General features: G+C 35.6%; 3 protein-coding genes and 1 pseudogene across 3 annotated transcripts; 1 reads left to right on the top strand and 3 right to left on the bottom strand.

The window, feature by feature from the left end:
- The first annotated feature begins 5,473 nt into the window (after positions 1 to 5,473).
- On the top strand, positions 5,474 to 18,865 carry LOC132174340 (factor of DNA methylation 4-like; annotated as a pseudogene).
- Positions 18,866 to 20,329: 1,464 nt separating this feature from the next.
- Positions 20,330 to 24,048, bottom strand: LOC132176602 (putative glutathione peroxidase 8). Its single transcript, XM_059588857.2, has 6 exons — positions 23,890 to 24,048; positions 22,731 to 22,807; positions 22,465 to 22,526; positions 21,949 to 22,067; positions 20,789 to 20,956; positions 20,330 to 20,663 (listed from the first exon to the last, which is right to left on the bottom strand). Exons 1-6 carry the CDS (start codon positions 24,031 to 24,033, stop codon positions 20,628 to 20,630), a joined length of 606 nt encoding a protein of 201 aa, XP_059444840.2. The 5' UTR covers positions 24,034 to 24,048; the 3' UTR covers positions 20,330 to 20,627.
- Positions 24,049 to 24,842: 794 nt separating this feature from the next.
- Positions 24,843 to 28,737, bottom strand: LOC132176603 (putative glutathione peroxidase 8). The gene is made up of 6 exons (XM_059588858.2): positions 28,606 to 28,737; positions 27,413 to 27,489; positions 27,235 to 27,296; positions 26,708 to 26,826; positions 25,204 to 25,371; positions 24,843 to 25,077 (listed from the first exon to the last, which is right to left on the bottom strand). The coding sequence occupies exons 1-6, from the start codon at positions 28,657 to 28,659 to the stop codon at positions 25,042 to 25,044; spliced, it is 516 nt and encodes a 171-aa protein (XP_059444841.2). The 5' UTR covers positions 28,660 to 28,737; the 3' UTR covers positions 24,843 to 25,041.
- Positions 28,738 to 38,914: 10,177 nt separating this feature from the next.
- LOC132175659 (Eukaryotic aspartyl protease family protein) lies at positions 38,915 to 40,783 on the bottom strand. Its single transcript, XM_059587674.2, has one exon. The coding sequence runs from the start codon at positions 40,744 to 40,746 to the stop codon at positions 39,292 to 39,294; it is 1,455 nt and encodes a 484-aa protein (XP_059443657.2). The 5' UTR covers positions 40,747 to 40,783; the 3' UTR covers positions 38,915 to 39,291.
- Between the last annotated feature and the right edge of the window lie 11,037 nt (positions 40,784 to 51,820).

Here is a 51,820-nt window from a genome sequence, read left to right as displayed (position 1 = left end):
AGAAGGTGCACGTCTTCGTCTAAGTTATGATTCTATGATTATCTTAAAGGCAAAATAGTGTGAAATATGATATTTCAATTCCCGTCTTTCCCTTTTTCCTTACATTGGGCAACCATTTGGAGAATCATAACTAATGGAAACAGAGAATTGAACGAGGAACACTAGTGTTTCTTCATGCTGCTCAATTTTAATCTTTTGCTTCTCTATATTTTTTAGTTTTAATGAATTGTTACTTGGGAGAAAGAAGTAGAAAAGTACAGATAAACTAGAATTTTAATCTTTGAGTTTTCCTGTTTTTCAGGTTTGAAATGTCATACCGTTTAACAAGAAAACAAAATGAAAGAGAAGAACTGATTCTCATTTACTCAATAATGATTACATTGAGCAATGCTCTGTATTTATACTAGATTATCAAGCTAACTAATCAGAAACTAATCTAACTGATTAGAAACTAATCTAACTGAATTTATTACATGTGATGCACATTTAACACGTGCATGAAGAATAACAAACCAGCTACCAGCTAACCATCTTACTAAATTGTAAAACTAACTAAATAGGTTAGTTTAATACAGTTTGATAAGCCCCCTCAAGTGAAATGTTCATCAGTATGGAAAATATTGATGACATTCAACTTGGACAACAAAGAATGAAAATCTGTGCGAGATAGAGGCTTGGTAAGTATGTCAGCCAGTTGATGCTTGGACTGTACATGTAATGTTCGAATCAAACCAGTAGCAATTTTCTCTCTCACAATGTGACAATCGATTTCGATGTGCTTGGTGAGTTCATGGAAGACAGGATTTGCAGCAATGTGAATAGCTGCTTGACTATCACAAAAAACCAAAGCTGGTTGAGGATGTTTGAAGCTGTAAATCTTTCTGTAAAGCATGTAACCAAGTAAGCTCACAAGTGACAGCAGCCATGGATCGGTACTCCGCCTCAGCAGAGGATCTTGATACCGTGTGTTGCTTCTTGGATTTCCAAGAGATTATGGAATCTCCTAGAAAAATACAAAACCCTGTGACTGGTCTGCGACTATCAAGACACCCGGCCCAATCAGAATCACAAAATGCCTTCAAATGTAATTCTGAAGAAGCTGAGAAGAAGATGCCCTGTTCAGGGGAGGATTTAATGTACCTAATGACCTTGTGTGCAGCATCAAGATGAGGCTTACGAGGAGAATCCATAAACTGACTTAACAACTGCACAAAATATGATAAATCTGGCCTTGTGATTGTCAGATAAACCAGCTTTCCCACAAGCCTTTTGTAAGTGGTTGGATCAGAAATCAATTCACCTTCTTCTTTAGACAACTTGAAATTAGCTTCCATAGGAACAGAAGAGGGTTTGCACGCAAGCATTCCACAATCATCTAAAACTTCTAAGGCATATTTCCTCTGTGATAAGGAAATGCCCTTTGCATTTCTTGCAATTTCAAGCCCTAAGAAAAACTTCAATTCTCCAAGGTCTTTCAAACTAAAAGCAGAATTGAGAAATTTAGTAAGCTCTTCTATAGCTAGGCTGTCATTACTTGCTATGACAATTTCATCTACATATACAAGTAGAATAATAAAGAGGTTTTCTGTACTTGAGTAAAAAGAGAATAGTCAAACATGGATTGAGTAAAACCATGCTGTATAAGGGTAGAAGAGAATTGAGAAAACCACTGCCTAGAGGCTTGTTTAAGACCACAGAGTGATTTCTTAAGCTTGCAAACTTTAGATGAATCCTTCAATCCAAAACCAGGAGGTAACTTCATAAAAATCTCGTCATCAAGGGATCCATGCAGAAATGCATTATTGACATCTAATTGATGAAGATGCCAATTATGGATTGCTGCTAAGGCTAGAAGACATCTCACTGTGGTTAATTTTGCAACTGGGGAAAATGTATCACTATATTCAAGACCCTCTCTTTGAGTGTACCCTTTTGCAACCAAACGAGCTTTATACCTTTCAATTTCCCCATCGGCTTTATGTTTGATTTTATAAACCCACTTGCAGCCTATAGGGTGCTTATCAAGAGACAGATCAGTAATTTCCCAAGTATCATTTGCTTCAAGTGCATTGATTTCAGTTGCCATGGCCTCACGCCATTGAGGGGAAGATACAGCTTGATGAAAAAACTGAGGTTCAACTTGGGAAGAGACAGCCAAACTAAAGTGTTTGTAAGAATAAAAAAGCATATTGTAATCAAGGAAAGAATTAAGTGGAAAGGGAATAGCTGAAACAGAAATATCACTTTTAGGATCAATTGAATTGAAAGATTGAGTAGCTGAGTTACAATGATACTGTTGCAAATATCCAGGTTTACATTTCTGCCGAGTAGACTTTCTGGGAGGAATACAAGTAGGAATCGAAACAATGGATGACTCAGGTAAAGAAACAATTGAGTCAGGTAAATGATCAACTATAGGAGATGAAACAGGAGAAATGGAAGGGGAAATGAAAGCTCTAGGGAGATTGTCTGATGCAGAAACAGGAACTGAACTATTGGGAGTTGGAACATCAGACAAGGAATGTGGAATCACAATGCAACCATCATAATTGAAGTGATGAGGATAAGCAAAAGGAAAAACAGATTCATGAAAATGAACATCTCGAGATATAACCTGAGTTTTGGAAGTAAGATCACAGAGTTTATATCCCTTAATGCCATTAGGGTATACTAAGAAAACATAAGGCTTTGCCCTAGCATCAAACTTATTTCTTTTTCGATGAAGAGTAGAAACAAAACATAAACAGCCAAACACCCTAAGATGATCATATGATGGAACTTTGGAAAACAAAAGCTCATAAGGAGACTTATTAGAAAGATTTGGAGTAGGAATTCTGTTGATAATGTGAGTGGATGTTAAAACATAGTCACCCCAAAATTGGATAGGTAAATGAGCTTGAAAACGCAGTGCTCAAGCCACATTTAGCAAATGCTGATGTTTACGTTCCACAACAGAGTTCTGTTGTGGAGTTTCAACACATCTAAGTTGATGCATTATTCCATGAGAGCTAAAGAAATCATGCATGGAAAACTCAGTGCTATTATCAGATTGAATTGTTTTTTATTTTGACCTTGAATTGAGTAATAGCTAAGCTGTAAAAGGTTTGAATGATATTACTGGTTTGAGATTTAGAATGAAGTAAGTAAACCCATGTGTATCTAGAAAAATTATCAACTATTGTAAGAAAATAGTGACTTCCATTTATTAATGAAAAAGCAAAAGGTCCCCATAAATCACAGTGGACCAATTCAAAGACAAAACATGAACTTGAGTTACTAATAGGAAATGAAAGCCTACGTTGCTTAGCTAATGGACAAACAGTACAAATTCTAGAATTGGAAATGTGACCTAACCTAAAATGCCAAACATCATAAACATAATTTTTAAAAGGACTTAACGCATAAAGATTAGCTCTACATGGAATGAAAGTCTAGACAGCAGGTGAATGTCTCCTTGATTTAGGCAGCAATAGATGAAACAAGCCACTCTTTTCTTCACCCAAACCAATCGTCCTCCAAGTGAGTAAGTTCTGTATGAAACAATGTCCAGAAAGAAAAATAATGCAGCAATGAACATTATGAAGAAGTTTACTAACAGAAATGAGATTGAATGAGAAAGATGGAACACACAAGACATTTGTGAGAATGAAGGAGTCAGAAATTTTGACAGTCCCTATGTGAGTGACTTCAACAAATTGACCATTAGGCAACTTAAAATTTTAGACACTTTTGCAGTAATGGAAATAAAAAATGATATAGAGCTAACCATATGATCTGTAGCCCCTGTGTCTATAATCCAAACATAAGTTTGAACATGCATTTGTGAATGCAAAGGTGAAAATACATAATATTGTTAGTTCAAAGAACTACAATATGAACATGAAAGATTACATGCCATATTTGAAAACAAATGATCTTGAGTAGATGAAGCAGGACCTACTTGATTGGCATAACTCACATCATGATTCAGATTCTCTTGTGGTTTGATCAGATCAAGCAACTGACGACACTGATCTGGAGTAATATGCAGTATAGGTTCTGCTTGAGATGTTTCCTGAACTTGATTAGCAGAGTAAGTAATTCTGCTTCTTGGTTTGTAACCTGGTGCATATCCATGTAACTTGTAACACTTGTCAATTGTGTGGCCAGATAAACCACAATGAGTACAAGTGGGGCGTTCCCTACGGTTATATGGCTTAGAGAAACGAATTGGAGGTTTAGGAATGGCTTTGGAAATCAAGGCAGTAGGCTCAGAATACAAAGGAATGTTACGAGAGAAAGCAACCAAACGTTGTCTTTCTTCTTGACGAACCATAGCAAAATTTTTATTAATGGATGGGAGAGGATCAATCAGAAGGATTTGACCTCGAACACTTGACAATGAATCATTTAGTCCCATGAGGAACTAGAAAATATAATCTTGATAATGAAAATCAAGAATAACTTTCAAACCACCACATGTACAAGTAGGAAGAGGACGAAAGCTAGAGAGTTCATCCCACAAACTCTTAAGCTGAGTGAAATAGGTACTTACAGAATTTGTACCTTGCTGGAGAGAAGACAGTGACCTCTTGAATTCAAACACTCGTGGTCCATTGCTGTGGCTAAACCTCTCAGTCAGATCACTCCATGCAGCAGATGCAGTGTTGAGAAACAGAACACTGTTTGCAATCTCTCGGGAAACAGAATTCAATAACCATGATAAAACCATGTTATTACAGCGCACCCAAGAACGCAGGTTAGGATCACCTACAGGTGGTTTGGGAAGACTTCTTTCCAGAAAACTAAACTTGTTCTTGGCCACCAGCGCCATATCAATTGATCGTTTCCATATGACAAAGTTGTCACAATCAAATGTTGAGAAACGAGAATAGTTCCAGGACTGTCTACATGGTGAAGAAAGTATGGACTTTCTATAGAATTCTCAGGAGTGGCTGCAGAGGATGCAGAAACCAAAAGATCATCGGCCATTGTAGGAGATTATTTGAGAAAATTTTTTTTTGGAAAGGATGTAAACAGGAAAAGCTTTGAAGGAAGTTTAATGGCGGAAGGATGAAAAATAGGGAAAGGCAAGGAACTCTTACTCAACCCAAATGGGTCTTGGGCCTAACTCAACCCAAAAGCTAGCTCAAGAGTTGAGGTTTCCCCTCACCTTATAAATGGCCTATCTCCTTAATACCCAAGCAATATGGGACTTCCAACACGCCTCCTCACGTGTGGCGGGAGGACATCCAAGCCAACTCATGCGACAATAGGTGACAGTGGGCCACAACCAATTGGGCTAGGCACGTGTGGCGGGAGGAAATCCAAGCCAACACGTGCAACAATGGGAGATGGTGGGCCACATCCAATTGAACCTGGCTCTGATACCATATTACAAATGGGTCTTGAGCTTAACTCAACCCCAAAGCTAGCTCAAGAGTTGACGTTTCCCCTCACCTTATAAATAGCTCATCTCCTTAATACCTAAGCAATGTGGGACTTCCAACACCGTTCAAAAGAAAAGGTTAGTGAGGTTGAGTTAGGGGACTATGAGTATAGATAATATAATGAGTTGAAGAAAGGCAGCCATAGGGTTAACATTTCTAATTTAGAATATAGATGTCCATACTGCCCTGGGAAGAGAAATCCAGATTACCTCTTTAAGGAGCTCTTGAACATACGTCTAGTGTTGGTAGTTCAAAGAGTAGGAGTGTAAAAGAGAAAGCGAGGCATTTATCGTTGGAGAGGTACATGAGGAGGTATCTTGATGTAAGGGATCATTCAGAACCTTCACTTGCCAAAAAAAAAGGGATCATGCAGAACCTTCCGCTCAAGCTGAATGTACCATGCCTGATGGTGATTAGGAGTTTGTGTATCCATGGAAGGGCATCATTGCAAATATTAAAACTAAACGGAAAGATGGGAAACATGTTGCTGAAAGTGGTACAAAACTTAGGGAAGAGTTGTCAAGGAATGGGTTTAATCCTGTGAAGGTTCATCCCCTATGGAATCGTGGGGGTCATTCAGGTTTAGCATCTGTAGATTTTAAAAGTGATTGGGCTGGTTTCAACAGTGCTATGTTGTTTGAGAAGAGTTTTAAAGTTCATCACTGTGGGAAGATGGAGTACTATGTAGCTAAAAATCGAGGAGATAAGTTGACTACGAATCTGGAGGCCCTATTGGTGTTTATCTCAGGAAGAATACGGATTTGAAAACTATTTATGGGAAAGAAAGAGAAGATCAAAGGAAGGCGTCAAAGCTAGTATTAAATTTAACCAATACCTTGGAGACGAAGAGCATGTCCCTGAAACAAATTTAGAACAAATATCATGAGATCAGTGCATCTCTAGATAAGGTAATGGAGGAAAAGGAGGACATTCTTAAGAAGTACAATGAAGGTATGCTTAGATTTTCTCATTTCTAGTGACGTGAATTTACTTTGATTTGTATGGTTTTCTTTACCATGCTTTGCAACAGCTTAGATTATGTTTCAATTTATGTTGCAAGAAATGAGAGAGGTGCAACAGAGGACAAATAATCGTCTTGAGAAGATCTACTCAAAGCATGAGAAGGCCACACTGCATTTGAAATCTCAGAAGCAAGAACTTGAGCAGCGTGAGAAGCAATTGCAACAATGTGAGGCTCAGAATGAGACTGAGAGAAGGAAGCTTCGTGATGAGAAAATAATGGTATTTAAATTTTTTCATATTAAGATTGTCAATTCTTAATAGATCAGCAATTTTGCCATGAAAATTTATTTTGTTATGAAAATGTAACTTGAAATAGATCGGTTCTGTTTATGGAACTCAGAATGCAGCATTGACACCCTCAGCCAGCCTATATTCATTTTTCATTTCATGGTAAAATGTTTGTGCAGGTAGCAGTGAATAGCACGTATTGGAATATTAGATGTAAAAAACTAAGAATTTTGTACCTATGAAGTTTTTTTCTCTGTCCTTCTCCTTTGATTAATAGCCCAATTTTTTCACCCCTGTATTCCTTTTCTAATAGCCATAAATATACAACAGTAATGTTTTACTTTGGTGGTTTAATGCCTTGTCAGTGTGATTTTTATTACCAGAACCGTGACTAGTCTGCATTCTCCTACGAGAATTCAAGAAACTTTTATGAAATGTGCTAACCTTTTTTTTTTTTCTTTTTTTTTTTTTAGAATGAGAGGGCTACCCAAGAGGAAAAGAAGGCTGATGAAAAAGTGTTGAGGCTGGCAGAGGAGCAAAATGTATATTTTGCATTCTATTTCCTGAATTGGATCTTTGAAAAAAATGATATAATATATAAAATCTAGAATTTTCATTATTTCGCTTGTCTTTGATTGGCAATGGCAGAGAGAAAAGGAGAAACTTCATCAAAAAATCATTGAACTAGAAAAGAAGCTTGATGCCAAACAAGCATAGGAGTTGGAGATAGAGCGTTTGAGAGGGGCTTTACAAGTAATGAAGCACATGGGTGAGGATGGGGATATGGAAGCAAAAAAAAAGATGGATGCAATTGTTGAAGAATTGAAGGAGAAGGAAGAAGAATCGGGTTTTGTGGAAGCACTAAACCAAGCTCTCATTTTCATGGAACGCAAAACTAATGATGAACTGCAGGATGCTCGTAAAGAGTTAATCACCGTATGTCACCCTCCCCTGTGTTTTTTTATTTAAAGAAAAAAACTGTTATATAAAGTTTTTATTTCAATGGATTTGTTTGGTTGTGGATTATCATGGCCTTTTTAGGGCGTGGTATGTCTTTTGGCAATGCTTCATAATTTGAGGATCTGAGATGGCCCATATTAACATCTAAACTGCCTTGCGAGATATGTGCTTCACAGGGATTGATAAATTGGATAGCCCGTGGAAATATTGACATCAAGAGAATGGGAGAGCTTGAAGCTAAGCGATTCCTCAATGCAACCAAGAGAAAATTTTCTATCGAAGAAGCAGATAAGAAAGGAGTGAAGTTGTGTTCACTATGGGAGTGTAACAGGAAAGTTACTGCCAAACCAGATTTATAAAGGAAAATGAAAGAGAAAGATAGAAAGTAAGAGACTTTGAGAGTGAAATGGATGACTTCTTCTTATTGAACAACTTGGCTAAGTCGAGATGGCTAATCTCCATACAATGCTTGTACACTTCTCAAAAGATACCCCTTCTTGTACTTAACCAGCTTTATATAAGCTTAACAATTAAGGCAATTAGGCTTACAACTGTTTACAACTAACTATAACAACTCTTACAACTAACTACCATCAACTACTATAACAACTTCCATTATACACGTGCTGCAATGCCTCCTAACAGAATTAACTGTCAGGCTCATGCTTCCTTTCCCTCCAGCTTCTCAACTCTTCTGCAGCAGCTTCTCATTCCTTCACGTGACATAGCCTTCCTCTCTAAAACACCTTGCCCACAAGGTGTGGATAAGCATGCTGTAAAGCAAACAAGTCCTCCCAAGAAGCATCATCAACAGTTTGACCAACCTACTGAACCAGAATTTCAGTAATTGCACGATTACCTTGCTTCTTACACCTTCTAGCCAAAATTTTCAAGGGTTCTGGTTGAAGGACCCCATGCACATCCACTGGAGGTAGTTTAGGAATAAGAAAATTCTTGCTACCCAACTTCAACTTCAACTTCAACTGAGATACATGAAAAACTGGATGAATTCGAGCTGCCATTGGAAGATCTAACTCATAGGCTACCTTCCCCACCCTACGAATGATTTGAAATGGGCCATAAAACCTAGGGGATAACTTCAAAGATCTTCTAGTAACCACATATTATTGTCTATAGGGCTGCAGCCTTAGATAAACCATCTGCTCTACCTCAAATTCTCTCTCTGATCTCCTCAAATCAGCATACCTTTTCATCCTCTTCTGAGCTTGCTGCAGATTGCTCCTTAACAAAGACAGAATTTGTTCTCTGGATCGAAGAACTTCATCTACAGCCTCTAACTTTGTAGTCCCTGGAATGTAGGTGAGTAACCGTGGAAGGGGAATTCCATAAACAGCTTCAAAAGGTGTCATCTTAGTAGAAGCATGCCAAGTAGTATTATACCAATACTCTGCCCATGGCGGCCAAGACAACCATTTCTTAGGCCTCTCTTGCATAAAACACCTTAAATAAGTCTCCACACACTTATTAACAATCTCAGTTTGGCCATCAGTTTGAGGATGATAACTAGTACTAAACTTCAAAGTAGTACCTTGCAGCTTGAATAACTCCCTCCAAAAGACACTAGTGAAAATAGGGTCTCGATCTGAAACAATGGAAGTAGGCATTCAATGTAATCTGATGATCTCTTGAACAAACGCTTGAGCTATTTTAATAGCTGTATAGGGATGGGAAAGAGCAATAAAATGGTCATACTTAGACAATCTGTCTACCACCACTAGGACCATTGATTTCCCTTGAGAAATTGGTAGTCCTTCCACAAAATCCATAGGCACATCAGTCCACACTCTGCTAGGAATGGGAAGAGGCTGCAACAAGCTAGCAGGAGACATATTCTCATACTTAGATTGCTGACAAACTTCACACTCTCTAATAAACTTCTTGAGATCAGTAGTCATCCCTATCCAATAAAAATCCCTCTTGGCTCTTTGCAATGTTTTTCCAAACCCTGAATGGCCTGCAATCGGGTCACTATGCACAAAATGTAAAACTTGTGCTCTTATGGCTTGAGAACTCCCAATGTAAATCCTCATCTTATAAAACAGCAAATTATCCCTAAGGAGAAACATTTTTGATAACTCACATTTCCCCCATTGCTCCATTAAAGCCTTCAGCTGCACATCAATTTCATACTCAGCCCTTAAATTATTTATCCAACTAACAGTAGGTATGGGTAGAAAAGATAATGTTAGCTAAGGTTCCCAATCATCCCTTCTTGATAGGCATCTACCATCCTATTCTCCACTCCCTTCTTGTACTCCACTGTAAAGTCATAACCAATCAACTTAGAGCATGTTTGGGTCTGCGGTTGCAGACCCAAAAAGCGCTTTTAAGGCAAGAGAAGTCCATTTGAGAAAAAATAGAGTCGTTTGGGTCAAATATTGTCATAGCGCTTTTGAGGTTTTAAACGTTCAAAACCACGTTTGAGCCAAAGCTGGAAAATGAGGCTTCTCCTCAAACGGCCTTCTCGAAGAAAGGGGCGCCGCAGTTTTAATGTAATGAAATATATGAACGGACAGAAATACACACACCAATTTCAACAAATGACAACCATACCCATACATAAACATCTCATCCCAAGCGGTTGGATCTGCTCCAAAGCGAGGGAGATCCAATTTGAGGTTTTTGCTTGGTATGTAAAATCTGGGTTTGAGGTCCTTTCATATAGAGATCTGAAGTCTTCAAGATGTAAGAGAGAGACCTCAGAAATGAGAATTAGAAAAAATAGAGAAAAAAATATAGCCGAAGATGGCATGTTAGGGAGACCTGCAGAAAAGAGACTTAAAGAAAAAATAGAGAGAAAAATGCAGCCGAAAATGGCATGTGAGGAAGACCTGCAGATGGCGTGTGAGGGGGAAAAATATAGATGAAGATGGCATATAAGGGGGTGTTTCCCCACTGCAGCAGGCGTGCTGTTACCTACAGGAGCATGTTCAGGCCTACACATGCCATGTGCAGTGTGCAGCAGGCGTGAATAGATTTATTTAATTCTTTTATTTATTTATTTACTTTTTTTTTTTTTTTTGTATTTTTTATGTTTATATCAAGGAGCATCACGTGGGTTCTGCCAAAGCTCACACACTACAACAAAGACAAATACCCGCAATCTCTCCTCCCAATGGAACACTCATCCCAAAAATTTCAACACATCACTTCTCTCTTTCTCTCTCTCTCTCTCTCGTTACAGACCAACAAAAGGGTTATGGTTTCATGAAAAATAAAGGAATTAATTTTAATCACTTAACATTCTACAGGTTATTAATTTTCATTCTGTTTACATATTTATTTTGTATTATTTATTTACTTCTTTTTTGATGAAGAGAAAAATAAAAGTGATGTTTTGAGGGATCATATATTCTTATTTTAATGATGTAAACGTGTTTATTATTTTCAATAACATTAAATGTCCTTTATGGTCATTTTTGCAACCAAAAGCACTTTCTTAGTTTTTGTTATCAAACATCAATAACTTCTCAAAAAGCACTTTAGACATGTAGTTACCAAACATGTAACAACTTTTCAATATAAGCGCTTTTGACAAAAGCTCACAGTCAAAAGCTCTACATCCAAAAGCTCTATTTTCCACCGCAATACCAAACATGCTCTTAGTGATCAATTTTTGCTGAAAAGGGATGCCCACCTTTTGTTCTAAAAGAAACTTCAGACTTTGATGCTTTGTTCTAACAATGAATGGTCTCCCAAGTAAATAAGGCCTCCATTTTTGAATAGCTGTCACTAAAGCGAACAATTCCTTTTCATTATTGGACACATGGACAGCTTTCCCTTTCAAGGCTTTACTCAAGAATCCAATTGGCCTGTTGGATTGCATTAAAACTACCCCAATGCCCATGCCACTAGCATCACATTTAATCACAAAAAGTTATGAAAAGTTAGGAAGTGCTAGAACTGGAGCTGCTGTCATGGCAGCCTTGAGTTTGTTAAATGCCTTAACAGCTAATTCCTTCCAAGAAAAAGCATTTTTCTTCAACATAGCTGTCAAATGGCCTACAATAGATCCATACCCTTTAATAAATTTTCTATAGTAACCAGTGAGTCCCAAAAATCATCTCAAAGACTTAAGAGTTTTAGGAAAGGGCCACTCCAACATAGCTTTAATCTTCTCATGGTCAGCCTTAACTCTTGAAGCAGAAATTACATGACCAAGATACTCAATTTCCTCACAACCAAACTTACACTTGGACGTTCTAGCATATAATTGATTCTTCCTTAACAAATCCAAAGTGATTCTTAAGTGTTGCTTATGAGTTTCCAAATCCTTACTAAAAACCAAAATATCATAAAAAAAAATTAAAAAAAAAAAAAAAAACTAAGATGAATTTTATGAGAAAATGTTTAAAAACTTGATTCATAAGGATTTGAAAAGTAGAGGGAGCATTAGTAAGGCCAAAGGGCATTACCAAAAACTCATAGTGACCCTCATGAGTGCGGAATGCAGTCTTATGAATATCCTTCTCAATCACCCTAATCCGATGATAACCAGATTTCAAATCCAATTTAGAAAACCATTTAGCTCCCCACAATTCATCTACAACTGGTATAGGAAATTTGTCCTTGATAGTTACCTGATTCAAGGCTCTATAATCCATACATATCCTCCAGCTGCCATCTGCCTTCCTCACAAGTAACACTAGAGAAGAGAAAGAGCTCTGACTGCATCTAATCACTCCAGATTGCAGCAACTCCTTCATAATCTTCTCTATCTCCTTCTTTTTATAAAAAGGGTATTGGTAAGGCCTCACTGAAACAGGCTGTGCACCCTCCTTCAAATGAATTGCATGATCATGAGATCTTTTAGGAGGCAATTCCTTAGGATCTGCAAAAATGTTTGCAAATTCTTCCAATAACTGAGCCATAGGACCAACTTCCTTGTTCTGATTCTTCCTAGAGTCATTCATCTGCTTCTGTTTAATCTCATCACCTAGAAGCTGCAACAAGACACCCTTGTTCTCACTCCTATTTAGTTTAAAAGATTCATCATCTTCTAACCTAAAATTCAGATTAGCAGCCAACCCTTCCAACAAACAAGTTCTTTCCTCATACACAAATTGCATAGTAAGATTAAGAAAATCTCACAATATAGGCCCTAAAGTCCTCAACCACTGAATACCAAGTACCATATCACAACAAGCCAGAGGTAAAATATAAAGATCAATAACAAAAGTATAACCTTGCAGCTTAACCTTTGTGTTCTTACATTTACCAGGACTCGCAATCTCATCTCCATTAGCTACCTTCACTTTGATAGATTCATTAACCACAGGCTGAATTCCTATTCCTTTAACTTTTTCTTGATCAAAAAAGTTATGTATGCTTCTAGAATCAAGCAAAATTATTACTTTATGATTCTTTATCATACCTACAATCCTCATGGTCTTAGGAGTAGGATTCCCAATAATGGGCATGCAAAGAAATTTTAGGAAATTCTTCTAAAAAAAAATCACCTGGGTTTGGTTCCTCTTCCCCCTCTTGCAGCTTCTCCACCTTCTTTTCAACCTCCTCAATCAAGAATAATCTTGGTGAAGCACACACATGGCCACGGCTCCACTTAGCATCACAGGTGCAACATAACCCTTTTTTCCTCCATTCCATCATTTCAACATTAGAAATTTTTTGCACTGGTAACACTGCCTTACTGTAAACAGGAGGATTAGTCTTAATCTAATTATTACCATTAGCAACATTCTCCACATTCTTTTGCTGAGCAATGAGATTGACTTTTCCCCTCAACAAACCAGTAGTCTTATTCTCACCCCCAAAATTCATGGCAGTAATATTATAAGGAAGTACATTCCATTGGGGTTTAGTGCTCTTCCTAAAATTGAACATATAATCCTCTTGCATTTTGGCTAAAGAATAAGCATCCACCAAAGTCTTAGGTTTGACCATCTTTACTGCCAATCTAATTTCATCTTTTAACACCCCCCCCCCCCCCCCCCCCCATAAAGCAACTCAGTTTATGTGTTTTAGGCATATCAACCACCCTATTGGCTAACACTTCAAACTGCTTTTTATATTCTTCCAAAAATCCTCCTTGCTTCAACTTAGACAAAGTTTCCATTGGATCATCATAAGACCCTATACCAAATCTAGTTTGTAATGCTTGAGCAAATTCATTCCAAGTAGAAAAAGAATGCGACTTATGTAATTCTTGAAACCAAATTAAAGATGTACCTTCCATATGAAAAGAAGAAATCTTCAACTTTTAAGTTTCTGGTGTAGAATAGTGATCAAAGAACTGTTCAGCCTTGTAACACCAATTCAATGGATCCTCCCCATTGAATTTTGGAAACTCCAACCGAATGGACTTAGTGTAGAATCCATCTCCTGCATGAAATTCTACACTATCTCCTGCATGAAATCCTCCACCATCTCCTGCATACCTTCCTCCTTTTGAAGTTGAACCAAAATTGGCCTCCATGGAATTAAAAGATACATTTTTATCTTTCTATTCTGTTCCCTTCTGCAATTCTTTAATGGAACTCAACAATTGATCCAACCTCTCATCCAACTTCACCTCCAAACGATCCTGCCTTGCACTTATGAAAGCAAACTGATCATCCTGCTTCTTCTCAAAACTATCTTGTCTTACATTCCTCCCTTCAAAATCATCCTTCAACTGCTTAAACTCCTTCCTAAACTGCACCAAATCAGAATTTTGCCCCATTGACCTAGTTTCCATGAAAAGAAAACAAATGGCTCTTGATACCACTTGTAACTAGGGGTGTCAACCCGGTCCGGTTTTCCGGTTTTTGGCCAAAATCGGGACCAAAACCGGGGTACCCCGGTTTTTGGATTTGGGAAACCGGAACGGGGAACCGGGTCCCGGTTAACTGGGGTCCCGGTTACCGGCCGGTTTTGGTTTTTACCCTGTCCGGTAACCCCTTTTTTTTTAAAAAAAAAAAATAGTTTTTTTTTTTTGAAACCTCACTAAAAAAAAAAAAAAAAGAAAAAAAAAAAAGAAGGAAAATAGAAATGATGAGAAGACACAAATAACCCTTTTAATTTAACTATGACAAAGAAAGAATAAGGCCTAACCGTAAATCTACACAATCATACAAAAAGTAAGTGAGATGAAATACCTAAAAACCCGGTCAAACTAATTTAAATTATTTCCTTACTTTTGAGTATTAAAAGACAAAATAACCCCAAATCAAATTCATTATTTCCTTACTAATTAAACTGGGTGAGCTTAATCCCAAAGGGCAAAATAATAATTTGGTGCCATCAAAGAAAAATCACTATTATAGAGGCATTGGTATCATAGCCATGTGTAGATCTATTCATCTTGATGTCTATTCATATATTTGTTAACTCCAGAAAACAGAATTGTAAAACAAGTATATTTTCAGATGTTATCTTTAGCAAAATCTTTGAGTTCTATGGGATGTACGCTTTGTGTCGTCAATGTGCCGTCAGCGCAGTTAGGCCGAGTAGGCTTGTAAGTCGGGAGGACACACAAATAGCTATTCTAGAACACTTAAAAACCCGATAAAGAGAAGCATTTGGAAGTAGAAAGTCTTCAATTTTGTTGTCTTGTCCTTAACAAATATTTTGAAGTATGTCTAGATTGTTTAGATCCACATCTTCTATGAGCTCTAGATCTAGTTTACCTTCTTTACCTGATATAATTAATGAAGAAGAATATAACATTCCTGAAGCAAATACAAATTTACATGATTGGAACATACCCAAGGTCCCAACCAAAGAAATTTATAAATCAAGTTTTTCACCCTTGTCTTTTAGCAATGATTACAGCGTAAAAACAGTTGAACAAGTTTATGCTTTAAATAAACATCATGATACATGTCAATTACTTTCCAAAGAAGTAATTAAAAAACTTAGAGAAAAGAAAATGAATTTCCTTTATGTAGGATTAATCCAAGTTGCGGTAAAACCCCTAGTCCGTCTAGGAATTAATGCCTCTGTACTTTTGTGTTTAAGAGATGCAAGACATAAAGATTACAGCACTAGCATGTTAGGAGTCGTTGAATCTAGTCTACATAAAGGACCAATTCATTTCAACTGTTTCCCTGACTTCACTTTAAGTTTAAGTGACCCACAGATCTTAAAAGCTTTAACTTTGAACTTAAAAATAGCAGGTTATGTTAGAAGGAAGCCAACCTTTAGCATTAATTTACAGATTTTACTATAATCAATGAAAACAAATCTTAATGTGCATGCTCTTGTTAAAAGTTCCAAAGATAAAACTTTACTTATACAGACACACTCTTGTGATGTAAATGTTAGAGTACCAAAATTAGTAGTTTGATCTGAAGTAGAACTTCCATCAGAATGGTTATTAGAAAATGAAAACATTCCAACAAAAACAGAAAATACAGCATTCGATCTAAATTGTTTACAACAATACTTAGATGGCACTGTTAGGTTAAGTTTTGATAGACCAAGAATCAGCAAACCACCCTTCATGATAAAAGAAACAGCTTTCCAGGATACACCAACAAGCCATAGAAATTCACAAGATACAAGCCGTAGAAATTCCGCCTCTTCCTTCGTTAAAATTGAACCCTTAAGAAGAGATAAAAATTTAAAGTTAAAAGGTAAGCAGGCCACCCTCCAAAAGAACCGATCTTTGTAAACTTTAAAGGATCAAAAATTTTAGCCTCCCCTTTTAAAACTTCCAAAGATGACGAAAACATAAAAAAGCTAATGGAACAAAACAATTACACAAACCAAAGCCTCATAACCATAGGAAAACAATTAGACCGAATAGAAAACAGAATTACACCCCCAATTAAAACTCAAACTGAAAAGAAAAAACCCCATTACAAACAACCCCTCTTAAAAATTTCACAACCCAAAATGTTATACTTAAAGGATAAAGGCGAAACCTGTCTTGAAAAGGTCAATAATATGCTAAAACAACTTGAAAATGTCAAGAATGACGGGCTAAAAACCCTTGAAAATGTTAAAACTGAAGCCTCCCCCTCTAAAACTGTCCAACTCATTAGAAAAGACAAACAAATAATTATATATGAAACAACAAGTGAAATACAAAGTTCAGAATCTAAACAAACTACAGATCAAGAAATACAACAAATTGAACAACAATTCAGTGAATTCCAAATTAATAGAATGATTAGACCAACGCGTAACGCCCTCACTTGGTACACTAGACCTACACCACCAGATATTCAATATGAAGAACGAAATGTTTTTAACCAATTCTCAGTCTCTACTGACAAGATTTATGAATGGAATATTGATGGTTTGTCTGAACAAGAAATTTTAAATAAATTACAGCACATGTCAATGGTTACTAATAATTACCTTACAAATTCATAAAAAACTAATGCAGAAATTGCAGCAATCACAGTCCCAAAATATAGCAATCACTGTTTCAAAATACAGCAAACATTGTTCCCAAATACAGCACTGTTCATGTCACTGTTCTGGCGGTCATTACTGTTCATCATTGTTCATGTCGGCAGTTACTGTTCATAAGCACTATTCAGCACTATTCACCCGATAGATCACTATTCATCTACAATATTCAGCACTATTCATCTACAGTATTCAGCTTTTAATTTTTATTTAAGAACGCTTCAGCTCTTGTAAACGGGACTTCAGTTTTTCTGAACTTAATTCTCTTTTCTTTTTTCCCTCTCTGATCATCTGTGAAATCTCACAAAATGTATGTCAGAGTTTCATCTATGTACAACAGAATGTTTTGTTCAATGAAAGCTTCTTTAAGCTAATTTTACAGCATCATATTTTCGTAAGTCTTTATTTTCATTATGTATATTCTTGAATTTATGGTTCCAATTGAAGTATCTTCAACATTTCATATTCATATTCATGTTTATATCTTTGTGCATCCATCTAGATATGCTGTTCATATTCAACCGAGATTATATATATATATATATAATTATTATATATAAATGCACCTGATTCTGGTTTCCCGGTTTTTACCGGGTGCCCAAAACCGGGATTGGAACCGGGGTCCCCGGTTTTTGGTTTTTTTTGCAACCGGAACTGGAACTGGCTCCCCGGTTTCTCGGTTCTGGTTCTGGTTCTCTGGTAATTTTTGACACTCCTACTTGTAGCCGAAAAGTTACTGCCAAACTAGATTTATAAAGGAAAATGAAAGAGAAAGATAGAAAGTAAGAGACTTTGAGAGTGAAATGGACGACTTCTTCTTATTGAAAAACTTGGCCAATTCGAGATGGCTAATCTCTATACAATGCACTTCTCAAAAGATACCCCTTTTTGTACTTAACCAGCCTTATATAGGCTTAACAGTTAAGGCAATTAAGATTACAACTGTTTACAACTAACTATAACAACTCTTACAACTAACTACCATCAATTACTATTACAACTTCCATTATACACGTGCTGCAATGCCTCCTAACAGAATTAACTGTCATGCTCATACTTCCTTTCCCTCTAGCTTCTCAACTCTTCTGCAGTAGCTTCTCATTTCTTCACGTGACAGGGAGGACTATCTTAGGGATCCAAGTTGGCATCCCTTTTAAGATCATCTTGGGTAAAGAAGGGAATACTAAGGTATGCCTATATGTGATAAAGAAAGATTCATGCACATGCAACTTGCCTGCTTCAATTCTGGTCATCCTGATATAACCTTTTTCTTTCAAGGTTTCCTCTTCTTTAGCATGATAATGTAGTAACTAGGACCATGACTATGTGACATTTGTAGTAGGTAATGTACTAGATTGCTGACACCTCAAGCTGCTGATTTGTCTCTAGAGCTATTGAGTTGAGTGTCCATTTATTTGATGTGGGTGGTGGTAAGACTGTCCCCTTGGTGTAACTAAACTACGTTAAGAATGTCTCGGGCTCTCTTCGCCTGTGATTCTCTTCTAAGTTTCTTTTGATTTATTTCTTTTAGTGTTTCTCATCCATTTTCAGTCAAAGTATTTCATTCTCCATATAATTTCTTTAAATGGTTTGAATTGGATATGGCTGTACAGGAAATAATTGAAGAAGAAGATGAAAAATTGAAGAATTTGAAGACTGAGTTTGGTGATGACGTTTACGAGTCTGTGACAAAAGCCTTGAAGGAAATGAATGAATACAATCCAAGTGGTAGGTACATAGTACCAGAGCTATGGAGTATTGCATATGAAAGGAAGGCAACATTAACAGGAGTAGTAGAATACCTGGTGAAGAAGTGGAAAACATTTAGACGGAAGAAACGTTGAAGGTATCTACTTTTTAGTGTAAGAGTGGATAATATTTAACACGAATCATAAACAGGTTACAGCTTTCATGGTTTCTGCCTTGTTCTCTATCTCATGCATATCTATATGAGCAACTTTAGAGTTTCTCTTTTGGTGATTACTGTCTTTAGTAGAAACAAAAGTGAAGAATGGATAGAGTAGATGGGATGATGTTAGTTTGCATTCATTTGCATTAGGGGCATCAGAGTGTTTTATTATACACACGTACCTGTGATCATTTTGTGATCATTTTTAATTACAGAAAGACTATTAGATATCTCACTTGTTAATATTCAATGCATATGTTTTCTGTTGGGATCTATATACATTGATATAGACTTATAGTTTTCCTTTAGGGTTTGAAAATTGATGTTTTAACTTTGCTTATTTCTCTCTCTCTCTCATGTCCTTGGATATAATCCTAGAGTCCAGCGATATGTTTGGCAATATGAAGAAGGGAGGGGAAGAAAAGGAAAGTGGGGAAGGGGAAAGACAAGGAAAATGTATCTGCTTTGAAGTGTTTGACTGATAGTGATTAGGAAAATTGGAGAGAAGAAAAAAATATGGTGGATTCCATATCTTTCTACGGCCTTCCATTTTCTCCCAATCTAATGTATGTTGTGGCCACCATCTACATTTCCAGAATTCAACATTGAGAGCTCAAAAAAAAAAAAAAAGGGTTGATTTAGTTCTGACAAGTGCTTTGGATTTTGAGTTTTAAAAAGAATTTTGAAACATATAAAAATTTAAAATTAATTTGGTAAGAGGACTACATTTTAAAAAAAAAAAAGAAAAAAAAAAGAAAAAAAAAAAGGTGTTATTTGTAAGGATGAATAAAAAAATATTCATTTGGTAAAGTTTTGAAGAGTGTTTCTGAATTTAAAAAAAATACAAGAAAAAAAATAGTAAAAAATAAATACTGCTAGTCAACACAATCCTGGTCGTCACAGTGGTGATCGAAATGCCACCATGAAGCTGACATACAAATAAGAGGCCACCTCACAGCCACCACCCACCCCAGCCATTAAATTTTTTTTAAAAAAAATTTCTAAAATTTTTTTAATTTTTTTTTTTTTATGTAACAACATCCTCCATACCTAATTAAAAATAAATTGTGTTTTATTTTTTCAAAGAGTTTTGCTTGTTTTGAAAAGTGTTAGTGTTAAGAACCACATCTGAAAACATATAAACAAATATTTGGAAACAAAAACAAAAAGATTTAAAATATGGGTGAAGAGTAGGTATTGTGTTTGTACTTGATAGAACAAAAAAGGTGTGAAAGAAGCTTAAAACGCAAAGTAATGGCTTTTAAAACCAACATTGGATCCAAATATAATCGTGATTTATTCCAAATTCAATGGTAATCTTAAAAACTACATTAACTTTGAGTAGATAAAAAGATGGTATGTAGCGTTACTCTAAAATGCATCTTTTTACTATCATAGATGGAGGAAGAGATGCATCACATTCAGACATAATATTCTCCAACAAACTTTATGAGTCAGTACAGCACGCATACACAAAAAAGGCAAGCTCATATCAAAAGATGATATGTAGCGTTACTCTAAAATGCATCTTTTAACTATCATACATGAAGAGATGCATCACATTCAGACATAATATTCTCCAACAAACTTATGAGTCAGTACAGCACACATACACACAAAAGGCAAGCTCATATCAAAAGCTTCAAATTTAGGATGCCCCTTCCCATGCCCCGTGCCAATGCCCAAGGCCTTAGCATTCATTCCTTCACTCCCAACAGCTTCTTGATGTCAAGCTGCAGTAATGTCGAAGCCAAAAAGAATTACATCACTTTGATGAAAGAAATATGATATCTTGCTGTAACAAGACAACTGAACTTAGAAAATCAAATTAACATCAAACTGCAAAACTGGCTTTCACCTCAAGGCTAAGAGGAGAAGTTGTGGGATAATAACGATCAACAATTTGCCCATCCTTGTTGACCAGAAACTTGGCAAAGTTCCATTGGATATCGTCCCGGAAAAATCCCCATTTGCCTAACTTCAAGAACTTATACACTGGAGCAGCATTCTCACCATTCACTTCAATCTAAAACAAGTAACAGAGCACCAAATCTCACACAGGTCACAATAACTGCAAGGTTGCAAACCTTACAAGAATAGCGATGAAAGAGCAGAAAATCATGACATTGTTTCAAACGTGTTACAGTTCAAATAACTATACAGTCGATAACACAAGAAATAAAATATTAAGATGCCATTTAACATAATGATATACTACTAGTACAGTTTAGATTTCACTTATGGCATATGAATTCATGTAACTTTGGGCTCAAACAGGTGTGCATATGTGTGCGTGCACACACAAATGCGCTGTCTGTGCATACCTTTTTCTTCTTCTTTGTAATAGAGAGTAGAACTTATTCTTGAAAAATTTCCCTACCTGTCCCATTAACCACAGGAATGCTTCAAACCAATTTTGAAGAGTTTAAAATATACTACTATTAACAGTCAGAATCTTTTTGCAAAGCAGGGCAGTTTGCACAATAGTAATTAGATCACCATATGAGACCCAAGATCAATTTTTGGAGCAGTTTATTTAAGATGTCTCTCTTTTAGGCTACTTTGTCCTGTGAATGCAGACATAAATAGCATTGACAGTAATCATAACAGGCCAAGAACTGACCATCAAACCTAAGCATGAAAGCTAGAAATATTAAAATAGACTGGTGTCTCAAAAAAGGGACACCAGTCTATTTTTCTCACCATCAGTGGCAAAGGAGGAATGAAAATTATAAGAACAGAAAAAAAAAAAAAAAAATTCTGTGCTCGCAGTGTCCCAAGAAGTGTAATTCAAAGGCAGCTGTGAGAGCGTAAAATGCAACATAATACTACTATCCTCTGATCTTTTTTGATAAGCAATTGCAAGTATTATTAAAAGGTGCAAAGGCACATCTCAGGTACACAAGATGTATACAAAAGAAATACCTAATTAAAAGAAGAGAAGAGATCTAGAAAAACTTGAAAGCTAGAAATGTTAAAATCAAAGACAGCAGCTCAATGGTATATTCTCAGATCTACCTTGTCAAAGATTGGAAATTCCGATTTGAAGCGAGTGCAGACAAACTCCGTAATCTGATCATTACTCCCTGGTTCCTCCTCGCCAAACTGATTGCATGGAAATGCCAGTATTTCCAAGCCTGCATCCACCTCCCAAGACATTATACAGAAAATATAAAGAAAAGATAAAACGTCAACATGAACTCTCAAACTAGTTATAATGCTTGAATGATAAGAAAAGATTAATGTAATGTCATACACACCAAGGGTACACGCTACAGATTGGCTTAAGTCACAAAAACATAAAATTAACAAAAAATGAACAGACAAAAAGCTTCATATATGTGCAAGGGCATTTGTTCATAGACAACAAGGAAGAGATAAGGAAGGAACTTGGATCCAAACTAAAGAAAACAGTGTTTTTGAAATTGCTTCCCAAGAATGCCATTTTTTTTTTCAACTATTTTATAAATGTAGCAGTTGTTGAAATGACACACGAAACCACAATGCAATTATGCAAAGGTTCAAAGTGCAAACCTTGATCTTTGTACTTTTCATATAGCTGATTCAACTCAATGTAATTTGAGTTGGTCATGCCACTGCAAGAACAAACAAGCGACAGTGAAGAAAGAGATGTCAAGGTTGCTTTTCATATGAAGGAAATATTCTAAGGAAGAAGATGAGGTACAAATCAACTACCTTTAACTGTATCTGTGTTATATAAGGGTTAGGTTCACAAGAATTTGAAGGGCCAAAAAAAAATTAATAAGAATACAAAGAAAAATAAAGCAGATGAAGAATACCATTTAGAAGCAACATTGACAATCAGTAGGACCTTTCCCTTGTAAGTGCTAAGATCTACGTCATTTCCCTTAGCATCCTGCAAGTTAGAGGCATTAGCATACAAATAATCAATATCATGAAATAACTAAAAGGCATCATTTTTATCAGTTCCATAGTTATTAGTTCATACTATAAATTTTTATTTTATCTATATTTTTATCTTAATCTCAACACTTTTCTTTTTTGACCAATTTGAAGAGGGGAAAGCAAATTCCACCTTAGGAGCGTAGGGCATATATTATATATAATTACCCTAAAGTGGCAGTTAGAGGCTTGCTCCTAAGACACAAAAATGGAAATAATTAGATTACCATGTTCTCTAATTGAGCAGAAGTAACTATTTTAGCCTTCTCTCTGTCTCTCTTGTTTTCTTAAGAGTCATCATATCTTCAAGCCCTCAGTTGCATCTGTCTCTTGAACTATTCTATGTAACCCATAGCACATAACTAGCTCTAAGGAACTTATTATCAAATACAAAAGCTTCTCAAAGTGTTTCCCATAGACATTGCTCCAACTCAAGGTATTTAAGCGCTGTAAATGAAACCTCAGTTCCAAATATAGTTAAATTTCAGATGAAACCCGATGGTTATTCACTGACATAAGGCTTCTTTGAGAACTCATACAACCCTCAAAATCCAATCGATTTTCTTATACAGTCCTGACTGTCAAACTATGTGCCCCTTAAATTAATTTCTACACTTTACACTCCCATCCTCTGTATTCTTTCTATTCTTTGCTCATTATGCTTTTCCTTTTTAACCAATCAAAACACCAAACCATGGGTAGCTTCTCATAAACATGATAAAAAAGTAAAACATTCAACATCCAAAATTCTTATATGGGTTGGCAGTTTTCACAAAAAAAGAGAGCATATTTAACAGGATAAAGGGACCCATTTTACAATTTGGTCTAAAAGATTCAACACCAGTTCAGAAATTTGTACTTGATTAATCAACTACTGTAAACTCTATGATTCCTAAGAAACCCAACACTGGAAAAGGCATACCCATGTAAAAAATGTTCCTATATTTTACAGAAACCGCAGCTGAAAATGATAAAGCAACATCTGTACTAGTCAACTTATCATCAAAGCCCAACATGTTGATCCAAGAGACTAACCTTGACAGTGAAGTCATAGATTGATTGTGGCTCCTTTGTGGGTTCGCTTGCCATCCTAGAATCTGGTCTGAAGAAGAACAGCACAAATGAAAAGAGCAACACACTGACAGCAACAGTTTGAGACAGCAGGGAATGATGAAGCATGTTTGCTTTTTGACTTTTCAAGCGCCAATCTTCTTACACGTGTACAATCACTCTCTCTTTGTTTTCCAAATCCCAAACACAAATATTGTCGTGGAGAGGAGAGCGAGCAAAACGATCACCCGTTTATAAAGATCAAAATGGCAGATCAAGGGTGTCGTTTCCAGATGACCCCCAGTGACATCAGTGCTAGTTTGTTCTGTTTAGTGAAACTGGCTGTTGACAAAACGATAATCTATTAATCTTGTTTTTAACTTTTTATTTTTGCTATTACATCATCAAATTAGTTTATAAAATAGCATTAAATTAGTTTATCAAATAGCATGACTCATGCACGATTGTTTCTTTTCTGTTTCTTATTGCCTTAATTTGGGTTATAGTTTCGATATCCAAATGACTATTATTTGTCGTAGCTGATCGTTATGCTCGATGTCATTAAAAACAAGAAACATTGGGTTAAACATTGGGTTAAACATGGTTGCTGCATGTCATGATATTCTTTTGGATCTTTGGTGGAAGCCAACTAAGGAAGATTAGGCTGTTGATCAAGAGCATAGAATTAGACAGAATATTTCTTATATTCATTTTCCACAATCGCATTTTGAAAATAAAAGGAGAGAGAACCGATCAAATAAAGAAATAATTTCTTTCCGCCTGTTAAGTGTACGGTGCCAAATAAATTTGTTGAGTACTATAGCAGCTAGTCATCTTTTTGGTTAAAATGGTTAGCCGGATGCAACTAGTTTTTGACCATTTTTTGCCTAATGAGAATGCTCTAAGAGGAGGCATTGTCCATACTTCATAGAAAAAAGTACAACCCAAAACACATCTTTAATTATCATAGATGGAGGAAGAGATGCATCATATTTAGACATAATATTCTCCAACAAACTTTATGAGTCAGTACAGCACACATACACACAAAAGGCAAGCTCATATCAAAAGCTTCAAATTTAGGATGCCCCTTCCCATGCCCCCATGCCCCCATGCCAATGCAGAAGGCCTTAGCATTCATTCCTTCACTCCCAACAACTTCTTGATGTCAAGCTGCAGTAATGTCAAAGCCAAAAAGTATTACATTACTTTGATAAAAGACAATATGATCTCTTGCTGTAACAAGACAACTGAACTAAGAGAATCAAATAAACATAAAACTGCAAAACTGGCTTTCACCTCAAGGCTAAGAGGGGTAGTTGTGGGATAATAACGACCAACAATTTGCCCATCTTTGTCAGCCAGAAACTTGGCAAAGTTCCATTGGATATCATCCCCAAATATTCCCCATTTGCCTAACTTCAAGAACTTATACACTGGAGCAGCATTCTCGCCATTCACTTCAATCTAAGACAAGTAACAGAGTACCATATCTCACACAGGTCACAATAACTACAAGGTTGCAAACCTTACAAGAATAGCAAGAAAAGAGCAAAAAATCATGTAAATTGTTTCAAACATGTTACAGTTCAGATAATTATAGAGTCATTAACACAAGAAAGAAAGTATAAAGATGCCATTTACCATAATGATATACTGCTATTACAATTTAGATTTAACTTATGGTATATGAAATTCATGTAACTTTGGGCTCAAAAGAGTGTGCATATGTGTGCGTGCATGCACAAAAGTGCTGTGTGAGCATATCTTATGTTTCTTATTTTTGAAACATAAGATAAATTGGCTGTATCATTACCATCATTTGATTGGAATAGGGGGAAGGCGAGGAAGACAGCAAGGGGCAGGTGGACACCACTAGTTATTGTTGTTTGGCCCTCATAGTTTGCTTGAGAATGTTAAATGACATCAGTCTACAATATGTTTATATTTATTTTTCACGAGTGAGGAATTGGTAAGATTGATGAAACAAGTAAATAGGCATTATCTACCAATCCCGTTAACCACAGGAATGGTTCAAACCAATTTCAAATTTTGCAATTAGTTTAAAATATGAGTAATGCTACGTACCACAAATATCCTACAAAGCTAATGTACTGAGGTTTAGTAGCCTTGGACTTTTTTTTTTTTAAAAAAAAAACAATGGCTGATCCGACGGTTATTAAACCTTGCCACATAAGCTTTGTGAGATATTTGTGGGATAGGTAGCATTACTCTTACAATATCTATAAGAAATGCTATGGGTCCATATTTGGCCCATCTTATCTCCATATTTGGCCCATCTTATCTTACAAATCAATCATTAGATTTGTGTACTTATATGGACTCTGCATAAGTCAATGGTGGATCACACAAATCTAATGGTTGATCTATTAAATTTGTAAGAAAATATGGGCAAAATATAAGAAACTTATTGACCCCCAGCATTTCTCTATTACTATTCAGAGTCAATCTTTTTGCAAAGCAGGGCAGTTTGTACAGTAGTAATAAGATCACCATATGAGACCCAAGATCAATTTTTGGTGCAGTTTATTTAAGATGCCTCTCTGAGGCCACTTTGTCCTGTGAATGGAAACGTAAATAACATTGACAGTAATCATAAAATGCCAAGAAGTTGGCAAGAACAGAACATCAAACCTCAAGCAGGAAAAAAACCAGTCTATTAGGTGGAATGAAAATTATAAGAACAGAAAAGAAAATTCTGTGCTCGTAGTGTTCCCAAGAAGTGTAATTCAGAGGCAGCTGTGAGAGCCTGAATGCAACATACTACTATTCTCAGATCTACCTTGTCAAAGATTGGAAATTCCGATTTGAAGCGAGTGCAGACAAACTCCGTAATCTGATCATTACTACCCGGTTCCTGCTCGCCAAACTGATTGCATGGAAATGCCAGTATCTCCAAGCCTGCATCAAGCCCCCAAGACATTATACAGAAAATATGAAGAAAATAGTAAAATGTCAACATGAGTTCTCAAAGTAGTCATAATGCCTGGATGATAAGAAAAGATTAATGTCGTACAAATGGAGGGTGCACGCTACAGATCAGCTCAAGTCACAAAAAACATAAAATTAATAATAAAAATAAAAATAAAAAAAATTAACAGACACAAGCTTCATATATGCATGTGCACAGGCATCTGTTCATAGAAAATGAGGAAGAGATATGGAAGGAAATCGGATCCACTTAGGAAAACAACATTTTTTATATTCAGCCAAGAATGTATTTTTTTCCCCCAACTAGTTTATAAATGTAGCGGTTGTTGAAATGACACACACGAAACCACAATGCAATTATGCAAAGGTTCAAAGTACCTTGATCTTTGTACTTTTCATATAGGTGATTCAACTCTACATAATTTGAGTTGGTCAAGCCACTGCAAGAGCAAACAAGTGACAGTGAAGAAAGAGATGTCGAGGATGCTTTGCATATGAAGGAAAAATTCCAAGGAAGAAGATGAGGCAATAAATCAATCAAGCAGATGAAGAATACCATTTGGAAGCAACATTGATAATCAGTAGAACCTTTCCCTTGTAAGTGCTAAGATTTACATCATTTCCCTTAGCATCCTGCAAGTTAAAGGAAGCATTAGCATACAAATAATTAATGTCATTTAAAGGAATCATTTCTCAATACTTTTCTTTTTGGACCAATTAGAAGAGGAGAAAGAAAATTCCACCTTAAGAGTGTAGCATTTAGCATGGACCTACATAAAATGCATATATTATATATAATTTACCCTAAAGTGTTAGTTAGAGGCTTGCATCTAAGACACAAAATCAAAATAATTTGATTACCATGCTCTCTAATTGAGCAGAAGTAACTGTTAGCCTTCTCTCTGTCTCTCTTGTTTGCTTAACAGTCATATCTTCAAGCCCTCAGTTCCATCTGTCTCTTGAACATATTCTATGCAATCCAAAGCACATAACTAGCTCTAAGGAACTTATTATCAAATAGAAAAGCTTCTCAAAGAATTTCCCATAGACATTGCTCCAAGTCAAGGTATTTAAGCGCTGTAAATGAACCTCAACCTCCAAATATTGTTAAATTTCAGATGAAACCCGATGGTTATTCACTGACACAATCACTCTCTAATTCACTCTTTGGTGTTTTGCCTCATTGTCTCCATGACTCATCATAGAATGCTTAACCCAGCAACACAAGGCTTCCTTTGAGAACTCATACAACCCTCAAAATCCAATTGATTTTGTTATACAGTCCTCTGACTATCAAATATGTGCTCCTTAAATTAAATTCTACAGTTTACACTCCCATCCTCTTTATTCTTTTTATTCTTTGCTCATTATGCTTTTCCTTTGTAACCAATCAAAGCACCAAACCATCACCATGGGAAGCTTCTCATAAACATGATAGATATATAAGACATTCAACATCCAAAATTCTTATATGGGTTGGCAGTTTTCACAAAAAAGAGCAAATTTAACAGGACAAAGGGACCCAATTTACAATTTGGTCTAAAAGATGCAACATCAGTTCAGAACTTTGTACTTGATTAATCAACTACTGTAAACTCTATGATTCCTAAGAAACCCAACACTGGAAAAGGCATACCCATGTAAAAAATGTTCCTATATTTTACAGAAACCGCAGCTGAAAATGAAAAAGCAACATCTGAACAAGTCAACTTATCATCAAAGCCCAACATGTTGATCCAAGAGACTAACCTTGACAGTGAAGTCATAGATTGATTGTGGCTCCTTTGTGGGTTCGCTTGCCATCCTAGAATCTGGTCTGAAGAAGAACAGCACAAATGAAAAGGGCAACACAGTGACAGCAAAAGTTTGAGACAGCAGGGAAAGATGAAACATGTTTGCTTTTTGACTTTTCAAGTGCTAATCTTCTTACACGTATACAATCACTCTCTCTTTGTTCTCCAAAGGAAAATATATTTACCACCAAAGTGGTAGTTGAGTTGGTAGAAGAACTTCTTTCATCTTTGTGGTCGTGCGTTCGAATCCGCTTGCGATAGTAGATGCGTGAACCAGATGCTACTATGAAGGGACTCTACCGGCTCACACTTTGGTGGGGTTGTGGTGACGGGCTCGCCTTCCCAGACAGTAGCTATGGCTCAAATCGGACATTCCACAGCGGATGGGAACCCTGATGGTCCCGTCCAAGAGGGGAAACTACACTAGTCGCCCATTCCGATCCTTTAAATTAAAAAAAAAAATATATATTTAAAGTCTTTAGATCAACTCGACTAAATTAAAAACTATATAAATATTTTTTTAAAAAAAAAATTAACTCTCTGGATCAATCGAAACTATAATAAATTTTTTACTGTCAAAATTTTTTAACTGCCATTAGAACCACTCAAAACTACATGTTTTACCTTATTAAAATATTAATTTAATTTAAAAAATTAAATCTAAAAAAAATAAATAAAAAAAATTGAAGGGTAGCCCCACCCCTCAACCCCTATGGGGTGGCCGCGAGCCACCATAGGGGTGGTTTACCCCAGGTGGTTTGGGGTGGCTCGCGGCCACCCCTTTCCACCCATGGGGTGGCTTTTATAGTTAGTGCATTTAGAAGGAAAGTGTTGTCTAAAAATTTTAACCTCAAAAAAATTTGGACAATTTTACACTTTTAAATGCAGTAAATAGAAAAAATTAAAGGAATTTGAAATGAAAAGAGTGTTTTTTGTGGGTGCTTGGGACAACAGTAACTCACAATTGAAGATCCAACGGTTGGAATTTAAATCATAAAAAAGGGACGCCTGAGAATAAATGTTTGTCAATAAAATTTTCTTTGCCTTAATTGAATAGAAGCTGTGAGCATTGGGTAGTGGAAAAAGCTCTCAACGTGCACGTTGAAAGCTGTCCACTGACTCCACTCATTTAAAATTTTTGAAGACCGTTCTTCTCCTGCACACGCATCTATTGTAAGCTCAATATATAAGGATTTAAAAAATGATCCAAATCGATATTTAAACTTGAGATTTTTTATCAAACGATTGGAATTTAATTCATCACAGCAGCTGTATCACGTCCTACACGCACTTATGTCCCACACGCACTTCTCTCAATGGCCAGCTGTATCTCGTCGACCGAAATCCGACCGTCCTATCTTAAAAAAAAAAAACAAAAAGATTGTGCGGCCAAATCCAAATTCAACCATCTGATCGTTTGATCTTTTAAAATAAATAAATTAGATGATCAGAACAAAATCTGACCGTCCGATCATTAAAAATAGATCGGATGGTCAGATAAAAAGGTTGTTAATTTGTATTTGACCCTTTATTTAATTTAACTACAACTTATCATTACAAATAATTATTTACCACATCAAATAATATATATTGATCATTGTTTTTTTGTTACTTTTATATATATATATATATATATATATATATATAAGCTTATACAAGCGTGCTCATGAGCCTAACCGAGTCAAGTCAAGCTTGCTTTGTTTAATATTCGAATAAAGATCTGTGTTCACAAAATATTTCGTTAATAATCGAATCGTACACGAGCCGAACTTATACAAACGAGTGTAAAAGAGCTGAGTCTGAGTGAACTTTCCTTGTTCGGGTTTGGCTCGTTTGAATTTTGCTCGAGCTGAAGGACGAGCTAAAAAATTGAGCTCGAGCTCATAATAAGTTGAGTCAAGCCGAGCCAGCTTTATATTTATTTATTTATAAATTTAAATTTTAAATACTCTTAAACGGCTCAAGAAGCGAGCTTGCATATAAGCATTTGCTTAGCCTAGCTAACAGAGTATGAAGTATGAGTTAATACAACAAGGCACTTTGTTTCGAAGAGAGAGGATATACATCTTTTATAGATAAACAAAATTGGGGATTTGTGTTTTTTTAGTAATGCGAGACAAGTTAACAAATTGTATTTAGACTGTATTGGAACAACGCCGCCTACAAAAAAAATATTTTTTCAACATCTCTCTCTTAATCTCCCTCACTAGTCACATTGCATCTTCCACCCTAACTCTCATTTCCCACTCTCTCACTCTCGCTCACTAGACAAGCAGTGAATGAGCTTGCTCACGAGCCTAATTGAGTCGAGCCGAGCTTGCTTCATTTAATATTCGAGCCAAAACTTGTGTTTATAAAGCGTTTCATTTAATAATCGAGTCAAGCATGAGCAGAATTTATACAAGCCGATCCCGAGCGAGTGACTTGCTCACTTAACACCCCTATACAAGCCCATCCCGAGCAAACAGCTTGCTTGTTTAACACCCCTACGCGTGACACGTGTTGTAATTTCATTGAAACTGATACAACACACTAACAAATTTGTCTAGATTTTTCTTTTTTATGAAATTTGATAGTAGGGATTAATTTATTATTTTTACATATATCAGGGAGCTCCTATTATGCTTAGGCTATCTTCAAACCACAAGGAGTTTATTGTAAATTAGTAAAATTACGAGGACTTATTTTATAGTTTTACTTTAATAAATTGACAACTCAATTTGAAGAAAATTTTGGTCCTATTTTCTCTTCCCTCTTGCATCTCAGGCCGCTAGAGAGTAAGCAGCCTTGGAGCAAAAAAGAATGGGTGTTTATCGGAAACACCCGTTCAAAATGCAATTGGTGGCTTATTGGATATCAGAGACTTCACTACATTGGCCCATTGGGTATCAGAAACTTCAAGCAGTTCTGAGGGCTATAAATAGGCTGCGTAGTACAAAAGGTGAATGCTTTCTCTTATATTTTGGATGTCATCGCTGGGATAATGGTTTTTGCAGGGTGTTTTTTTTTTTTTTTTTGAAAAAGTATTTTAACTTGTGATAAAAGTAAGTACTTTATATTTTAGGCTGTTTGTTATTTATTTTTTATTTTTTTAAAGAGATTTAACAAACAAAGGTGAATGTTTTTTCTTATATTTTGGGTGTTATTGCGGGAATAGTGGTTTTTTTTTTTTTTTTAAGGTGTTCTTTAGTTTCTATTTGAAAAAGTGTTTTGATGTGACTTAAAAATAAATATTTGTAAGTATTAAATTGTTTATTAACGTTTTTGTTTTGAAAATGACAAAAAAGGTAGATTTAACAAATAAAGGTGAATGCTTTGTTTTATGTTTTGGGTGTTATCGTGGGGATAATGATTTTTAGACTATTTCTTATATTTTTTTGTTTGAAAAAGTATTTTGATGTAACGTAAAAGCGAATACTTTATATTTTAAATTCTTTGTCAATATTTTTGTAATGTAAAAAAAAAAACTGAAGATTTAACAAACAAAGTTAATTCTTTTTTGTGTTTCCTGGTTTTGGATCAACCTCTCTGTGTTTTTGGTCCCTGAAGACATGTCTAAGGAAGTACAACAAGTCATCAATTGCATTTTGAATCGGTGTTTCAAACAAGCACCACTGAATCTTTGGCTTGAAAGCTGCAGCATGCTCTATCCACTTGAGATACGAGAGAAAAGAGAAAGAAGAGATTTTTCTCTTTTATTAATGTTAATGTTATTTGGGATGTGATCCTTTTTGTTTAAAGTAGTGCATTTGACGAGATCACATGAATGTTCAAAGTTTTAGGAGAAAATGAAGCTTAGATCTACGGCATTGTTTCTTTATCATTTTTTTATGTTTTTTTTATTCGTAAGTTACACACTCACACCAACATGAACCCATAACGTCACTTCCACCTTACTGCCCAAAAAAAAAAAAAAAAAACTATTAGAGATCAAATTCATTGGGTGTTTGTGCTATTTATTTATTTTGTTCTTGATGTTGCTGCATATTTTTCTTTTAATAAATTTACTTTACTTCTATTAAAGAAAAAGGGTTCTGGATAAACTTAAAATACATGAACCCAAGAACTGGTACAGATATTTGAGGTGAGTGGGGTTCCAACTTAAGATGTGCGCGTCTACATCATTCTGTACACAAATTATTTTACGCACAAAAAAGATACCAATATCCAGAGATTCACTTCATGGGTGCGGGAAGCTTCAAGCTGTTTTTGAGAGCTATAATGCTGCTTCGTACAAAAGGTGAATGCTTTCTCTTATATTTTGGGTGGCTGGGATTGTTGGGGGGTAAGTTTTTCTTTTCTGAAATGGATTAATTCACTGTAGTGGATATGACTTAATATGATCCATGACCATTTGAGTATCTTTTTTTGCTTCCTTTTTTTGGACCTACCTGTGTCTCTGTGTTTCCCTATTTCTTGTGTAACCTAGCGGTGTCTCCCAAGACTTGCTGCTTTGTGTTGATTCACGTCATATGCATGTTTGAGTTCATTTTAGGACAGGAACTCTGTAAGAGTATAAGACATATTAGCCCCATTATTTTGTGACAGTGGGTTTTATAATAAATACAAAGAAAAGATGATTTCAGTTTTCCCTGACTTCTCAGGAAAATGAATATAATAGCCCTACATTATTTCCATGAAAGAAAGTAATAGAAAAGGACATATCAAATGTTATGATGATAATGGTTGAAGTAAAGGGTTAGTTGACAAAATTTTGGAGCAAGTCCCCCCCACCCGCCCTAAAGGAAAAAAAAAATGTATAACTTTATGCTTAAAGTTTGTATGCATGATGAGCAAATTGATATAGTTGGGTACAGTCTTGGATTTTTTTAATGCTTGAAAAGGTTAATGTAAGAAATACTGATGAAATAAGGATTGGACTAATTGTATGTGCTAATTTTGCCCCTTGATTTATAATCTTTGTATTTTGGTTGTGGTGTATGTGGTAAAATCATCAATATTTTGAGAAGAAAATTTGAAGCAGTGGTGCCCATTGAAGAGACTATGAAGTTGTTAAAAGAGTAAGCAAGATCATAGAGAAGGAACAAGGGCATTTTTGTATTGAGATTAACAGCGATTTATAATATTTATGGTATCATGGTCTCCAAATGATCAGTCCTAATGAAATTTTAAATGGTGTTTGATTAAGATTTTATGACCATATATTCACCAATTCAATTCAATAAAGTACCTTCAATTTTCTATGACATTCTTCTTTTTCTGAGTTTGCAAAATCCGAGTCCTAGTTTATGGAACTGAAAATTATGAGTTTGTGTGTTGTGGGCACATGCTGCTGCTAGTACTTATAAGTTCTTGTTAATGTAACTTTTTGCATCTACTGGGAAAGCAGTCTGAATGTTCTCATTGTTGCTATAGTGTATACAGGGCTTTTGTAGATTTATGTTACCTATTTCCAAGGGCTATAAATAATTAGATATGTGTTGGTGTTCTTAAGTTTTTAATTGAAGGCGCGGTGTTTTCATCAACTATGTTTGATAGAGCTCATCTGAGAAATGTTTTACTCTGGGCACATTTTGTCACAGGAAGGACTTCAAGAGATGTGTGTGATGAAGGAGCGATGAGGAGGATGAAGAAGCTTGGTTAATTATCTATTATCTTAATATTTATAATTTTCATTTTCCAGTTTTAGTAAGGGCATTTTAGAAACTTAATTAAACCTGGAAAGGAGCAGATTTATGGATTTTATTACAAATGGGTTTTATACTATTCCAATAGGGGTTGGCTCAAGTGGTGGAATTCAGATCCCCTCCAATTCTGGAGAAATTAGATATTCTCCAATTGTTAATCGTGGCCCTTCATTTTAAATCTAATGGTCTATAAAATGCCAGCTGTTTTTGTATAACCGAGGCATTAAATGCTTGCTTTTGTTTTACCGAGGTTTAAATAATTTTATAGACCATTGGATTTAAAATGAAGGACCACGATTAACAATTGGAAAATCTCTAATTTCTCCCCAATTTGAGGGGATCCGGATCCCAAGTGGTAAGGGTCTTGATTTTGGTGGCATTCCCATCAAGCTTAAGGTTCGAATCTTCTTGGGTGCAAACAATTCATTGGGGCCAGTCCGTCGGCGAAGCCAAAGTATTACCCAACAAGAGTGGGTATATGAAGTGGCTTTGGTTTGGAGGGGTTCCTCATCATAAAAATAAATAAATAAATAATAATAATAATAATAATAATAATAAATTCCAATAGGGCTTGAGCTTGTTTTATTTATAGTCTTCGAGTTCTAGAAAACTTGCTGACTAAGTATTGGTGATAATTATAAATAGTTTGTAATAGCCTAATAGGCGTTAGGGTTTAATGGTGGTTTCCTAAATTTAATTTTTTGGAGCTGAAACTTGCTTATTTTCTTGATTATGGTTTCTAATAAAAGCGTTGTAGATTAGAGCTTTCTTCTTATGCTCTCTTGCTCGTATATTTTAAGTGAACTTGACTTAGATGTGATGAAGACGTCTTTATGTATCTGTACATGTTTATATGCCTTTATGCATGTATGTATAATATCCTCAATCTACTTCATCATTTCACATTTGAACAATTGTTTCCTCTGTTAGGCTGCTCACTGATTAATTGTGTATTTGGTCATTGTTGTCGTTCATCTCATCTTTCATCCCTTAGCAAATCAACAACAGATAACTACATTAGAAGAATGTTCTGTCACATGACCTTCCATTCTAACTCTTCTAGTATCTGATGCTTGTACAGGATCCACCTGACCTGATGGCCCTGTCATTAACTTGTGTGCCTATGTTTTCTGCTATCTATGTATATCATAATATTTGCAAGGTGGTCATAATACATGCCTTGCACCTGAATGTAAAGAACAACTTGGTTCCAAGGTCACTTTTTGCAAAGCTTGTTGAGCAGTTGTCTGCAGTCCTATGAGTTTTCAGTTCACTCTTAGTTCAGTAGTTCTGTAGAATGATTATAGTTCATCTCAAATCAGAGCTGTTCTTCAAATTATGTGGGCACATTATAATATGCATAGTTCCATGAAATGTAATTGAAGTTCTTTGTCTTCGAAAAAGGCATACACAAAGAATTGCCATTAAGGTGTTAATGCTACAAAGCACACAGCAATTCGTTCAAAGCTACCAGCTGAAGGACCAATAAGAGCAATTAATTTTCCCCCATGGATCAGCATGTTGGTCTTGGTGGGGATTTCACTGAACCAGTCTTGTACCCAATACAGGTGGCTTGATGGCACAATGACTCTGGGTGCAAGGGACATGGCTTAGATATTTCAACACTGATTCAGAGGCTTGGCCCCTACCTTGTGGAACTGTAAAAACAATCCTGGAATGCCTTTAGTTTGTTTTTCTTCTAATGCTGTATTTTCTTTTGGCAAGGTTGGTATCAGTAATAAAGGTATCTCTAAAGTCATAATTGTATTAGCTGACAAAATGTTGTTCCAAGATAGGATATTATTACAAGACCACCCTCCTAGATGTGCTTTGTGGTGGTACTTTTTGTGTTAACCTTGTGGAACTGTGAAAACAATCCTGGAATGCCTTTAGTTTGTTTTTCTTCTAATATTTTATTTTCTTTTGGCAAGGTGGGTATCAGTAATAAAGGTTTCTGAAAGTCATAATTGTATTAGCTGACAAAATGTTGTTCAAAGATAGGATATTATTACAAGACCACCCTCCTAGATGTGCTTTGTGGTAGTACTTTGTTAGCACAAAGTGATGATATAATGCACGATTGTTTCAATGACTATAATCTGTTGTAGGTGACTGTCAAGCTCGATGTCATTAAAAACAAGAAACATTGGGTTAAACATGGTTGCTGCATGTCATGTTATTGGATCTTTGGTGGAAGCCAACCAAGGAAGACTAGGCTGTTGATCGAGCACATAGAATTGGACAGACTCTTCTTGTTACTGTAACATAGATCACTATCAAAGACCAAAGTGGGGGCTTTGCCACTCTTAATGGTGAAGTTGGTCTTAATACCGTGTTCTCTGATTTACTCCGTGTTCTGGATTTTGGTAATTTTGCACTCCTGATTTTCTAGAGAAAAAGAAAACAACTCAAGAGACTCAAAACTTGAATATTGATCAGTGAATGTGACAACAAGATAATTTGTAGCTGCACTTATAGTGCCTGCTGACACTGTGGCTCAACTAGCCTAGTAAGTTTAGTGCATTTCAATGGTAACTTATACGAGTTTTGAGGCCCATGTAAAGGCATTTTTGTTCTCATCAATGGCAAACAGAGTGAACTAAACCATCCAGTAAATGTGCTCAGATGGCCTTTTCTCCACCATTTTTTTGTGATTTTCAAGTGGCAGGTGATATTTAGACAAAACTTCTTAGTGGCATCCAATCTGGCTGCTTTTTGGTTCAATGCCCCTTGTGGTAAATATAGAATTCAGGGATGCTGTTGATTTATATGATTTCATTGGATCATGGCCTTGCATCAGAGGTTGGATTGAAGGACCAAAAAAGGGGAAAGAGAAAAGAAAGAAGGCTTGGCAGGAGCCTGATTGTGGGTGGTGGTGTCCACTCAATCAAGCTACGCATTTTCACTTCATAATTTTTCAGCTGTCCATAGAAATCATGAGATGCCACACCTTGGTAGGAAGGAGGATAGGGTAAAGGGGATGTGGACCCAATTAAGTTGGACCCGGAAAAGATGAAACTTTGAACCTGGATCAATGTTTCTCACAGCTTTGCTATGCTTATACATGCTCTTTCTTTCGATCAAAATCTAGTGACTAATGCTATTTAGTAGACTATTATATGGCTACTATATAATTGGGATAACGTGTCATTCAAAATTTGCCTTTGATTTTTTTTATTTTTTTTACAAGTGTTAATCGAATGACTGATTTTCATTACCAGATCATTAAGTTGTATAGTAGTCGTATAATAGTACTAAATGACATTACTTAAATCTAGTATTAGGCAACTGTTCATATTAACCCTTACTTCTCTCATTGATTCCTAGACCAAGTATGTTACTCTTTCCACCTTTTGTATATTCTCTCTCTCCTTTTGTAGGGGGCGGTGTGCGTTCATCAATTTTCAAGCTGAAGTACTTTAAATAAAGGGAAGCACTTGAGCAGAAATGGGTGTTCAATCGTGTTCATACTAACATTTATAGAATGTCTAACCAGTAATATGAGAAAGTCAAAAAACTTAATTGTATATGGGGTTTCCTGGAAGCTCTTAACATGAACCTTTTTTAAGTCAGATGTGCTTTTACTTTGGCTTAAGCCCCTTGAGGCTTGAGCCATTTTCATGGAATTTATCTTTCCAACCTTTGATAGATTGAACTAAAGAATTTGCTCAAGCACAGGTGAGCACTCAAAAAATTTGGTACAGTTGAGAGAAAATTGTTTAAATGATAAAGGACTTTCAAGCAATAATGATTTTGTCCAGTGCTTTGGCAAAGTTAGGGCAAAGCTTTTCTAAGCAAATGATGTTATCCCAAATCATGCTATTTTCTGAGCAAAGCTTACCTTGCTTGTTCTCTTTTTACTTATTTCCCCTGCAAATTTTCCAACTTTTGTGGGCCTCTTAAAGTCCTCACAAAACCCAAGGCAGGTTAATAGGGTAGAATTGTGTCCTTTATTTTTTTTGACAGGGTAAAACGGACCGAATCCCTTGTAATTGTCTATTCTTGCAATCAGACAAGCAATTATGAAAACTCGAACATTTATTTAAGTAGGTGGATCTCATTAGGGGCCTCTCACAATAGCTATGGACTGCAATCTGGATAGGAGATTGTAGCCACTAGCTACATCCCAAAACCCAAGTTGTCAGATTGTCATGATTCTTCTTAATTTTCCCAATATATAAAAAGGGTGGAAAAGTAATATCTTAAACTCAAATCTTTCAAAATAGGAAAAGCAAACCCTTTTTGTAATTTGCTCAGGTAACAGGAGGGGTGACCAAGATCCCTAGTAATAGCTTCACATGCACACCATGGTGGCTCCCTGTTTGTCTTGTGATTCAAACCCTAGAGAGAGAGAGAGAGAGAGAGAGAGAGAGAGAATCTTTCTATTGGGGAAAGATAAGAAAAAGATGATGTTGGGGCATGTCTAGTGTATAAGGATCAAAGCCATCATAAAGACTGTTTGTGTAATGAGAAAAGGGGGGAATTGGACTCTCTCATGGTACATAAAGGGTTCTCTAATACCCAAGTAGTAACTTTGCTTTTTTCCTTTTGTGATTCTTTTGACTGCCTTCAAATTTCTCTTAGGGATATATAACTCTTTTAAACTACCACTTTCCATTAACCCTTTTAAACACTATTATAACTTAGTTTCTCACTAAGTGGAAAAGCAAACCACAGTATATAATTACATTACCTAGAAAAATAGCAGCATAACAACATCAATACCTTAATTACATTAGCTAAAATAATGAGGCACCTGACAAAATTATTAATAAAATCACAGAAGATTCTCCTGTACTTTTACAGGGAAGATTGCATCCAGTTAAAAAATACTGGAGTTCTTCTCCAATCTTGTAATCTTCACCATAAATTTTTGGGCAGGAGATCTCCAGTGTATTGAGAATTTTATTAATATATTAATATTGTTATGTGCCTACTTTTTTAGCTAATTTAATTAAAATAATAATGATGTTATATGACCCAAAATAGCAAAATTAACAAACGTTTGGACCAAACCCCATATACCCAAGGGTATCAATGGAAATCTGGATCCCTGCTTGTTGAATGTTCCCCAAAATAGAAAGTCCAGATGGGGATGGAGCAAATGCAAAACAAAAAGTTCCCACATCATTCACCGGGACTAGAAAATTTTGTGCCGGAAGGGTAAGGATTAATCCACCCGAGAAATAGAACGATACGGTTGGTACCCGAACCGTCACAAATCCGGATAGATCATAGCATGTGTCAAAAATGGATACTCCGGAGACCCGAGGAAGGTTCCTGGTTTGTGCGATATAAGCGTCGCGAAACGCCTCATAAGCCAAAGTTGGCAGCCTCGACACCGGGGTGCCGGTGTCCATAACAACCCCTCCGTCACCCAATTCGGTAAGCCGGAACACATCTTCTGAAATGGGTACCTGGGTACCTCCCACTCCGAGACCCGAAAGCCCAACATAGTAGAAACTCGTAGCCCGTGGATTCCGGAGCAAGGGGACCCACGCAACCCCCACGGGAAACGCTCCGCGCCCGAACTCCATCCACCCGGACGACCCGGTGCCCCGACTTGCCAAACAATAAGTGAACGCACCGCCAGCCTGCCCGCCAAGCTGACCCAGAAACGACATGGACCCGCCTCCAAGGCCCAATAACCCGGAGGCTCCCACGAACATGCCTCGATTCTTGTGCCCACACCCGATGGCCACATGCTGAATTGTGGTGCGACCCAACGTCAGCGTCTCGAGCACCAGCGTGCCTTTGGTGTAGGACCCGTCGGCGTAGGACACCTCGTACATACACTGACCCTTGTGGCAACCGCCGCCATCGAGGCGGTCGCACACGGCGGAGCTGCAAGAAACTCTGGAAAACGAACTGGAATGCGCCGGGTTGAAAACCGGGTCGGACTGCGGGTAACACTGGTCACAAGGCTGACACTGAACCCACACAACATCACTGCCGAGATCGATGACCATGTACTGAGTCGTCGGAGGGCTACCAACGCCTATCTGAATCACATATTCCCAGGTTCCATGATCCATGCCGGAAAGCACCTCCGACCCGAAATCATCCTCCACCTGAAAAGGAGGACCGCCACCGGAACTACCATTGCTAAGACGGTGAACAAGGCCGGCGACCCTTCTAGCGTCACGCTTCATGAGCTCGAGAAAACGGTCATGGAAGTTGGTGTGATGGGGTGCAACAATATTGTCTCTGTGCATTAATTCCAGCTTCCATTTTTTCTCATGGGTGTGTTGTGGTGTCTTGGTGGGCTTGTTGGATTTGATATCGGCGATGGTTTCTTGGACTCTGAAGTGCTGGAAATCAGGGTAGCGCGGTATGGTGTTTTTGGCGTGGTGGGTTGCCGATGAGACGGCGGAGGAGATGAGGTGGAGGTGCAGCAGCACCGCCAGCACAATGATGGGTAGTGGTGCGCGCACGGGTGGCATGGACATGGTGCTCTGGGAATTAGGCTTTTTCAGTGGCTGGTTAGCTTCGGCTTTTGGAGGTGTGGGGGTGGATTTATTTGGTTTGGGTTTTGGGGATGTGGAGAGGAAAATGGTGGGCCGGGGGGTGTTTCTGGAATTTAATGGTGTGAATGTGGTTTTTTTCTGTTTTTTTGGACTGATTTATGACTTTTTGCAAATATTCACGTGCCTTTTCTTGCTACTAGTGCAACTTTGTTACCAGCTTTTATCAATTATGGCGCGAGCGGTCTATGTTATATTTATCTCGTTAATCCTTAAATAATTAAAATTTATTGTAGTTGATATGATAGGTTTTTTTTTTTTTTTTTAAAGATTTCAAACCTTCATCGATGACAAATAATCATTCTGGGACAAATTCTTTCCCGCTTACAATATCATAGATACATGTTGAGATTTTTCTAATCCAAACTCAATCTATGACAAATCTAACAGCCTCCTAGCCAATGAATGAGTAGTTGAATGGTGTCATGTAGATTTTTATGTCAGTTTATTTGTAAGTTTAAATAATATTGTTACATTAGACATACCCGAATTTAATTGTTTAGTAGCTAATATAATAATAACAATCTTTTGTAAATATTAGACATACCCGAATTTCATTATTAATGCCAAGTACTACACCTCTATCCCATATTCTTATCTCACTCGTTTAATATGACAGTGTTTATGCTTCCCTTTTTTTTTTTTTTTTTTTTAATATTTTTTTTATATATATATATATATTTTCTAAACAAAGGCTGATTCAAGAGTTGATGAACTCTATCACATCAACCTAGTGAAATGGAGGTGAGATGAGAGTATAGTATTTAATAAAGAGTAATGCTATATATAACACTAATATCTATCTTAGTTGAGTCTTGTAACCATTTATATATTTTTAACAATTTAATAATAACTTATCCAGGGACTACTAATGTTGTATATATTTCTAAAATATTTATGAAAAATTAGTGTGGTATATATAACCTAGCTTTCTTTTCCAATAATAGGAAAAATGATTGATTGATATATATATATATAGAGAGAGAGAGAGAGAGGGAGGGAGAGAGAGAGAGAGAGAGAGCATCTTTTGTCTGTTTTCTTCTTTTTTCTCTTAACTACTGCCACACTTTAATGGCACTAACATTCCGTTCAAGACTAATGTTGTTTTGATTGTCATGCTTACAGCCATTTTATTTATTTAAATTAATTATCTGATCATATTCTATAAATTCTGTAAAGTATATAAACTTATTAGCATTACTATTAAAAGGAAATGATTTGAGAGAGAGAGAGAGAGGAAAAAGCGAAGGGCGGTCATCATCAATGATAAAATAAGATGTGCTACCTTTTCTACTTGATGCTTTTTTATGTCTGGCCCTTGAGCAACTATTGTGGCTAAAGAAAATATACCCTTGGATCCCTTATGAGGGTGCTGCTTACTAATTTCACAAGTGTTAGGTAAGTTCTTGAATATATATATATATATATATTAAAGAGTAATGCTACAAATTATGTCACAAGTATTTAAACTTGTTAACATGACGGTGCTAAAAGGGTCTGACTGATTGGCAATGACACATTAGTAAAGTGGAATAAAAGTGTGATGTATAATATTCCTATGAAAATATATATTTTTGAACCAAAAAATAAAGTTCGATCTTTATAAAATAAGACTTGACACCTCATTTATGCTTTGCATCCCATAAGAATTCTTGATTCCTCCATATTCCCTTATTGCAGCCTTGAACTAGCTAGCTACGAATGAATTGATAAATGAGAAAAAGAAAAAGAAAAACAATAATAATTAAGAAAGAAGATAAAAGAAATATTGTTGTTGAAACAAGAGTTGGACCTTGAATGGTCTCAACAATCCATGAAAAGCACAAAAGGTAGGCAATTAGAATAATATGACTTGACAATTAGTGAATTGCATTCACAACATGACATAAATGATGAAGATTGACTCGTGTGTTCAAATTCAACATGAAATTCGCCATCATTATATGTTTGCTAAAAGTTTTTATGCTTTCTTGGATCCAAGAAGATTTCCATGTTTTAAGGAAAAAAAAAAAAAAAAAAAAAAAAAACAAGGCATCCATCAAGCAGAAACTATAGTGTTTTACTATCATTTCAGTAGGTTCTATGTATCATATTTTTGGAACAAAGTGGTTCTTTATCCTCCCATATTGAACATAGACCATATTATTATTGAATTCTTAAAGTGATTGATCTAGATAAGGAGGTGTTCTTCTAAATCCATTTTATGCTGCACCCCTATCAGTCTATCATATCTCTTGTAAGGTATCATACATGTATATATATTTTGGTCAAATATTGGTGTACCGCATAATAAGCTTCCAAAAACTGCGCCTTTAATGCTCGTTAGCCGGCCGAAACAGGCCCAGTCTCAATAAAGCCTTTTATAGGCTGGCCAGACCCAACCTCACCAAGAAGGACGGGCGTACAAGTCTGTAGCCTATCCATTGCCACCTGGACTACTGACATTTCTTTATTTTTAGGGGATCAAAAATGTGAGCCTAAAAGAGTGGGAGCCACATAATCAAATCAATTTAATGCTCGTTAGCCGGCCGAAACAGGCCCAGTCTCAATAAAGCCTTTTATAGGCTGGCCAGACCCAACCTCACCAAAAAGGACGGGCGTACAAGTCTGTAGCCTATCCATTGCCACCTGGACTACTGACATTTCTTTATTTTTAGGGGATCAAAAATGTGAGCCTAAAAGAGTGGGAGCCACATAATCAAATCAATTATCCTATAAACCTCCCTCCTAACCAACACCGTGTGGGAAACACACCATAAAGAGAAGGGAATTGAGTCATTAAGAAGTATGTTCAATTCTAGCAAAATATTCTAATTCTATTTTTTATTTTTTTATTTTTTTATTTTTTTTTGAGCTCTCTTCTTTCTCCAAGACAAATTTTGACTTAAGAGTCAAAGTGAATCCCTGTTAGACCTCCAATGGGACACTTTGAACTTGATCTTCCTTGTCTTTGTGGGTTATTTTTGGTTGAGAATAAGAGGTACTCGCAAAGGTTTGATGGGAGTAATTTGATTGTTTTTTCTTTTAAAGTGCATTTGGTTCCACAATTTTGTAGACTAAAAGTGCGTTTTTAAACAAAATCGCAAAAAACATTTCGTTTAAAAGTGTGTTTAAAAAAATGGTGTTTTGTAAATGTGAAAAAATTTGCAATTTTTAATCTAAAGAAAGGGCCGAAGGGGGGGGGGGGGGGGGTTTCGAAGGCCGACCCGTAATTTTACTAAACGTTAAAATGCGTTTTAAAAATTATGTTTTCATTAACTACCTTTTTAAATTCTCTCTCTTTTTTTTAAACCGCACGTTTTTGGAGGATGAAAGTCGTATGTTTCTTTTGGGAATTGAATCATTTTCAATATATATAGAGTAAGGAAACTTTATCTGAGTAGTATATGTACCGACTTTGTGGGTTATCTTTCCTTGGCAAAGACTAATTAAAGACGAAGACTATCTATCACTGTATATTTAATTAATTAGCTCCATGAATTTGAGTGGAGCTTTAAAAGTGAAAGATAATGTGTTTTATTTGAGCTTTATGGCCGGTATTTAGCCTTTTCAAATAAAACCTTGAAAAGCTTTAGCTACAAAAAATAAATAAATAACAACATAAATAAATAACAAAGAGCCCACCACCCTTGTGAGATATTAACAAATATAATATATAAATGTAGCACTCAGTACTTGGCATGCACCAACGTACATTCAAAACTTAGGAAAAAATTTCACTTCTGATAGCTAGAAAGAGTGACACTATGAAATACTTAGACTCCTGCCCTTTTGGCTTTAGATACTGCCTTTCCGGTCTATTTTTATTTTTATTTTTTATTGCTATTGTTCAAGATATAAAGAATCGGGTCATTTTTTTATTGGTTTATTTTAGTTACAATGTATTTTTCATTTTTATTTTTTGTTGGAGATTCCATCCCTTTCGGTTTTAAATCCCATGTAACCCTTCCTTATTTGATTTTCATGAGTGTTTCAAACAAAAATCTAGAGCATATGCTTGAAATGAGTAGAGGTGAACTACTATCCTTTAGGCACTAGATTCAATTAGTAGGGAGCCAATCCCGTGTAACCTTTTTTCTTATTCAATTAGAAAAAATAATAATAATAATTAGTAGGGAGCCAAAAATTAGTTTTAGGAGGCCACTTCATACGAAAATACTAACTCTATAACGGTTTTGACAAAAGAAATGATAAAAATCACGACCCTCCAAGGCATATTAATATAGATTCATCCTTGTTTAGGATATATTGTTTGGTGTATTGGGTCACATCTAATGAACATATATCTTCTTTTCTTTTTTTTCTTTTTTTTTTTGCTTATATATATATAGGGCCATTTTTTACGCATGATCTGACCAAAACCATATGATTCTAAACAATTGATGTAGCTTTGGTTAAAGTTTGCACTTTGCACGCGTGATGTGATGCAGGCAGTAGGGCACAGGACATGCATTTACATGCATGAAAGTTGCAAGCTGTTTCTAGCTGCTACACATGCATGCATAATAATTCCAGTACATGGACTACCCCATATGCTTTATCCATGGAAAAATAAGTACAATAATAAAGGTGTGCAGGTTAGGCCCGGGCCGCGTCTTAAGAATTAGCTCGATCTGGGCGGAGCTAGGTGCACCGGTTAGGTCGACCCATCCTCATCCTCCCTCCGGCCACCACTTTCCATCTCCCTAGACCTCATTTGGAAGGCCAGGAACAACACCATCCACAATGGAAACCTAGCTACCCAATGCATTAACCTTAACCCTAGCTAGCTAGCTCTCAAACCAAATCAAATCTTCCAGCTTTTCCCATCTCCATGCTTGGCAATCCCTTGGTCCTTAATCCCCTAGCCTCCCTGGTGCCCCCCTTCCCCTGGCTTTATCAAAGTTAATTTTGATGTTTTTAACACATCCTTTTCCGCTCTTGTGGCTATTGGTAATCTTTATGATGGGTCCATCCTCTTTTCTACAGCCACATTAGGTCTCCCTTAATGTGACCCAAATGTTGGTGAGGCTATTCAATCAACAATTAGTCACCATTGGTGAATATCCTTTTTAAAGAAGACTCCTTGATTGTTATCAATCCTTAGAGCACTCACATCTTTCAACTATTCTGTTGAGCCATGTAGCAAAAAAGACCTCACAACCGACTAGTCAAAGTGACAAAGTGTGTATTGAGCTGTTACAGTTGTAGCTCAACAATCCATAGCTAATAATAATAAAAAGAATCCAATCTTGTTATCTCTCTTTTTTTGGAAATAGATAAAGTAGATAAATAAATAATATTTTAAATGAAAAAGTAAAAGTTAATAACTAAAATGTTGAACCGGATGTATGTGCTTTTGAAAAGTGAATAAGATTAAAGCAGAAAAATGTGACCGTTTAGCTAGATATTTTGGTAAGCCAAATATAAATGCTCTTAGTCTCCAATATAGTGACCTTACTACTGATTGAAGAATTCCCCATTTGTTTATTATAGTTTTGCTTTACTCATCACTTTTAGTAGCGGGACAACCATCATCAAGATTGTAGGAGCTCGATACAACATCACACATTAGGCCGTTACTGTAATGCTCCCCACTGAACATTCGGCCAGAAAGTTGGATTTGGGTTTTTAGTTTTTTGGGGTTAAATTCAAGTGAATGTTTGGTTTTTAGGTTAAGGCATACTCAAGGCCGGGGGGTTAAAAATTGAAAAAAATCGTGGACTTAACTCATCTCATAAAACTGGTTCAATAAGATAGGATTGCCCATTCTTTATAAACATGCCCAAGATTTTTTTCACATGCAATGTGAGATCATTCCTCAGCACCTTCCCTCACATGCAGGTCCTGTAGTAGACTCTGATACCATAAAGGAATTCGTGGGCGTAACTCATCTCATAAAACCGGTTCTAGAATAAAGGGCTGCCCATTCCTGATAAACATATCCAAAATTTGTGGGATTATTTCTTAGCAAAAATGACTTTCTAAGCTTAAGTAAAATGGTTGATTATTGAGATATTTAAGTCTCGAAAACTCGGAGCATAACGTACAATTACTGCCAATTTTCCTTCTGATATGTTCCCTCTACTAGACTTACCTATCGACAACCGCAGAAATCCACCTTGGTAATTTTGTGGCCTCCTATTTTTGATAGGCCTTAGTTTATTTCCTTTGTATTTGCAGTCTTTTTTTGGGTTGTATCATTTGGTTGTACTTGTTTACTATCTCATCTATAATAATATTAATAAAAGTGGGTATAAAATAAGCTGTATCATATCAATATGTGTGTGCGAGTGGAATAGAGAGACTTTTTGATGAAGGTTGGGGGATTTGTTGCAGTCGATTTTTTATGTTCGAAGAATTCAACCGAAGCTCTAATTTACCAAATTGCATTTATGTGTATTACGGGTAAAAGTTTAAGTCAATAAAAAATAATAAATTTAAACATTTAATTAATATTTTAATATTCTCTAATAAGACTGAACACGTGAAGTATTTAATTAAAATTTAAATAAACTATGAAGAATTTAATAATTTGATTAATACTAACAAAAACAATAATCATGATGTTAAGTTATGAAATCTGACACATTAATCTGATACTTGTATCTCAAAAATTTCATATTATATAAAATGGGTTGAATCTCAGACGACCTTCACCTTTAAACAAGGAAAAAGTATTAATATAAGCAAGGTACCTAGAACTTTACAAAAGAATTGATAGTGGTTTCTAATACATCATCGATCAGAAATAGATTGAAAAATACTTCTGGAACATGTATGGAATGTGGTATACTAAAGCAGTGGGCTGTTAAAAAAAAAGAAAAGAAAAAAAAAAAGTGGGCTATTTGTCTAAGGTGTTGCTATAGGGGTACTACAAGTCTACAACTTTTGTAATTTTCCTCATAAAATGACGTTAGCAGTCATAGTTAGTAAAATGATTAAACAAAAAAATATAATTTGTTAATTTAATAAATTAGAGGCCGACTTATCAATTATAAATTCCTAATCATTTCACCAATTATAGACCGTTACATTTTTTTTTTTTTTGAACAAATTATCTCTTCATTGATATAACAATCAAATGAGGCAGAATGTTCTATACAATACTAAAGATATAATTTGTGATCTTTACAATTCAAACATTATCTATGACATACACAATAACTTCTCGAGTTATTTAAGATAATATCTATAAAAAATTATTGTTTCAATCAGTTTCAAATCTACAGAAAATTCCATCGAATCACGTCTCTATCCGTTACCAGGTCTTTGATTCCCTGTCTTTTTTTTATCTCCGCTACTAGTGCTTTATTAATCGCAATCCTCTTCGCTACCTTTACCATAGTGACAATTTTTCTTTATGCTTGATAACTCCTCCATCATCGGTATATGGTTTACTCCCAGAAAAAGAACCATAAAAAAGCAAAAGATCGATTGGAAAGTAATTCTGTTATTCTTAAGGATTCGTGAAAACAAAGCTTAAGAAAACATATAAAACTTCACTCCATAGATCGCTACTAAAAGCAGATCTAGAGATAATATATTCTTATTTAAAAACAACGAAAATACAATAACAAAAACCAAACACACTATCACGCGTTCCACGCGCCACTACCAGCCAGCCACGCGTCGCTAAAAGCATCCCGAAAACCATTGACACACGCAACCTATAGACTGTTACATTGATTTGTAGTAAAAGCTATATTACTCCAGTCATTTAAACAAAAAAGCAAACAAAAAATTATGCAAAAGCAGTGGGGAAAAAACATGAAATTAATTCTAAGAGTTGAAGACCCCGTTTCCTAGATCTTTTCCTGATATTGATTACTATTTCAAAATTATTCTACATTATATTAAATCAATCACAAACTCCATTAATTATATATCTCCATAACCATTTGCATTAGGGCTTCAAGCTCAAAGTCAAAGTAGTAAAACTGATTTTTTTTTTTTTTGGCCATTAAGATTTTCAGTTTTGGGTTTAGAGCTTGTCTGAAATTACGTTAAGGAGCTTAAAAAGTATTTTTATTGATTACAAATTTGTACCATGCAAAAAATTGGTAAAAAGCTAAAAAAAAAAAATCATTTTTATTTTTCTCTAAAATAGCCCAATACGTATTTTTGAGAGAAGCTTAAAAGTGAGGCTTTTTTAAAAATATTATTTCTCACTTTTTTAATAAATAAAAGTATTATTTCTCGGCGCAATCTCAAACAATTTCTTAGTATTTTCAGAATATTCTTCTATTTTGCCTCTACATAAATAATTACAAAAATTGTTTGGAAGTGGAAGCCACTTTCTTTTTTTTTTTTTTTTTTTAGGTATGTGGAAGCTAGCTTATCCCAGAGAAAGTAGTGTTTCTTTTGTCGTAGAAACACAGGTGCAAATGTGCAATCATGCTTAGTAAAAGACAGGCTAAAATAATATTAAAAAAATAAAAAGTGAAGACAGCCTTTTTCCCTTAATGAGTGGGGTTGTTAGTCTAAAAGCAAAGATTGCTTGTAATCTGAAATTTTAACGCTACAATGGCGGCTGAGCTCATTGTTTTGGCACTATGCTAATTAGCATAAATATATATATAATAATATTAGCTTAATTAGATTTGTGTCCAAGGTAATCCAGGCTTAGGGCTTGGGGGAAATCTAGCATCTAATTAGCTACATTCACGCCTTGCTAGCCAGGCTTTGTGGCATCCCATAAACCAAAAATATGGCTATTTTGAGAATTTTAATACTCTCCATGGTTGCAATAGTGATGAATGATCACGGGTGGTAAGTGAATTTTTTTTTTTTTTTTTAAACAAAAATATCCTCTAAAAGGAATCAACAAAATGGAAATTCCAACATTAAATTTAAAGACCCAATTGGATATTATGTTTCTAATTTATTGGCATGGTACTCTAAATTTACGTCTTGTGTACACTGGACTCATGTCTTGCTCACCTACCATAAATAATGTAACAATGAGAATGGTAGTTGCTCTTTTGGCGTGCATATCTCCACTAATCCTACTTCATATGCCCTTCAATCACATTAATTGACATATATTGTTTGATTAAGAATGAAAAATCTAAGGTCGTGGGGATCGTAGATTAAGATATGGAGGATTTTTCAATTGCGTTAATGCTTGGAAATACGACAAGACCAACCAAAATATGATAGGATAGAAAAAAGGAGAAAAGAGAAGTAAGTGGGAATTAAACGTCACAATTAAACACAATAGAAAATTGGAGTTGGAGCACATAAGATACGCACGAACATTCCAATAATTGAACCATTATTACCACTAAAAGTTGCTCTTATTTTTAATCATTCCACTATCATTTTTTAAAAAATCTCTCTCTCTCACAATAATATGTGCTACGTACGCATGCAAATGGACGTATAGCAGAATTCTCAACAATCTATCACACCCATGTCACATTAGCTTATATGATGCACGTATAACATAATTTTTAACGATTTATCACACTCATGTCACATTGGCTCATATGACGTATTTAATGGACTTTCTTTTTGTTCTTAAAGCAACTTACTTAAGAAGTCACTTAGAACACACATCAATTGGTGCATGCGGCATGCATAGGTGTGAAGAGTAACATTAATGAATAATGCTACTCTTTACATTCATTTTGCACTGGCTGACATGGAGTATTTTAAGTAACTTTTTATGTCAATCACTTAAAACATGTCACATTAGCCAGTGTGAAATGAATGTAAAGAGAGAAGCATTATTAAATAGTGTATGCAACTAGTGAGAACATTTAGATAAAATTTAATTTTCTTTTTATTAGTTATAGATTTAAACCTTTAAATCACTAAAATCTATGATAAAATTTTTTCCCAAACCAGTTTGGAGGAACTATCCTCCAACCCATTTAAAATAGTGACAAGTATGCATAAACATTTAAAATGCACATTAAATTTAGTCTAAATTAATAAACTGCTATTAATGACGGTAAGAAATTCATCTTCCTTTTAAATGTTTATGGATACTTGTCACTATTTTAAATGGGTTGGAGGATATTTCCTTCAAACTAGTTTGGAGGAAATTTCTATCAATTCCATTAATGAGAACATAAGATATTATTCAATCTTGCTATATATTAGTCCCACAAATTTATAGAACTAATAATTAACAAAATTGAGTTATAAATAGAAGGCATGCACACTCTCCATATCTGAAGCACAAGCTAGCTTGCCACATAATCTCTCTAGGAGATCATCTCAACATAAATGGTGTCTTAGCTGGGTTGATTAACAGAGAGACAATATGTTTATACATATATACCATGTCGTTTTCAGAGATATCAAGAGAATCCTTCACTTTTTGCTCTATCATGAAAGTCAGATTCTAGATGAGAATTAAAGAAACTTATACAAATAGAATAATTTATTAAAGAAGTAATCCTTTGTTAGTGCAGAAATTTAAAACAGAAAATTATATGCTATTAAGGTGCATTATTGAGTTGCTTTTCTTAAGAAGTTATTTGCCCCCACAAATTCTGATGAATATTGGTATCAATGGTATGTACTTGGTTATGACAAACATTTTTTCCAGATACAATGGAGCCCATAAAAATTTTTAAAGGTTGGTTGCATTTTGCATAAAACGAAACCAATCATAACAGCACTCAGAATTTCTATTCTAGCAAGGAGAGAGAGAGAGAGAGAAATTTTAAAACTTTACAAGGATTTGAGAGAGATTAAAAAAAGAAAAAGAAAAATTGTTTCTTAGACTGGTATGTAGTGGACTATATGTTTTAATTTAGCAATTTCAATGTATGTTCAATAACATACATGTAATTTCACTATTAACAGAAAATATCTGCTAATTCTATTAGATTATAATCTTGACAGTTATAATAAATTAATAATTAACAATTATTTAATTATAACTATTAGATCATAATTGTTAGTAACAATAACTTAATCTCAACTGTTATATCAAACTTAATTTAATTTTACAGTTAACTTTACTAACGGCCAAGTAAATCCAACAGTTAGATCTACTTTAAAA

This window comes from Corylus avellana, chromosome 3 (assembly GCF_965113065.1).
Source record: "Corylus avellana chromosome 3, dhCorAvel1.hap1.2, whole genome shotgun sequence".
NCBI lineage: Eukaryota > Viridiplantae > Streptophyta > Magnoliopsida > Fagales > Betulaceae > Corylus > Corylus avellana.
This window is presented reverse-complemented; position numbering and strand designations above follow the sequence as displayed.

Bases quoted from the DNA above. Each gene is read 5' to 3' on its own strand.
- LOC132176603 (XM_059588858.2), bottom strand. From the start codon at position 28,659: ATGGCAAGCGAACCCACAAAGGAGCCACAATCAATCTATGACTTCACT. The intron at 27,297-27,412 runs GTATTCTTCATC...TTGCTCTTGCAG, and splicing joins ATCAATGTTGCTTCCAAATG to TGGCTTGACCAACTCAAATT. The intron at 25,078-25,203 runs GTGAAAGCCAGT...ACATTACTGCAG, and splicing joins CTACCCCTCTTAGCCTTGAG to CTTGACATCAAGAAGTTGTT.
- LOC132175659 (XM_059587674.2), bottom strand. From the start codon at position 40,746: ATGTCCATGCCACCCGTGCGCGCACCACTACCCATCATTGTGCTGGCG.
- LOC132176602 (XM_059588857.2), bottom strand. From the start codon at position 24,033: ATGCTTCATCATTCCCTGCTGTCTCAAACTGTTGCTGTCAGTGTGTTG. The intron at 22,808-23,889 runs GTTAGTCTCTTG...TCTAACTTGCAG, and splicing joins TCTATGACTTCACTGTCAAG to GATGCTAAGGGAAATGACGT. The intron at 22,068-22,464 runs GTTTGCACTTTG...AGGTGGATGCAG, and splicing joins TGAAAAGTACAAAGATCAAG to GCTTGGAAATACTGGCATTT.